The sequence below is a fragment of the Bidens hawaiensis genome, unplaced genomic scaffold, assembly GCF_021521415.1.
Source record: "Bidens hawaiensis isolate Kalapana, Puna unplaced genomic scaffold, B.hawaiensis_p1.1 tig00002123_1, whole genome shotgun sequence".
Lineage (NCBI taxonomy): Eukaryota > Viridiplantae > Streptophyta > Magnoliopsida > Asterales > Asteraceae > Bidens > Bidens hawaiensis.
Window position 1 is genome coordinate 3362755 of NW_027491112.1, and position 72089 is coordinate 3434843.

Sequence of the window (72089 nt, forward strand, 5' to 3'; positions counted from 1 at the left end):
TATAAATCAGCCCGAAAGATACCTATAAACCGTGTGTTAAAAAGCATCCGAACCGGCACTCTGGTAACCTGTTTTAATAAGAAACAAGCCGTGCAACCTAAGTAACAATATGATGTCTTTCTGCAGTCCAAAACATATTATTTTACTGATATACAAACTGGCCGTAACCATTCTACACAAATCATCATCTTTAAAATCGAACTAGAACCCGAACGGGCCAAAACCGTGCCCGTAATCATTAGTGCAGCCCTAAATACTTTTTTAAACCCATGGAACGTTGGAACAACTTGTTTTCATGTATTATAGCAGGTCTTAATAAGTTTGATAACCGAAAGTGAGTTTTTGTTAAAAAATATATCGAAGGGGCATTTTTGGAAACAAGTTAATATTCAAAAAAAACTGGAAATATAAAAGTATGATGTTAATACAGAAAATTATAAGTTAAAATGACTAAATATAAGTTATAAGATACTAAAGGATAAGTGGGTTTAGAAGAACGACCCGTTTGCAAGCTTAACTCGTTGTTTCGTTAAAACCGACAACGAGCCGACTTTATAAAGACATAAATGCTTCAAAAATATAAAAGCATTTTTTTCCCATAAATTTTTATTTGAAATACTTTGTGGTAACGATATAAACCATTTTCAATACATACAACACCCTTTTTGTCAAGAGCTGACGTTTAAACATGACTTACGGTAAAACGACATAAAACCGAACAAGCATCTTGAATAATACAAAATTATGAAGTTTTCGATTTCTAACAGTAAGTATAAATTTACAAAACCTTAATTTGAGTGTTTACTTATTTTACCAAAATTAACTAAGTCTTTAACCCGATTTTTGCCGAAACAAACGTTAAACGAAAGTGCGGGTACTAAACATGTACAACACCAAACTTGCTGAATAATCAGACCTGGAAATAACATGTTTTTGTATAATATATGTTTCTGGAAAATTTGAAGTCTTAGTTACAAGAGCATTCGTTTATTTAAACTATTCTTTTAACACACATCGTTAAGAACAGACAACACCGGTCAACTTTTTCAAATACAAGGCATTGCTGTTTAAATAAGGATCATTAAAATTTTGATATCAATGAAATGTGTATAATTTCTTTGGTCATACAGTAACCCGAAACCTAACTGAAACCCCAAACTTTCCAAAAATGGAAAATTTGTCGAAACCCGACAAATGAACCAAGGTAAGTAAAACTCCCAGAAGTTGAATTGTATACCTAAACACAAAACATGAATCTTATTAAGTTATTTATTTACAAACTTCCCATAAAAGGAAACTTTACTCATCGAGAACCAAATGCGTTGGAAAACACTTAGAATTAACCGGTGCACATTACCAATAGTGAATTTTACACTGTTCTTCGATAACTTATTGTTGATTAATATATATACTAGGCGTACTTGGTGATTTCTAGCATAGTGCAAGCTCATTGATTATCTTTCATATACATATTGCATACGGACTGAGGTGAGTTCGTGCTGCCCTTTTTACTTAAACTTTTTGGGCTGGATACATGCTGGTTTTACTTATGGTGTGATATTTATCAAGAGGTGTTTTACTGCTAAATTTTGTCCCAACTTTTACACAATCATTAGCCCGAGGGAATGGGCCGGAGGCTTGTATGGGTAGTACTATTTGGGAGACCCCCACGCACAGTGACCCTATGTTGGGTAAACCACACTGAGATCTGCGGATCGTTGCGGCATATAACCTACGTGTTTGATTATTGCTTTTAGCAGGGTGATAATCCGGGACGGTTTAACTTCTAGTATGAGTTGGGGATACTTATGCTAGTTTCAGGTTTGATTTTGGACTTTATTGATGTGCACCATGCTTTATACTTACTTACACGCAAACTTGCGCACTTTTATTAATTAACTCTTTTATGTGTATGTGAGCTAAACTCACGAACTCACCAACTTTTTAGTTGACACTTTTTAGCATGTATTCAGGTACCTTGTGGATAGTGATTTGCATTAGCATTGTAATGAGCATGACTAGAGATAGAGGCGTAAGTCGAACAAGAACAAAGAAGATTAGATGCCAATGAGATTATTAGAACCCAACACGGATTGCAGCAGTGTCAGAGAAGATAAGAGATAGTTGTGTAGTTACACCTTGTCATAAATACTTAGTACACATATTGTAACTTATCTTTTTCAATCATATTCCGCTGTTTACAGATGGTACCAATTTGTCCATAAAACTCTCAGGCCCCCATGGCAGGGTGTGACAGATTGGTATCAGAGCCAAAGGTTTCAGCGAATTAGAATTCAGTAGAGATTTCTAAGCTTTAACCGAAATGCTTTAAGGATCCCTACCCGCTAAGACTCTGACGCTGCAAAGACCTTGAACAATTAAGTATATGATAACACTTAAGTTTGATCAATAGAACTCTAAGGGTTGGCTATTGGAATTGACTAGTTCTGTGATTTGGCTTATAGAACTCTAAGACATCATTTATAAGATTAACAACTAAGTGATAACCTGATTGATTTGAAGGTGTGCATACAAGATAAACTATCATTTTCTTATGGATACTTGTAAGACCTTTATGTATACATGATCAGTATTGTTGTTTATTGGGCACACTAATTTGATAGGAGCGAGTTATGCTCGAAGGTATATGCCATTGCTAGAGGGCATTTTATGTTGAGAAGCCATTTTATGTTAATCGAAGCGTGTTATGCTCGGGACTATTTGGGGACTTCGACCCCGTTTTTGTGTTAAACATTATTTTTTGTACTTAGAAAAGAAGGTTACGTGATTTACCTTCATCCCTACCCATAGAAAGCCATAAACTGAGTAACATAGGAGCCCATATTGCATTACTAGAACTGTTATAAGAGCTTGCTTAGGGTAATGCAAAACTATAAAATATGAATAAAAATTCAAATAACACCTATTTGAAGAAAACTAAAATGACCATGCAAGGCAAATTTATAATTATGGGTGATCAACGTAATTATAAATTTGCACGTGCGCGTGAATTCTGGTAATCCTGTTATGCTAACCAACACTCCTAACAAACTATTACAAAATATCATGAATATATATGTACAAAAAAAACGCCGCTAATTCAAAACTTAAAAGCACTTTTGAGTTATCAACAATGAGGGCTTGACGAAACCATTCGTTTAGAGCTTAATGAACTCTTTCGCCACTTTATCGGTTCCTCTCCTTATCCTAAGTGACTTTGGAGTGAATGTATTCAAAACATGACAAGATGACATTTCTTCTTTTTTGACACATATGTGTTGGTTGACCTTCCGTCATACACAACTTCTAATCTAATGCGACATCAACACTAGGAAGATTTTTAAACAATATAGTAGACAAGCCTAGCATCTGTGGAAACATTGCGACTTGGCAGGAGTGTGGAAGATGTGATTTATTTTTCCTCTATTTTATTAATGTAGGAGACACCTTCCACATATCCTACCGATCACTCATTCAATTGTTGATGCGTCCCTAAACTCTACGGCTACGATCAACAACTTTCAAGGAACTAGCCCGACATTCTCCACGTTGACACCATTCAATTCATGACAACTACTTTGTCTTAACTCATATTTTGTAATGAGGATGACATTATACATAGGATATAATGGTTAGGAATTAGAAAACTCGATCAGATACAAATGAGCATCACCAACCTCATTATATACTCTAAAACAATCCTCAACCTATAACTTCTGGTTTATAGCCAAGTTTCCTAACGTGCACACGCCTCGATAATGATAAGCCACCTATATGTCTAACAAACACACTCTACGTGAGAACATTCTGACTTCACCTTCAATACACATTAGACCCATATAACATGTCCAAAGTTTGTAACATCTGTGCATGATCTGCTACCCATGTTACAAAAATTACCGAAAGGGATATATGAGGAATTGTCTTTGATAAACCACTTATACATATAACTCAAAACAACTTATGCTAATGATATTTAGAACCACTAAACAATCTAATAACACTAAGTATTGACTTCTTATGTATTCACTCATATTAACTCTATCCCAACCATTTCATGTTAACACTTAGTCTCCAAGGATCATCTTCATCAAGGATGGTGTCGCTCCACCGAACCCTCGGAATTAAAAAAATGAAAATTTTGGGTATTACTTCTTTGGAAAAATAATTTACTAACTTTCACATTGGGAATGTACACATAATCCTTGGTACTGTTTTGTCTTTTCCTTTAACTATGCGTTTAAAATATGTTCCTTTATTACAATATCTCTATAGCTATTTCAAAAAAAAAAAATTCTACTGTAACCATTAGATGGTAGTTAGGAACCTTTCCCATATACTGTATCCTTTGTAAATTCTTTGCTTCTAATGATTATGCAAATGATCCTTACGAACACCTCATGAACCTCATGACACACTACTACCTTGTAGGTTTGAATGTTAAAATCTTAAATTCCCATTTTGTCATAGCAAGATTTATTGATTAACCTATGGTGGTGAGGTAATCGGTATGCAATGATATACTATAGGAGTCTGGAACTTGCTAGCTATTATCCAAACCTAGACTAAGGATCATTCCAACTCGCGTTATTTTCATCCTTAACCTTGGAAACCTTAACTCTTCTTAGATATATTCTAGCTCTACTATATTTCTAAGAGTTTATCTTCATATCTGTATAGGGCCACTATAATCATCTTGATGTCTTTATGTTAACTTTGATTGTAAACTAGTTTAATTCTTCAAATTTTGTTAGAGATAACTAAGTTTTCTTAAAATCTATAAACCAGATGTAAAGATTTATTAAAGCTGAACAAAACTTTAATGAAATGATTATAGAAGTTCTTTCTGAATTTTGTTAAATAAGTAAATTTTTCGGATGATTTACAAATTTAGTGCCGAAGTTTAAATAAACCAAAAGTCTGGTTCTTCGTGAACACTTTTTCCTCATTGGAAGTTATCTATTAACTTTTTAATAAAATGACTTAACGTCTTATCTAATTTTTTTCGAGATGACGGCTTAATGACCATTTCATCCATACATTCCTAATTCAAATGATTTAACGTTACAGACTTTCTATAAAAATGAGGCACACAAATTATTTTCATAACTTATGAAATTCATACATACTCTTTATAAATTATTATAAATATAGTATGTTTAATAAGTATATTTTCATAATTAAGTCTACTAAACCAGGAGTAAAAAAAAAAGAAAAAAAAACGTGACTTGAATCAACTTCCTCGTGATATCTTATTCACTTTGCCTATAGATAACTTCGTGCGACATTTCTAAGGCTAAACTAGCCTAAGTGGAGGAAGTTGTTGACACCTATGACGAATCCTCAGTCTAAGTCCAACTCAGTGACTTCATTTCTATATATTATTTTCACTCCTATGAGCACACTCCGTCTTTCATCCATTCTAAAGCGTAATAACTATACCTACTAACCTCGTGGTACGAGGTTGGTTCCCAATGGGGGCATGAAACCAGCCTTAGAAAGTACACAACTATAGTATTGTTTCATTTCTTGGAATACATCATATTTTCGTTATATACATATATATATATATATATATATATATATACATATATGTATATATATATATATATATATATATATTTGTGTACTCACATCCCTATATCCTCATTGAAAACAACGAATTTCATTAATTTTCGTTTTCAAGTTGATTCTCGAAACGATACTTCTCATAGAGCCGCGAACAACTAAATAGAGTCCATCCCGACAATCATTAGGAACATCCTTGAAATTCTATTCGCTTCACATAAATATGCTATACCAGATTGAACACTCTTAGTTTTATCCTATTTTTACTACTTGGAGGAGAATCAAGAACCTAACGATATGTAGCGGTTCGACATGGCGTTCTTTAATACAACCATTTAAGTTTTTGGGAAGAATACTGATTTCGGCCAATTTCTTAAATTACCTTACTCTTGGTAGAATCCATTCATTGTTGGACCAAATCCTCGAAATGGGAGATGATATATCTTCTATTAAGGCGCCAGGATATAACATTTTCTATATCCGTAAACTCAAAAATCTAGTCTATTGAACAATTCTCATAACAGCCTAAAACACTCATTGAATCTATCCAATTACCCCTAGGAGAAAATCTTGTAATGAAACCTGATATGAGAGTCTACATACCCGGTTGAAGCATGTCTACCTGCGTTTTGACCACGTCATTCTAATCAGATCTTGAGAATTATAACGAACAGGGCGTCTTCAACTTGACCTTTAATACTTTTCAAAACCTCCTCTTGGGCAATAAAGTGCTCTAGAGACAAATTATTACCTTTGTTACTAAACCGTTGTGTTCTTCCTATAAGATGGGAAGACTGTAACAACCACAAAAATGGGGCTAATTTTTTTTTATTTATTTTAAAAGAGAAAATTTATTATTGGATACCGAGTGAGATGTCGGTTGAATTGTCGAAGTGAACTGTACGTCAATAGGTTTCGCCCGAACCATTAAGATAACTAACGGGATCGGCCCACTGATTATATAGAACCTGATGGAGATACAGATAAGATTGATAATAATACCACGATTTATAACATGGGCTCAGCTCAAATTAATCAAACAAAACCGGGATTCGTTTAACCCAAAACAATCACGAACTTGGTAACTGCAAAAATTATACGAACCATTCAACAATTATCCAGTTTAATTGGGTATCCAAAATATAACATCCAAACATTAAACAATTTCTTATTTTACCATATGGTCACCGAACCAAGCGAAACAAAAACCGAATGATAAGATTTGTAAGATGTATATTACCGGAAGCACCTGAAGCTATGATTTGAATTTTATAAAAACCCATTAGGATATGTTTTATATCATGTAAAAGACATAAACATATTATAATTCCTATTATTACTCTTTTGCTTTAATTGTACGCATAATTCCTCTGCCCCAATAGAAACTGCCGCCCTCCGTGCCTCCGGTCACTATCATCGACATTCTCTGCACCTCCATTCAGCATATACCTCTTCTGCTCCCAATAAAGCTTCATGCAGCCCCTCATTATCCCATCTCCTGTAACAAGATCTCTAATCTATTATAATTCCCCTATAATCACCATCACAATACACTCATCTGCAAAATCATTCTCTGCTCGCCCTCTAAGAACCGGAGTTCCCATCTAAGATCAACAACTCGGGTAACTTGTTATTGTTTGAATCCCTAATACATGCTGTTGTATACTCCTAATGTGATGTTAACAATTTCCAGCCCTGATCTCCGTTTCTCTACTCACAGATTTATCTTAGAAACTCGCATAGCCAAACCCGTGGAACCTGCTCACTTGTTCGAGGTAACCGCGAATGATTGTTTTAACATTCTTTTCATTTTAATTCCGAGTAACCAGGTGTGTTCCTATGAACGATCAGCCCTCTACATGATGAACCAAAAACATGTATTGGTCAGTAAACCATTCAAGAACCTAAACCCATACCCGTACGAAACTGAATTTTATTAAATATAAAACCCTAAACGAGAAACCCAGTTTTGAACCAAACAAGCGAGATATGAACTAAATATTTAAATTTGTTGAAGTAAAATGGACATTCAGAACATATAATATAACTGGTCTAGAACTTTTAAAATTATATTATGTGCAGCCTCACAACCGTGGCCAAATGAATGGCCATCAGTAACTCGTTTAATTACGAACTAAATAGAAAACAAAACTGATAGATGACCATTTTAAACTTCCGGATGCTTAACATAATTTTTTTAGAAGTTAAAACAAATTATTTAAGTCCTTAAACTTGTAAAAGATCAGCCCCAAAACCGTGGAAAAATTAACGGCCATTCGGTAACACGTTTAAGGACGAACTAGTTTGAAAACCAAAGAAATAAGCAATCGTATTAACTTCTGGACTGTTAGCATAAGTTCCAAAAGTTAAGATGCTTTGTTGCTGTCCTTAAAACCCCTAAATGACCAGCCTCCAAAACTAATACTGAACCGTGTATTAAAAACCTTTTAAACAAACATTTTGATAACTCGTTAACTAAGAAATAAACCGTGCAACCTAAATAATATTATAACATATTTTTGCAGACCTAAATATAATATATTGAAGAATAATAACCTGACTGAAAACTGTTCTTCATGAAACATTGCTTTTAAACCGAGCTAGGACCCAAACAGGCCAAAAACCAGACTCTTACTCGTTAGTGCAGATTTAATACATTTTTTTAAACCTATGAAATGTTAAAAACAACTTATTTAAATGTATTAAAACAGGTCCTAAAATGTTTGATAACCAAACTTGAGTTTTGTTAAAAATATAACATAAAGGCGCTAACGGGCCCAAACCGAAGCCACTGTTTGGGTTCCCAACACCCTAATATCAATATGAAAGTTTTAATATGTCATTTTCAATGTATTATAATGGTCCATAACCGTTTTGTGGTGAGGAATCAGTTTTTAATCAATAAATGTGGCTAAGGGCATTCTTGGAATAAAAATAGGACGGGTATATAACTGAAACTATGAAACAGAAAATATTGATTTTAAAACAGAAAGTTTTAAGTAAAACATGTTTATTTTAAACTCTGAACGTGGCATAAATCAGCCCGAATGATACCTATAAACCGTGTGTTAAAAAGCATCCGAACCGGCACTCTGGTAACCCGTTTTAATAAGAAACAAGCCGTGCAACCTAAGTAACAATATGATGTCTTTCTGCAGTCCAAAACATATTATTTTACTGATATACAAACTGGCCGTAACCATTCTACACAAATCATCATCTTTAAAATCGAACTAGAACCCGAACGGGCCAAAACAGTGCCCGTAATCATTAGTGCAGCCCTAAATACTGTTTTAAGCCCATGGAACGTTGGAACAACTTGTTTTCATGTATTATAGCAGGTCTTAATAAGTTTGATAACCGAAAGTGAGTTTTTGTTAAAAAATATATCGAAGGGGCATTTTTGGAAACAAGTTAATATTCAAAAAAAACTGGAAATATAAAAGTATGATGTTAATACAGAAAATTATAAGTTAAAATGACTAAATATAAGTTATAAGATACTAAAGGATAAGTGGGTTTAGAAGAACGACCCGTTTGCAAGCTTAAACTCGTTGTTTCGTTAAAACCGACAACGAGCCGACTTTATAAAGACATAAATGCTTCAAAAATATAAAAGCATTTTTTTCCCTTAAATTTTTATTTGAAATACTTTGTGGTAACGATATAAACCATTTTCAATACATACAACACCATTTTTGTCAAAAGCTGACGTTTAAACATGACTTACGGTAAAACGACATAAAACCAAACAAGCATCTTGAATAATACAAAATTATGAAGTTTTCGATTTCTAACAGTAAGTATAAATTTACAAAACCTTAATTTGAGTGTTTACTTATTTTACCAAAATTAACTAAGTCTTTAACCCGATTTTTGCCGAAACAAACGTTAAACGAAAGTGCGGGTACTAAACATGTACAACACCAAACTTGCTGAATAATCAGACCTAGAAATAACATGTTTTTGTATAATATATGTTTCTGGAAATTTGAAGTCTTAGTTACAAGAGCATTCGTTTATTTAAACTATTCTTTTAACACACATCGTTAAGAACAGACAACACCGGTCAACTTTTTCAAATACAAGGCATTGCTGTTTAAATAAGGATCATTAAAATTTTGATATCAATGAAATGTGTATAATTTCTTTGGTCATACAGTAACCCGAAACCTAACTGAAACCCCAAACTTTCCAAAAATGGAAAATTTGTCGAAACCCGACAAATGAACCAAGGTAAGTAAAACTCCCAGAAGTTGAATTGTATACCTAAACACAAAACATGAATCTTATTAAGTTATTTATATACAAACTTCCCATAAAAGGAAACTTTACTCATCGAGAACCAAATGCGTTGGAAAACACTTAGAATTAACCGGTACACATTACCAATAGTGAATTTTACACTGTTCTTCGATAACTTATTGTTGATTAATATATATACTAGGCGTACTTGGTGATTTCTAGCATAGTGCAAGCTCATTGATTATCTTTCATATACATATTGTATACGGACTGAGGTGAGTTCGTGCTGCCCTTTTTACTTAAACTTTTTGGGCTGGATACATGCTGGTTTTACTTATGGTGTGATATTTATCAAGAGGTGTTTTACTGCTAAATTTTGTCCCAACTTTTACACAATCATTAGCCCGAGGGAATGGGCCGGAGGCTTGTATGGGTAGTACTATTTGGGAGACCCCCACGCACAGTGACCCTATGTTGGGTAAACCACACTGAGATCTGCGGATCGTTGCGGCATATAACCTACGTGTTTGATTATTGCTTTTAGCAGGGTGATAATCCGGGACGGTTTAACTTCTAGTATGAGTTGGGGATACTTATTCTAGTTTCAGGTTTGATTTTGGACTTTATTGATGTGCACCTTGCTTTATACTTACATACACGCAAACTTGCGCGCTTTTATTAATTAACTCTTTTATGTGTATGTGAGCTAAACTCACGAACTCACCAACTTTTTAGTTGACACTTTTTAGCATGTATTCAGGTACCTTGTGGATAGTGATTTGCATTAGCATTGTAATGAGCATGACTAGAGATAGAGGCGTAAGTCGAACAAGAACAAAGAAGATTAGATGCCAATGAGATTATTAGAACCCAACACGGATTGCAGCAGTGTCAGAGAAGATAAGAGATAGTTGTGTAGTTACACCTTGTTATAAATACTTAGTACACATATTGTAACTTATCTTTTTCAATCATATTCCGCTGCTTACACATGGTACCAATTTGTCCATAAAACTCCCAGGCCCCCATGGCAGGGTGTGACAATGTGTTCGGTGTGTGAACCACATATCTCTTAGTGTAGACGATGTAGAACATGACTTGTACAGGTTTGGAATTGATAAGAGTTATACTACTTGGATAAAACATGGAGAAACCGACACCAACATTCCAACTAATGTTAATAATACTGGGTTTGCCTACACCTGCATTCCAACTAATTATGATAATTATGTTGGGTTTGTTGACACCAACATTCCAACAGATGCCTGTGAAATTGTAGAAACGGTAAATGCTACAATAGACAATTTCAAAGGCGACAAGAAGTATCAACAGTTTCTACAACTACTTGTTGACGCTGAGAAGCCCCTATATAAAGAATGTCTTGACTTCACCAAGTTGTCTGCATTAGTACAACTACTCAACTTGAAGAGCAAGCACGGGGTATCTCATAAGTTCGTTGATGAACTTCTGAAATTGTTGAAAAAGATGCTACCTGCAGATAACGAAATGGTAAATAATATGTATGAGGGCAAAAGGATGATGAAGGCAATGGGCTCAGGATACGAAAAGATACATGTGTGTATCAATGACTGCATTATTTACTATAAGGATTACAAGGATTTGGAAGCATGTCCAGTTTGTAACAAGTCAAGGTGGAAGGTGGATGAGAAGACTAACAAAACTTACATAAACACGCCCGCTAAGGTACTGCGGTACTTTCCCATTATTCCACGATTCAAGAGCCTGTTTCAATCAAAGACCACAGCAGAGAATTTAACATGGCACGCCACAAGTACCAATAAACCCGGTGTTTTACGCCACCCATCAGATTCACCAGCATGGAAAGCCATAGATGACAGGTACTCCGATACCATCAGAAGCGATCCAAGAAATCTTCGTCTAGGGATTTGCACTGATGGGGTCGACATACATAGAGGAAACAGAAACCACAGTGTCTGTCCTGTTTTAGTAGTCATTTACAACCTTCCACCTTGGATGTGTATGAAAAGAAAATTCATCATGCTTTCCTTATTAATATCCGGAGTTCCAGGAAACAATATTGATGTGTTTTTACAGCCTTTAATTGACGATCTAACATCTTTATTTGAGGTCGGGGAGCCAACATATGATGCATATAAACAAGAAATGTTTACACTACGTGCAGTTGTGTTATGGACGATTAATGATTACCCTGCTCTTGGTACACTATGTGGTTGCCCTTACAGTGGATTCAAAGGTTGTGTGGTGTGTCGGTGCGACACTCAGTGTGTTCGACTTTATCACACAAAGAAGCAGAGTTATGCTGCCCACATAAGGTATTTATCACATGACCACCCTTTCAGAAAACAAACAAAGACGTTCAACGGAAAAGAAGAGATGAGAACCGCTAAAGAGCCTATGACAGGGGAAGAGATATACGATGAGGTCAAAAACATTAACAATGAATGGGGAAAGGGATCTGAATCCCTAAGTGGGAGTAAGAGGAAAAAGGATAACACAACGCCGCACCAATATTGGAAGAAGTTCAACATATGGTACCAACGGCTCAGCTATTGGAAGTATTTACCTGTCCAACATTGTATTGATTTGATGCATGTTAAAAAGAATGTGGCAGAAAGTATTGTCGGGACGTTGCTGAACATTCCCAGTAGGACAAAAGACGGATTGGCAGCTAGAAAGGATTTGGAGTTTTTAGGGATTAAAAAGGAGTTGCAACCGAAAGAAAAAGTCAACAATACAGAACTGTCTGCAGCATGCTTCACATTATCAGCGCAAGAAAAAGACATGTTTCTTGAAACACTGTATTAACTGAAGGCTCCACTAGGGTATTGTTCTAACTTCTCTAGTTTGGTGAATCTTAAAGAAAGGAAGCTACAAGGCCTTAAATCACATGATTATCACATGCTTATGCAACAGTTTCCGCCCCTTGCAATACGATCCATCATGCCAGAACAAATGAGAAATGCTATAATCAGGCTTTGTTTTTTTTTTCAAGTCAATTTGTAGCAAAGAAATCATTGTAGAAGAGCTTGATAAGATGCAGGAAGAGAAAATAGTTACATTGTGCCTGCTGGAGAAGTACTTTCCGCCATCATTTTTTGATGTCATGGTTCACTTAACCGTGCACCTTGTAAGAGAGATAAAATTATGTGGGCCACCATGCTTTCGTTGGATGTATCCCTTTGAAAGGTGTATGAAGGTTATCAAAGGGCATGTGCGAAACAAAACTTATCCAGAAGGGTGCATTGCTGAGGAGAACATTGCGGAAGAAACAATCGAGTTTCTGAGCGAATACCAAAAAAACATCAAGAGTACTGTTGGTATTCCACATGATAAGCATGATGATAATGGGGAGACAATTCCTGTCACAGGCGTTAAATCAGTTGAAGTTTCTCCTGATCTTTTCAAGAGAGCACATTTCTATGTGCTGCAGAATACGCTTGAAATAGCGTCGTATATCGGGTAAGTATTACTAACATATATACTCTAAATTATATATATATATATAGGCTGCAGTTACTGTACGCTAATGCCTTAACGTACAGTAGTTACGCGAGACGTTCAAAGGCAAAAAACAAAGCTAAAAACCTAAAACGCTAAGCAAACGTACCCAAAATTAATATATACATATATATATATATATACGTATATATATATATTAATTCGCAATATATTATACTCTTACTTGCAGACAACACAAGACCTCTTTGAAAAACCAATTGCCTAGTAAACGACAAGCATTGTTGGAGAAGGAGCATTCTTTAAAGTTTGGTGACTGGTTACGCGACAAGGTAGATCAATTTATTAAGTCTTCTATAATTTTTAAAATTATTTTATAGTTTCTGCAATGTAGGTGAAGAATCTAATCCTTGTAATGAAATTTAGGTTGAAAGAGAGCTAGCGGGCTCCCCAGGTTCTGTATCGGAAACCGTAAAGTGGATTGCACACGGAGCACACAACAACGTTTACAAATACGACTCGTACGACATCAACGGTTTTGAATTTCGTACAAAATCTCATGATGGTAGAGTTTACCAGAACAGCGGGGTTGGTGTAGAGGCGGATGACATGCGCATCAAAAAAGACGTGGTGACGTATGGACAAAACTTTTATTTTGGGATTTTGCAAGAGATATGGGTCCTAGATTATCATACTAAAAGAATTCCGGACTTCATGTGCCAATGGGTTGACCATAAACATGTCAAACATGATATTCTTGGTTACACGTCGGTCGACCTAAACAAATTTGGCCACAAGGATGATCCGTTCATATTGGCCTCGCAAGCACGCCAGGTATTTTATGTTCAAGATCAGCTGGATAGAAAAAAGCATGTTGTCCTCATGACTCCACCCAAGAATTATAGGCATTCGTATGACGAGGTCAATGAGGAATTTAGTACAGTAACTTTCCCTCATGAGGGTAATACATTGCCACTTGTACAACCAAATCAACTGCTTCGTAATGAGTCCCCGGATGATTACTGGAGGCCCGGGAAAAAGCCTACAACTATTCGTAATGGAGATTGACACCGATGTCGGGGTTGTCGACCCAACAGTTGTGTTCGTTCGGCTAGTTAGATGTAAATAATGTTTAAATATAGTTGTGATACATGTTATCACCATTCTTTACTTTGTACTTATTAATTCAAACTAAAGAAATATTGGTTGTTTTTAATAATATTACTACTTATACGTACAGGCCGGTTTGTTGAATTCATTTCATCTTCTGGCTATTTTGGGTAATTGGTGTCAAGTTTAAACATACATCATGTTACATTGATAAAAGTCACAATTGACTTGTAGTGTACCATAGTAAGATCAATAAAGTCATTACACTCATAACTGACTCGTACTATATCAAAGTTACATTAATACAAAGAAAGCCCAAAAATGCATCATGTTGTCTAGGGTGTTCGGTGACAGTCATCATTTCTCGTCTGATGGTTTTGTTTCTTGCACAACCTCTATTTGGTTATGTTTCAACATACTTTTCAACAGTTGGTTTCCTGCAAAACATTATCAACTCATTTTATAAAAAAAGACCATTATGCCCTTCTTTTCACTAACCTGCATACCAAAATTGTACCCTCCAGACTTTGAAGAAGCCTTTAAACAAATAAAATTCAGTTTTGAAAAACCGCTTCCAAACTCAATGCCATCACCAGTAACCTTAGATTTAAGATTTGGTGATGGCATTGAGTTTTGGAAAGGATTTTATCAAAATCTAAGATCTTTGGGAAGTTTAAGATCTGTGGAATCCTTAGATTTTTTTTGCTTGGCCAAGTTTGGAATTCACATAACATATATAGAAGTGTAATAAATTTCAGTCACCAATTTTATTGCAGTCATTAAAGTCTCTGTTGTTATATAGTTGGTTGTTGAGTGTATAACACACTATAACTGCATACTATCTGTCAAAATGGTTTCCACATGCTTTGGAAACGCACAGAAGCTAATTATTTTTGGAAATTAATTACATTTATACCTACTACCTGTCCAAAATCTTGAAAATATATTTATGTAATGATAGCCTACATTCAAGTTAATTAAAATAAAAAAAACTAGTATATCTTACTAGATACACTACAAATCAACTGAACTACAATAAATTACTGTCTCAACTACCAAAAATTAAATTTTAGGTCTATTTTGTTATTCAATCACAATAACATCTATTTTAAAGTTAATTAAAAAAAACTACATCCAATACGCTATACATACACATAAACCAAAATATAATAATAACATTTACAGTTAATAATTAATAACATTTACAATAATAACTCCTAGTTAATAATATCACGCTTTGGAAATGCTCAACGCTCTACAGTTAATAATAACATTTACAATAATAACATTCACATAATATAAGTGATTAGGTATTAAAAAAAATCAGTCATTAAATTTCAGCCACCAGTTATATATATCACGCTTTGGAAACGCTCCACGCTTTACAGTTAATAATAACATTTACAATAATAACATTCACATAATATAAGTGATTATGTATTAAAAAAAAATTTAATATGATTAATCAATTCACATAACATATTAATACCAAAATATAATAACATTTACAATAATAACATTTACATTAATATAGAAAACCAAATTACATAAAACTAACTAGCTCCTAGCATCCGACTCCGTCTCAGAACCTACATCGACATCCATCGTAGACCTCCCTGTAGATTCAGTATCCGAATCTCCATCCGGATTCTCTTCTGGAGTATGAGAGGGCATGATCCTCTCGTACATGCCATCCGAGGTATAGGTGGAGTCCCTAAGCCTTTGGAGGCGAAGGTTCACCTGACTACGGAATTCCCCATAAACGGACACCACCTTGAAGTCCTCCAAGTCGTTCAACTCGATGTAGGCCACCTCGATTCCCGGCACTACCATATCAATGCTGAAATAATCAGCAGTTGTGTACCCAAGCCACCTAACCATTCTGTTAAGTTGTTGGTACGTGAAGGTGTGAGGGTGGACATAGTCCACATACCTCACCCTTCGATTCCTCTGGACAGTGCTGGAAGAAAAGTGGAATCGTATGATGAAAAACATGGGGTCGTAGTAGATGGGGGCATGAGCACCCGGTGCACGTTCGACCCATGATGAAGCCATTATCGGAAATTATAATCAGAAGAAAGGTGGATTGTGATTGTGATTGTGGATTGTGATTATGGATTGTGATTGTGATTTGTGGATTGTGATTGTGATTGGTATTTAAACACCATCGGAACCCGGCGGTACATCTCCCTGACAATTTGAATTTAGCGGCACAAGAAACTGTAAAGGCAATGGTGACGTCGCCACTCGTCAAATCAACGTGTGGCCATTAATTACGTTTTTGACACGCTTAAACATATTTTAGTGTGACCATTTATCACTTATAGCCACACATAATAAGTGTATCTGTGACAATAAAAAACTTAGAAAAAATAAAACTAACATACTCTTTGGTCACACAACCTCGTATAAGTGGCTGTTAATTACATTTGGACACACTTAAAAATAATTAAGTGTGACCATTTCTCACTTATAGCCACACATAATAAGTGTATCTGTGACAATAAAAAACTTATAAAAAATAAAACTAAGATACTCTTTGGTCACACAACCTCGTCTAAGTGGCCATTAATTACATTTGGACACACTTAAAAATATTTAAGTGTGACAACTTATCACTTATAGCCACACATAACAAGTGTATCCGTGACAATAAAAAACTTAGGAAAAATAAAAGTAAACTACTCTTTGGTCACACAACCTCCTATAAGTGGCCATTAATTACTTTTGGACACACTTAAAAATATTTAAGTGTGACAATTTATCACCTATAGCCACACATAATAAGTGTATCCGTGACAATAAAAAACTTAGGAAAAATAAAAGTAAACTACTCTTTGGTCACACAACCTCGTATAAGTGGCCATATATTATAAGCGTTTTAGCCACATTACTAATAAATACAATGGTTGTTCGTCATATTTCGCCACTTTATTAAAAATGTGGCTAGAAAATGTGACATTAGGTCACACAACGTAATATAAGTGGCTATATCTTTTACCTTTTAGACACATCTCTTACCAATACAGTAGCCGTTTGTCACATTTGGCCACACTATTAAAACATGTGGCTAGTTAAATGTCACAGTTTGTGACTAATGCATGTGTTTTTGGTCACATGTATCAAAGATCAAACAAACTATGACTGTAGGTCACATTTCGCCACACGTTTTTATAATGTGGCTAGTTTTTGTCACAGTTTTTTTCAAAGTGTGGCGAAAAATACTTGAGTAGGTATAGAATGGTCACATGAAGAATAATATGTGTGGCCAAAACATTCTGAAAGGTTTTCAAACATGGTCAAAGACCTTTTAGCCACATATTTAAGCTGAAGTGTGGCAAATCGCCCAGACCACATGTGTGGCCGAAGGTCGATATTCACGTAGTGTTTCCTTTATATACCCTTTTTTCATGGGCTTTAGTCTCATTCCACAACTTGATCTCTAATAAACCCTCAGGTTGTTGGATCCATAACATTATCTTTGACTCTGTCTAGTCACTACAGATAACTTGCATAGTTGAGATCAGTTGTCATTATGTGTTCTTAAACTTATAAATTAATTTTGCCTATTGTCAGCTTTCTAAGACTATAACCTCAGTGGCCACCTGACTCTGGTTATAATATTTGTCTTGTAAGATACACTTATCATTAAGGCAAACACATCTCCATTATGCACTACGACCTTTTTGTTCTCCACTAAGTCGTGTGTTTGCAATGTTAGATTGGATTATAATAATTCTCATTGCTAAACCTTTCAAGTTCAAATGCAAGACACATCCACAATTAGGTGCTGTTGGATAACATAATGGGGTAAAGAAAGGTTCTTCCTTTCTACACAAGTTTGATAAATCATATCAATTACCATTTCTACACACTTTTAAATAAATGACTCCCCCCCCCCCCACATTTCTTGCATTTTGATATAGTATGTTTAACTTTACTTATGAAGACAACTTGACACTCATGATTTGAACAAGACCGTGTCTTTGTATCAATGAGTTCATCATTACTTACTAATAAAGTGACACTCGTCAAAAGTTTGTTATCAAACATCACCAACTTAGAAGGATTCTAAATCACTATTAAAGGCAACCCTAGAAAGTTGAGGTCTTCTCAAGATCCTCATAAATTACATTGTTACCTTATATTGAATGAAAATTTCTTTATATTTTGTCTATACACAATTCTTGTGTTTTTAATGCTTCAAATTTTCGCGTTAATTAGTCTCCATAAAGCACCATAATTAACAAGTATTAGTCTAGCATGCTTTAGACTACAATACTTTGGCATGTGAACAGAAGATGCATCATTCTGATCCTTCACAGCCAGTACAATATCACTTTGAAACACGCAACCCTTTGTTTAGACATAATTATGAGACTTATTCACAATCCCCAAACCTTAATATTCAGGAAAGTCTCACAAGTTATTGTATATAGAACATAAATAAATATTTTTTTCATTCATTTAAGGAACGTAACTCTTTTTCCTTTGATTTATAAGGCATCACCATTGACTTAATTATAAGTCTTAATCCGAATCATTTTGATGAATACATTTATTACCAACAAAATGAATGCTATTCGTCTACAATCACTATTATGTTGAGATAAAGTCAACTAGATTGATACTCAAACTCTTGGAATTCACACTAGCATAAAGTGATTTATACATTTCATTGTTGTCTCTTGAAACTATATATTGAGATACTATCTCAAAATAAAAGACAAACTTTCACATAGTTCAAAATGGATGGGAGTAGAAACATCTATCTATTCATCGCTATTGTAAGCATATTGTAATAAATCTATTAAGATTCAATTACAACAATAACATAATAGATCTCTTATGATTCACACTCAATGAATTTTCAAATATGAATACCCAATGATATAAATATCACATTAATGATATTATGTTACAATTCACTTTTAGTGAATCTCCAAAGAGCTAAATACACTATCAACATATATTAATTTATATGGTATAATTCATACTTATTGAATTTCCAAGAAGTTTAATTTTTTGTTAACATATATTAGTTCATATGTTATAATTCACACTTAGCGAATTTCCAAGATATAGTTTATATGTTCTAATTCACACTTAGATAATTTTTAAGAAGTTTAATTTCTCATTAACATATATTAGTTAATATGTTATAATTCACACTTAGTGAATTTCAAAGATTTGAATATAATAATCTTGTGTATTTCATCTTAATACACTCACTACGTTATTTCATGACCCTCTCATGATGTGGTTATACATTTGATGTGTCGTCATAGACTTTAGTGAACGTAACAACTCACAAGTTGTTTCTTATGCATAATTCTTTTTGAACTATCAATTTAAAATAATCTTTTTTTTAAATGCGTTTAAAAAAAATCCTATAAAAGAATTTTATATGTCACAATAAAAATTGTTGTATTTGGTTGTAAAACTGCATGTGTTATCCGAAGACATTAAACACAAAATAATAATACAACCGAAACTACAACATAAAGCGTAAAACATCTTTTAAAAAAATTCAATCAATGGATACACATACGACATTTAGACATCAAATAGTGTTATTAACTTCAACACTTTCATCATTCAATCGAAATCATCTCAATGATATCATTTTATGTATTAAGGTACTCCCTCAAATAGAAATTCATGCACACATATCCTCATATCATCGATTCAATTTTGAAACCATACTCTTAAACAATCATAAAAACAACAAGTTGTTATCTACATGCACTTTGTAAATTTTAACAAAACTTATGTTCATAAAAACACCAAGTTTTATTTTATCGTTTATTCTATTAAATAATTTGTTTCTTTTGAAACCGTTTAAAACCATCGGTATTCACGAATAAATTCATATCTAACACACACGTTAGACTATTAAAATGTTTAGACAAGCGTTGTTTAAAGTTATAAAATAACTCTTTCTAACACACTTATTACAAAAATTAAACATTGAGACAAAACATTTTTTAAACTATTTGTTTTCTATATTATAGTATGAAACATTTAGTTCATAAAACCTTGTTAGTCCAAGAGTCACTTAACTAATACATAGTTAAAGCTTTCATTAACACTTAGTTAATGTTTTCATTAACACTTAATTAAGTCTATGATTATTGGTGACTTAATGAGAGGAATTTTAATAGACACACATGAGAGTCTCATATGTACAATTTCACTATAACATAAACATGGAAGCCTATGTTTATATTTCATTCACTAAAATGCATCCAATTGATGTCTTCGTGCATTATTTTCTAACACACTCGTTAGAAATATAGGATTACATAAACCGTTATAAAACACACTCATTACGGAATAAATGATTAAAAAATCATTATAAGACTTATTAGTTTATATAAGATAAACTACTTCTAACACTCATTTTAAGAAACGAGACGTTTGGACAAACGTTTTAAACCATACTATTTTATAAAAATAATCATTTCTAACACACATGTTAAGAAATGAAACGTTTACACAAACCGATAAACCCAATCTAACGTGCACGTTAGATTATTAACGTTTACAAGAAACGAATAGTTTACTAAAAACCATTTATAACACAAATGTTAGACATAAACGATTGCAAAAATCGTTAAAGCAAAACCAATAAAATCCCAATGGTTTTCCAATACCGTTTCTAACACTATAGTTAGAATACAAACGATGACAAAATCGTTTCTAAACCAAAAGGGCAATCAAACATTTCTATTGTAACGCAGTATTTTTTTAGATATAAAATTGTACTCCAATCTTTTAAAATATCTAAAATCGATGTTGTACTACACATGATATTTCCCAAAACTAAATATTTATAAGGTTATAATCTCTAAATACTTTTATTTTAAATCATTTCGTGAACCCAAAATCCTTATATTACAAATAAGGTTTTAAGATTGTAGCAACAATCTCACAAAATCTGTTTTAAGATTGTAGGACATGGGTCACATTTCTTTTAAAAAATAAAATAAAAATAAAATCTAACGATACTCTCGTTAGTAATGGGAAATATTATACTACGATACCGTTTACAAAACTAAAAAAATACAAAATTGTATATTCAAAACTGATATGATCCAAAGTCTTTAGCGGGTAGCTTAGCAGGTCTTCATGTAGTATCTTTATCATGTGTTTTTATCATATTTGGTCTTCGACTAAGAACCTTGACTACAACAAAAAAACAAACAAAATGTTGACGGTTGAGGCTGAGGCACGTGTTTAACAAGCTTCCCTTAAAACAGATTCCGCGCCTCTACTTAGAAAACAAGTCTGTTTCTCAGACTGTCGGGGAAGGCTACGCTCTCGAGGCTACACCGGATACTTTAGTGTGCTTGAACTTGATAATATAAAGATGAAGTTTAGAGAGTTTTTCATCTCTAATATTTCTTGAAAAGAATTATACAAAGTCTTCTTGATGATCATCATTTTTTATTCCAAATCTTCTCTCATTCACTTTAGAAAAACTTATACAAGAGATATGGATGAGTGAAAAGTCTCACTTAATTTGAGACATAAACTCTAATAAAACACATTAAGTGACATAAATAAAACTCTACTCAAGAGTTTATTTTTAATTCACCATATTAAGAGTTTTATTAATAATTTCACTAAAATAATAAATAAATATCCATTCATCTTAAAATAAATTTCCAACAGTAAGGTTATGTACATCTTACCCTCCTCATACCCTACCATAGCTTTTCTATTGGTGGGATATACTGATTGCGATGATGATAATGATAATACTATATACAAGAGGATTAATACGTAACCTGTAACCATTTCTTGATTACTATATTAATTGTCAATAGTCAATATCTGAGAATAGTTATGAAGTGGAATCAACTATCTGGTTGCATGGTACCAATTTGGTTTCGATATGGTACTGATATAAAATCAACTTATGACAAATTACCTTTTAGGTAGATAATACTCCCTCCGTCCCTTTGAAAGTGTCCACATTTCCTTTTTAGTTTGTCCCATACAAATGTTCATTTTCAAACTTTATTAATTAATTTCCAAACTTACCCTTTAAAATGCAAGCATTCAAACTTTCTTAAATTTTGTCTTTTTGTATATGTCAAGGGCATTATAGTCATTTGTTAAGAAAAATGCGCAATCATTAAAACTTTCTTAAACTTTATGTTTTTCAAACCATGACACTTGTAGAGGGACGGAGAAAGTATCTAAGAAAAGTTATGATGTGGTATCTGTAAGAAAATATAATTCCTTGATTTTATTGAATAATGTAAAAGCTATAAATAATACAAAGATGGAGGGAAATCAGGAGCATTCTATGGAAATACAATCAAACATAACTATCTAATATTCACCAAATAATTACAATACAAGTGCCAAAAATAGCTATATATATTTTTGGATTAACAGTCCCCCGCAGTTTAAGCCGTAGACGATCGGAGGCATAAACTGGAACGAAATCGTTGGAATAGATGTTTAGGTAGTCCCTTGGTGAAAATATCCGCATATTGGTAATCAGCCGGAATGTGTAGAGCTTTAACAGTGCCAAGACGAACCTTTTCTCTTACAAAGTGTATGTCGAGTTCTACATGTTTGGTTCGTTGATGGTTCACGGGGTTGGAAGATAGATACACGGCAGAAATGTTATCACAATAGACAATCGTGGCGTGTCTAACTGGGACCTGCAGTTCAAGCAAGAGATTACGAATCCAACTTATCTCGGCTACGGTGTTGGTGACTCCTCGATACTCAGCTTCGGCGCTAGAGCGAGAGATTGTAGGTTGACGTTTCGAGGACCAAGAAATTAAGTTTCCACCCATATACACACAGTAGCCGGAGGTTGACCTGCGGGAGTCGGGGGGCGGGTAATAGTAAGATATTGCAGTGCACCGACCAGACTTCGATATAAAGAGCCATCGGCAAATAACGCACCATGAGTAGCACTAAGTTTAGACCCAACTTCGATCGGAGTGCTAGCGGGCTTACACGTTGACATGTTGGCACGAGACAAAATGTCGGCCGCATATGTTGCTTGAGATAAGAACAGACATGTTTGTTGTTTTTCAACTGCGATACCGAGAAAATGATGTAACTTACTGAGGTTGGTCATTTTGAATTCCGCAGATAGTGATTTTATGATGTTGTGGAGTAGTGTATCGCTAGAGGCAGTGAGGATAATATCATCCACGTATAGAAGTAGATAAGCCATTTGATCTCCTTTTCGATAAATAAAGAGCGAAGTGTCGCAAACACTACTTGTGAATCCACATTTTGAGATAAAACCTGCAAATCGTTGATACCAAGCCCGCGGGGCTTGTTTCAAGCCATATAGAGACTTGTGAAGTTTACAAACAAATTTAGGGTGCGTGTTGGAGGTGAACCCCGGCGGTTGAAACATATATACCGTTTCTTTTAACATCTAATTGATGGATAGGCCACGCCTTTGACACAGCTAAGCTTAGTACTATACGTATCGTAGTGGGTTTAACAATGGGGCTAAACGTCTCATCACAATCAAGTCCCACGGTTTGACTTTTTCCATTAACGACAAGCCTAGCTTTATGTCGTTCCAACGTTCCATCGGCGTGAAATTTATGTTTAAATAACCACATGCAACGTATAATTGGTGCATCGATAGGTCTCGGTACAAGTTCCCACGTATTATTTTCCATTAGAGTTTCATATTCGTTAGTCATGGCAACCTTCCAGTTAGGGTCGGTGAGGGCGGTAAGATGTGACTTGGGTAGAGGGGATATAGGAGTGGGTGGGGAAGTTTCTGTGTTAAGATACATGGGCTGACGAGGTTTAAAAATGCCGGATCGGGATCGAGTTTGCATGGAGTGAGAGGATGTGGTGGGAGGGGGTTGTGGAGGGTATATGGGGTCCGTATAGTTGTGTGGTTGGGAAGTGGGAGACGAAAGTGGTGGTTGCATGTTGGGAGAAGGTTGGTTAGTTGTTGGGTTATTGTGACGTAAAGGACTGGGAGGATTTATATGTAGAGTGTTGTGTGATGTTGGAGTTTGATGGTGAGAGGTTGTGTCAACAGTAGGGAAAAATATGGGTGGGCTGAAAAATATAGGTGAGGGGTCAAGGAAGGAGTGAGATGGGGGAGGTTGAGAGTGGGTAACAAACGGGAATTTTGTTTCGTCAAAGGTGACGTGGCGTGAAAAAATGGTTTTGCCGGTGGAAATATCTAAGCACCGCTAGCCACGGTAATTGGCCGGGTAGCCAAGGAAGACACACGGTGTGGAACATGGCGCAAGTTTGTGCGGACGAGTAGAAGAGAGATTTGGGTAGCATAAACAACCGAATACGCGAAGGTGGTCGTATGACGGTTGACGTAAGTATAGTAGTGAGGTGGGAGTTTGGTTGTTGTGTAATTTTGTTGGAAGGATATTATGAAGATATGAAGCCGTGTGAAGGGTTTCGACCCAAAACGAAGAGGGAAGTGAGGCATGAGTAAGTAGAGTGAACATAATCTCATTTAAGCGTCGAATCATGCGCTCAGATTTGGGAAGTATGAGGACACGAAAAACGAAATTGCATGCCATCTTGGGTGGCAAATTTCTTAAAATCGGTGTTGTCAAATTCACCCCCCATATCGCATTGAAATGATTTAATCGGTAGGTGGAATTGGGTTGCAACGAATTGATGAAACTGGGTAAATTTAGTGAATGTTTCATATTTGAATTTTAAAGGATAAACCCATGTAAATTGAGTGAAATCATCTCTCAAACCATGTAATATTTATAACCTGCATTACTCAATATAGGGGAGGTCCACAAGTCACAATGTAAAATAGAAAAAAGGTAAAAAAGTACGACTAGTGGAATCCAAAAATGGCAAACGTTTATGTTTTGACAATTGACAAGAATGACAAACAAATGTTGAGTTTATTTTATTGCATGAAATAAAATTCTTTGAACGAAGAAACTCCATAATGGGTTGGCCTGGGTGTCCAATTCTGTGGTGCCAAAATGGAGATTCTTGAGCGGAAGCAAAACAAGCGGTGGCGGACTCATTTGAGGTGAGTGGGTAGAGGTCACTCATACTGTTGTGACGACTCAGGATCGTGCCATCCTTGAAATCCTTCACAGAAAAGCCAAAAGGATCAAATTCAATGGAGGTCCAATTATCAGTATTGAATTTACGAACTTAAATAAGATTTTTAATAAAGGTAGGGTTATAAAGAACCGAATTTAGGTGTAGTGATTTGGAGGATGTGGGAATAGTGGAGGATCCCGATCCTAAAACTGGAATTCGGTTGCCATTGCCTACAAATATTGACGATATTGGAGAATGCGAGGAAAATGTATTGAGTTTACCTTGGTCGTATGTGACATGAGACGATGCACCTGTGTCCATGTGCCACTGATCATCACCCGAAGCCATAGATAGACCATGAATAGCATTCGCCAAACGAGTCGGTTCAAGCGGGTCAGTTTCGGTTAAGTGGGCATGTGCCGAGGATTGTTGTGTCTGGGCTGAGGGGTTGTTGCTGGGCCTTGGGGTTTGGTAATTCCAATGTTGAATCCAAGACGGGAGGGGGAGCCCAATAAGACCCATAAGAGGGTGGAGGGGGAGCCCAGAACTGTGATGTTTGTTGGCCTCCTAAATTGTGACTGACTTTGACCACGAGGATTGTTGAAGCGACTGTTATCACGGCGACTGTTTTCACGGCGTGGGTTGGTCTCACGAGGTTGATTGGTTCGGCGATTGGAATTGTCACGCCGACTATTGTTGTCCGGTGGCGGCTACCATAGGGGTAGGGGAAAGGGTGTCACGGGCCGCAATCCGACGTGACTCGGATTGTAATCGTTCAACGGCTTCTTCCCACGGTGAAAGGGATTGATTGAGGATGGAGGCAGTGGCATCGTATTCACGCGGCAATCCGCGAACCAGGTAAATAATCCGCTGGGTGTTGTTGATCGGGCAACCGACTGCCGATAGTTGGTCTGCGAGCTCGCGGACACGTTGGCAGTAGGCTTCAAGATCCGTCATGGCGGATAGAGTTAGGTTGGTGAGTTCGTGTTGTAACGCGGCTGCTCGCGGACCTTTGTTGTTCAGGAACAGATTCTTGACTCGTTCCCAGGCTTCATGTGCCGTAGATTCTTCTTCAAGAACACGAACTAGCAGATTGCGTTTGAGCGTTCCGTAGATCCATTGCAAAACGATCGCACTGATTTTCTTCCACGGTGAATATTCAGCAGACGTTTTATCTGGTGCCAGCGAACCGTCAATGTGGTGAAGCACATCGTACCAGATAGCATGAAGCTTAAAAAGCTTGACCCATGTAGGGTATGTGACCTTAGTACAGTCAAGCGGACATACTTTGTGTTGTATGTTCGTTACCGTGTAGACGGGATGAAGAGGTTGTGGTTTGGGGTCAGATTTGTCACCCATGATAGGGAAACTGGCTGGAAATAGTGAAGGAAGGATGAAGGCCTGATCGAGATCAGACTGCTAGGTATGATACCATGTAAGAAAATATAATTCCTTGATTTTATTGAATAATGTAAAAGCTATAAATAATACAAAGATGGAGGGAAATCAGGAGCATTCTATGGAAATACAATCAAACATAACTATCTAATATTCACCAAATAATTACAATACAAGTGCCAAAAATAGCTATATATATTTTTGGCTTAACAGTATCAACTATCTGATCACATAGTACCAATTTGGTTTCGATGTGGTACTGATATAGAATCATGCTTGAAGTTTTACTCTAGCGACTTAAGCATAATACTTAGTTAAACCCATATTGTTTCATAAAAATAAAATGAATCCCGTTGTGGGCCCATCCAACATGAAATCAAGGTAGAACGGTACTAAACTGGAGTAAGAACAAGAGCACACATAAGCGGTTTAGTAATCTAGTTTCAGCTCAGTTTCATTTAGGCTTGCTAGTCTCAATGTTGTTGACTGAGCAGCTTTGCATACAACCATCAATTAACTATGATCAAATATGTAACATATGGTTTTTTACTTTTTTATGCAAACAAATTTTATCCCCTTTGCTAATAAGCAACTCACAGATGTTGTTATTAATAGCATGATTAGAAAATCCCGAGTAGGTTACCACTCCTAGAATTGCTTTCACTAAAGCACACTTAACTTTATAGTTCTCCTCTCAATCTCATCCGTAATGTCTAATGCACCCAAAACATGTTAATAATATTTGAGACAAAACATTTCTTATTTGCAACATCTCTTTAATAATAGAACATCTTAATGCACATAACTATGTTGGATTTGTTTAAGGTGTCATAACTCATAATACATGTCTTGGCAAGTTCAAGTGGCCATTTTAAACATAAAATAATACAACCAATAAAACAAAGTAAAATAAAGCAATCCGTTATTACAAACGTGCTTCTTTAATTTTGTATCCAAATAAATAAATTACCACAAAATATAACTTTACAAAAGGCTTAACTTATAGAAAGGATTACGTAATAATTTTCGATAATTATGATGTAACGCTCATGTATTAATTATCAACTTGGCTATATATAATAGTGTGGCTGCAACTCTCTTTTAGCACCCCTCACTTCACATCCTCCCAATTATCTGCTTCAAACCAAGCTTGTTGGTCACACGAGCCGATTAACGATGTGGGCTTCGAGTGAGATGCTGACAAATGGAACGAGAGATCCCGTTCCACCACGAGGTGGGGTCATCAAGCAGATTTTGAAAGATGTAGCCAACGGTTGTGGTGGTGGAAACAAGTGCATCTAGCTAGCTAATTGTTGGTTGGTTACCTTCTGATCTGAAATCCCCACATGTACATATTTTGGTACTAGATCTTGGTATGTTTAGATCAGTGTTTTAAGTCCTGGAAGTGTTCTTGTTCTTGATTTCTTGTGGTATCAAGTTATCAACTATCCTCTTTCGGTTTATTGTACTAGGAGAAAGTTTTAATGTAAATATTTGTTGTTATATTTGGGTTCTCTTGTTTCTTATCTTATTGTTTAGCTTAGATTCGTTATTTCATTCACTTTATTTTTTTGTCTTTAAATAAGATATATGAAGTTTGACAGCCGAAAAAACCTTTAATATAGAGGTGGACAACCAGATACTATCCGTTGTTTGTTTTCCATCTATATATATATGAAAAGCGACACCGGTTCATTCATCATGGTAACCTGTAAAAAAATAGTCTTAGATCTGGCGCGACTTTTATGTGATCTTGTTTATACCGAGAAACACTTCTTATGACATGTCTCATTCTCTATATATTTGTTCATAGTTCGTTCTTTTTCTTTCTAAACGTTTAAGATTTACGTATACTCTTTATCGTATAAGTAATTTGTAAATTATATATATAATTTTTTTAACTAAAAAGTGTATTTGTATATTAAAAAAAAAAGAAAAGAAAATAGAATATGAACAAAAGTTAGCATTATAACTAAAACATGTTACTCGTATCTCAAACATACAATGTTTAAAAGTTAGGACTTAACGTTGTGATTAGGGCCAAATGTTAAGTTGATCTCCTTTTGGCCTGCTTTTACACAAGCTAGATTATAACACCTGTTACGGTCACCATTGCCTCCACCTCGAGTACCCATAACCACTAGCCATGTAAGATGAGTCTATCCTCATATATCAAGGCCGGATCTATAGACTTAGAAGGCTAGGCAAAGGCTTAGGCCCCCAAATTTCCCTTTTTTTTAAAATGGTTACATATATGTATTGGAATTGGACCGCAAGAAATAATCTTCATCCTAAATGTGTAGAAGACCAAAAACAAATGAAACTGGATTAACAAAATAACGCCCATGACCCACCTTCAAACAAAAAGTCATACATTGTTAAATTGTTGTTTGTCATTGTTTGGTATTTAGCTAATTTCAATTTCCATTTATCATTTCTCTTAAGTATCATAAAATACGATTAAGGTAATTTACTTGCTATTATCTTTTTTTTTTTTTGCTATTAACTTAGTTGATAATGATAACACATAATGCATTATGCTTGTTGTTAAGGTTTTGCATTAAACTAAAATAGCATTGCTATTTCTTGTTATTATTGTCGATTTCAACCTCAGCAAAAATATGGTGGTTTACACCAGAAAGTTTTTTAAAGGGTCCACAATTTTTTTACTTCGTTTAGACTCTTCAAAATTGTTGAGCCGGTTCTATCATATATATATATATATATATATATATTTTCTAAAACCACGCATTTTAATGCATGGAAAACTAATTAGTATGGACCATTTTCGCATTGTTGTTAATCAATAATCTAACTTTCAACTTTATTTATATATACAATAAACAATTATTTGAGGTTGAGATTTCTATATGGCTTTGCTATCACGTCGTCCTTTTGGACAATAACGAGGTGGACCGGTGGGCGATTTAAGGGTGGGGGACCCTGATTTCACTCTACAAATTATGAACATATGCATGGACCATTTTCAACAAAAAACTATATAGGGAAAAAAAAATATTATAGTTATCAAATTGAATATACTCTAATTTTTTTTCTGGAACGACGACGACCTTTTTTATTGGTAGACTATTTCATTCTTTAAATTTGGAAGCTTTGATGCCTCATGGCCAGACTATGTCGTCTTAACCGGGCATACGCTTGCTTCAGAGTTTGGCTTGGACGTTTCCCCAGGAAACCATACTGTCGGCTGCCACATGACAGTCATTGTCAGGAGCGGATTCAGTGTTGAGCCAGGGGGAGTGTATGCACCCCCTCAAATTCGTATTTTCTTTTATAAACTTCTACTATACTAGGTTCAAAGACCCCAAGTGCCCCATTCGTGTATTTTTTAGTGCCCCAAACTCAACTTTCCGAGCCAACTTTCAAACACAAGTGTACTTTTTCTTTCACAAAATAACAATTAAGCTTAGATTATTTAATTGTCTAACAACTTTATCAATTAGTTATTAATATAGTGATATATTTTTTTAGTTTAATCGGACCATTATAAAAATTAGACCAAAATATGATAGTATTTAGAGTATCATTTCTTTTTTGTAATTCTACACAATTTAACTTTAAATTTTATCTGTACATAAGAGCGCTTTGTGTCGTAACAATAATGCAAGGGTTTTTATTAACTGTAATATGTATTTTCTTATTGTGTTTTGGGGAAATTTATTGCTTACATTTCTATACGTGGTTTATTTAATGTAATTTCATTTGACCTAACCCATTTTGGTTTGACCCGTTTTAGTTTGACTTGACCAGTTCTATGTAGACCGTTTGTTGCACCCACTGGCAAAATTTTCTGGATCCGCCACTGGTCATTGTGACGCCACAAGAGCAAAGTTCTCTGACGTAGAACATTGTGGGAAGAAAACCTGAGTGAGTTCGGAATCTGAACTAACAATATTTTACAAGGCCTACCTCAAATCCTTCATCGTAAATATTCACCCAAAGTGATGCTGCCTCATTCTAATTTTTAGATTTTAGGATATATATTTTTTTTGGTTAAATGTAAAAACTAAAAAGGTACTAAAATATTTATTAACAATGAAGTGAGAACAAAATATATAATTGGACTTGCACACATGGTCTATGACCAGACCAAGACTAGGACAAGGCAACTTGACCATGATAGCCTAGTATTGTCGGTATTCTACCTTCACCCCCTATCTATACATATTTCATATATATAGGCTTTGGTTATTCACACATCATTTGACTTATTCACACACTCTTTGAACACATACGATCGTATGGGTCCTATACGATCGCATAGGACTTCAACTTTTGTCAGATTCTCGCAGGCTTTGTCTGCTGTCCAGGAACATTCCATACGATAGTATGGATACCATACGATCGTATGACTTGTTTTTTTAATTTTTTTTAACAATTTGCAACTTTTTAAAGAAGTTTTATATATTTGTTACAAACATATATATTATATTTGCAAATTCAGTATGGCATATCAACATAAAGTTTTATAATGTATAACTAGTTGTTTGTCCTGTTCGTTCGGCACGAGACACGTGTATTTAGAGGAAAAAATATGTAGCATAAACCCAATTTGCTAGATGAATACTATGCCAATTCATACACAACATTCTTGGTGTAGCCATGTATATCACGTTTGGTTTTAACATGCACGGTTAAGTCGTTCAATTTTTATTTATTTTTTTTTTGTTTCATACGATCGTATGACTCACAGTCAAACTCCGTACACTGCATCTGAAGGTCATGTACTTTTTTTTGTTTTTTTATTCCGCACGATCGTTTAGGTCCTATACGATCGTATAAAGGGTGTGTGAGTTTCTAGAAGGGGTGTATGAATAACATGACCCTATATATATATATATATATATATATATATATATATATATATATATATATATATATATATACCATTTCAAGTGAGATGAAAATTATTATATAGGTTTATCATTTATTCGTTGATTCTACGACTTATGTAGTTATGTTATTAAACTATGTTTAAAATCCAAATACTATAAAGTATATAACATTCAATTTGGATTTTAAACCTAGTTTTATAGATTTGTTATTAAACAACTAACTTAGCCCTTCCAAAGAATAACCATACTATAAATCAAAACTCAAAAGGTTTATTATTATTATTATTATTATTATTATTATTATTATTATTATTATTATGAGATTGCCACAAACACAATACCTCCTTTGGATACATTTGATCTGTTTTAATTTCTAGACCTCCAACTCTTAAGTAGTTTGTAAGCATCTAAATTGAAAGCACCTTCAAAATATATAAACGCAACTCTCAAACAGTCTTTTGAAAAGAAGTGACTGAACCTATGAACATGATCCTCTAGTCCAAGCCTCTTAAAAAAACATATAGTGCCACATTGCACCCACAATACGCGCATGTGTGAGTTAAGGTGCTTCGCACCTTCGAATCCCCATTAATTCTTTTAAGTAAACAATAGCTATACAGGTACATATAAATCATTTCAAGGTTACTTTCTCATGTCTTAGACAAATTCCCGCACTTGCCGTCCCATTTTCGCAACTTTCGATGTTTCAAACACACACAAATTCAGTATCATTAGGTCATTCACCTTAATCAACGCCGTTTTAGTCATGATTGGTTCGTGACGATCACATAGTAGAGTGCAAACCCCGTAAATGATATCTAGATCAGTAACTCGTACGTGCAATTGTTTATGTCATTCAGGTATCTGTATGTTATATGTCGTAGATCGATCCATAGACAATATTTGTTACCGACTTACCGCAGGTTTTCTTGTTTAAATTTTTATGTTTTTATAAATTTACTAGTTTTTCTCATGTCAATGTTACCACTATTCTTCTGCTTTGGTATGAGAATTCAGGATTGAGGACGACTATTAAATAAAACATATTAGTTTAAGTTTAGAATTTAAATAAGATTTATTATAACTTTTTAAGATCTTAAGAGATGAATTAATAACATTATCTGCTACACTTATAAAATATAACCATCAATCGAGTCTAAGATTTTTATGTTTTATTTCATATTCATTACTCATTAGTCATTAGTTACTTTTACACTTTTGGAGCTATTATTTCCACTATTAGACAATCCAAATACACCCACTAAATTTCTTGTTCGCCAAGGAGATGGAAAGTGACAAAAGTAAACATATTCTTTTAGCTTTATTATAAAAGATACCTAATAAAGTATCATTGTGGATATACCCTCTTTTTTTTTAAATGGCTGTTGTGGATATACCTAATAAAGTCTTTATCAACTTTAGCCAGTTTAACAAATAAATAGTAAATATATTGAACTAGTATTTTAATCGGCGCGTTGCGCTGAGGCAGGTTGGTAAAATTCGGGTGGTGATAAAACCCCAGCGTTGTCAGTCTCAAAGTCAACACAAATTCGGTTGATTTCGGTTACGTGTGTTATTGTATTGGAACTAAAACAAAACAAAAAAAATCTCGATCATTGGTATAACCCAACCGTTATCGATCCCCGGGGTCGAAGCGGTCAGTCTACACGAATTCAGTCGGTTTTCGTCACATTCGTTAAGGTACCAAAACGAAGAAAATAGCATTTGGTTGGATTCTGTTATTTTTGCTATGATAATAGAACTAAAACAAAATGCGTTGAGTTTACGCGAATTTGAAAGGCTTCCGTCACGTCTGTTACGATATCATAACCAAAACAAAACATACACAAAATTGGTTTTTGATCAATATGTATTATATATATTACGGACTTGAACTAAAAAAATAGAAAAATAAAAAAAGAAAAGCCGCCCATAAGGTGCCGCAAAGACCCAACGGAGACTTTGCAGCACCAAAGTTCCAAATTATTATATATAATAATGACAAAAAGAAGTTTGTGGTGTTGAAATTAGGAGTGAGTAGGGTTGTAAACGAACCGATCGAACACGAACAAGGCCTTGTTCATGTTCGTTCGTTAAGAAAATATTGTGTTTACGAACGGTTCACGAACACTTACCGAACGAGATTTTATGTTCGTGTTCGTTCATTAAGAAAATTAATGTGTTCACGAACGGTTCACGAACACAAACGAACACAAATAAAATCGGTAGAGGCTAGAGAATAAAACTGATGTATTTATCAATATGAATATTGAAAGCCCGTAAATGAATCGTATGAACACGATGTAACATCCCCCAAACTTTTGATCCAAATTTGACAACTTAGGAAAGTTGAGAGATCAAAAATAATATCAAAACAAGACATGAGAAAATATTAAATAGGAATTATAAGAAAAATAAGGAAATAAAAATATTTCCTAAGTTAAGTTTACTTACATGAATGAAACTCCATCCCACATTGGAAGATGTAAGAAAGTTGAAGCATTGCACTAAGGTATAAATAAGGAAGATGGAATCCAACCCACATGGAAAGTGGTAAAGAAATGGAAGCTATTTATAAGGAAGAAATTTTCCATAGTAATATTCTTTTATGAATATAATGCACCAAGTAGCCCTAGCGGAGGGTGCGTAGCACCCGACGCGCTCGGGCTCGGGCGAGGACGAGGACGACGGCGACGGCGACGGCGACGGCGTTGGGCTCAATGTGGCGCTTTGATGGCGCACGAGCCGTCTTATTATTTTTGGACAACGAGAATTAGACCTGAAACGACAAGCTACAAAAGATGAAGGACTGAAAACGAAAAGTAATATTTATGGACCCATCGCACTACCCGATGAGTCCAAGGAGACGGCCATCGCAATACGCGATGGGCCGTGATGAGTCATCAACATGTGTTGCACTCCGGCGACACGTGGCAACACACCATGACACGTGGTAGAACGTGTCAGACCACGTGGCGACACGTGGCAGACGTGTCAGGCCACGTGGCATAACCTCAGAAAGCTAGGCATCGCGATACGCGATGTAGGAAGAAAGGAGCCCATCGCGTATCGCGATGGGATCCAAAATTGGCTATAAATAGGGCAGGCCACGGCTCATTTGCACACACACATTTACTCTCTCTCTCTCTAGAATTTGCACTTTCTCTACCTCGGTTTGCGTGCCGAACATCGTTTTGCGTGCCACCGACCCGACAATCATCACCTCGTAATCCATGCCAAATACCCGGTGTTTTCCTTGAAGTGCGTGCTATCCAAAAATAATCCGACAATCACCGAACATTGCCTCGATTTGCGTGCCAAAGAAGGTGGATCAAGAACGCCTCGATAAACGTGCGTATAGAGTAGAAGTGCTGCCCGTATAAACTTAGGAATATCTAAACTCCGAATACCGTGCGAGGTAAGGAGTTCTGCCTAAGTTATTATTTTATTATTATAAATGGCTTAGACCATAGTCGAGGGTATAGCCCGAACCTTGATTACGATTAAGAATAAAATAACTTTTCTTAAGCAAAGGTTATAATTAAAATATAGTTTCTTCTTGATTAAGAAACGTAAGCAAGTTTATTCAAGGGATATAATTGAATAGTATTTCTTTATTGTTAAGAAATATAATATTATAAAGTAATGTTTCTTCTTGAAGAAGAAACATCGTGTGTAAAGGATAAACAAACAAAGGGACTAGAGGACCAAATGTTTTGAATAAACAAATACTTTTATCAAGGTTAAAGCTATACAAAACAGACTAAAGGTCTAAAGCTAGATCGATGATCTAGTTATTTATACAAATGTTATTCTTGTACTATAGATCCGAGGTAACAAAACAAGAAGAAGAGAACAGAAAACAGGAATCAGTATCAGAAACTGATTATGAACAGACAAGGTGAATACGCCCCAAACCTTTTATATTGAGTCAGAGTGTTTGCATAGGATTTACGAATCCTTAAAACTTTGTGTACAATAATAAGAAACGGACACTCTGATTAAGAGTATACATGTGTCTGGATCCAAACATACATGGTGACTCGGCATTTCCCCGAGGCCATGCATATCATCAACATGCCTCTGAAGGTCTACGGGACTGTTCAGAGAAATGATATTGTGTATATAATTAATTGTACATGATACTTAGGGTAATTTGATCCCAATTTAGTTGGGTGCCTAATGAGTAGTCACAAAAGTATTATTGTTGGTTTCACAAAGGTATTGAAAAGATATTTTAGAGTCAGCGTTATTTACCAGCTTTGTGCTGACGTATTTTCCCACCCATGTTACAGGGAAACAAGAAAGGTTAGAACAGACAAGCAAGAAGGAATAGAAGATTGGAGTTATAGTCATTAGATGCTATCTGGTGGCTCAGATATTTTATTTAAAAATATTATAAAAGAGTTATGTTTTCCAAAGAAATGTAATTGAAATATTAAACGGGTAATTAAACCTGAGATTTTAATAAGTTTTCAATATAATAATATTTTTTTTAAAGACGTCCGCTAAAACAAACCCGCAACTCTGATTTATTTACAAAACAGGTACCAACTTTTGGTCACACGCCTAGGCCCTAGAGTGGGGTGTGACACACGAACAAGGGCATATTCGTGTTCGTTCATTTAACTTTATAATTAATCGAACAAATATTTATGTTCATGTGCGTTTATTTAAAAATGGACATTTGTGTTCGCTTGTTTAAAATCTAAACAAACATAACTAAACAAAGATAAACGAATATAAATAAGCATATAGGAACCATTGTGAATGAATACAAACAAACATAAACAAACTTAAATCTGAAAACACATAAATGAACACAAATTAACAAATATAAAACTTTTAAGCAGGTGACATATTCAGATAATATTTAATTATTTTCTATTAATACATAAACGAACATAAACGTACGTTAATGAACATAAATGAACGAACGGAACATGTGTTCATGTTCGTTCATTTAATTAAATGAACACAAATTTTGTGTTCATGTTCGTTCGTTTATTAAATAAACGAACATAAACGAACTTTCCGCCAAACGGTTTACAAAAAGTTCACCGAACGTTCGGTTCGTTTACAGGACTAGGAGTGAGCAAGAAACAGTTTGGAGTTAAAATGTTAAATGATCGATGGAGATTTGAGACTAGATGTGAAGGGTGTGAGTTATCTGTTTTTCATGGTAAAACATTTATAATTTAGAATTGTTTTAACCGAATGATATTATTTTTTCTTTTGAAATAAAGTTATTTTAAACCAAAAGATATTATAGATTTACATGTTTGTTGAATAGGGTTACGGCAAAGGGGTATTGCTTATTTTGGTCATTTCCTTTCATTCGTCACGTTTGTGACACGTCAGTTTTTTCTCTATCATTCAATTTCACCCGTCAACCCTAGTGTGAGTCATTATCCTTATTCTTCCTCATTCTACATCATTCAATTATTTAATAATATAAAGAAATGAAAAAACAAAGAATAAAAACAAAAAAATGTTTGGTTTAAGAGGAAAATGAAAGCCATTGCATGAAAGCCTAGCTTGACATGTAGGATCATTCCCTGATGCCCCCATATGTATATTTGTCGGCCTAATAGTTACCCATTATTGCTTTTTGTTTTTTTTAACGACCAATTAAGTAACGTCGGGTACTCCGTACGCGGCTCCCATTGGCTAAAGGTAGCCGAGCCGGCCACTAGTCCGGACGGACAAAGCCCCTAGCGGTACACCTGTTGAGGGATTCACCGGATAAAACCTGACTCCCACGCCCGCCAAACGGCACGACAACGAGGAGCCGGTAAAACCGGGTGAGATCAGGACTCGAGCCATGGCAAGCCAGGGTCATCCCTTATATCTTCCAAATAAATTAGTGATAGTGAGGTTTGAACCCCCTAACTCTCACTAGTAAAGTGAGTGCTCTATCATTGAACCACATCCAATTTATATTGCTTTTTGTATTAAACCATCTTTTTGTAAACATACATAATTTTCTATACATTATTATTTTATTTACAGAAAGTTATATTATAAAAAAATCAAAGAAAGTTATATTGTAATAATAATATTTTTTTTTATCATTAGTTGAGTATAATAATACTGTTATATAATATTTTAAGATTTTTTTTTTCATTTACATGTAAATACATTATCATGTTTTAGACTTTTAGTTCTCATACTCAAATACTCAATAATAGTCATGGTATGTTAATGCATGGCGCTTTATTTTGTATTCAATGATAGTTATGAGAAACCAGGTGTTATTAGATAGTGTATGTGTTATATATGTTCAATAATGAGTGTTACTAACATTGAATTGAGTTATAGTTAATAATTTAATAGGTGTTATTAGATAGTGTATGTGTTATATATGTTCAATAATGAGTGTTACTAACATTGAATTGAGTTATAGTTAATAATTTAATATGCATGCATACAAGGTGTATTTGTTCATTTACTAATTTAATACATATAGTGTTTTAATTTACAAAACCTAACACGCATACACTTGTCACTCATCGTCTTCATTCACGAATGATGCTTATAGTTATATTATTATCATATTTTACAGTTGTTCTTTTGGATTGACTGATTTAGCATAGATTGCATACTTGCATTATTGTCTATACATCTAAAATAAATTTGTGGTGTGTAGGTCCACTTCAAAAGGCAACTACACATGGTCAATTAAAATTGCCTTGCCCTTTTAAATTAACCACTATCAAACAAATATGATATAGACATGCATAAAGCTCTTCATAAATTTAAATAAACTATATTATAGTGTACGCTATTCGGTTGGTATTAGTCTGGTTTGTTACGGTCACGCTTTAATACTGGCATTTGGTATAGCAACTGAAAGAGATATGCCGAAGAGGATATCGTCACGTATTTGACATTGATAGAATACCATAAAACGAATTTCGGTAATGGATCGGATGATCAAAATCCAGCATCGACGTTATTAAGACGGAATTGGTTCGGTTCATCACGACACCGGTAGGAATACGATGGAAGTCAAGAAAACCATACAAACGGAATACCAGTAGTTGATGTTGTTCAGATAATATTTGTTTGTCTCGATAAGGAACAAATAAATAAATTATATGTGAATCGCAACGTATATTCGTAATCATATAAAATACTATATTATATTTTTATTAAAGAGAATGGTAGAGGACGTTATCTTATAAAACAAAACAAAAAATAAACCATGAGCTAGCTTTGATAAAATATCCTTAGATTCTATTATTTCCTAGTTTTTTGTTGTTCTAATCGTAGTAAACGTAAGTTTGGTTAAGCGAATTAATGGGTGCAAACCCCTCTTTTATGTAATTGTATTATGTTTTCAACCTGGTTTTGCGATTTACTAAGTTTTTTTTTTCTTGAACTGCAAATTTTAATAGAAACAGGACCGAAAACCCCTCCTACATACCGAGAAGCTAGCAGAGGCCGGCTACAACAAAACAACGCGAACAAGCTACAAAGCCAAACACTGCCATCTATTCCAATCTACATTCAAATTCTTTAATCTATTTTTAATCCACAACAAACTTAGAACCTTTCGCTTTTTACGAAGTGAGTGTGGTTGATTTAATTTAAGCTTACAAAAACTTTAAAAAAATAACAAAAGTAATTTTTAGTCCCCCAAAATCTATGTATTAAAGTGGTGTGTTTTCGAACCAAATGTTTTTTGGTTTAAATTTTATAGAGTGATGATGATGATGTGTGTGGGTGGGGGGGGGGGTGTGGAATTGATGTAAAACGAAGCTCGAAACTATGATTCAAACGACTTGATTTTTGTTAATTGAAAGCTTAAACACCTGAATTTAAGCATTGTTTCATCGTTTTGGAGTACTGTTTCGAACTAGGTTTTACATCAATCAACTCATATCCTTTTTCCGATTAAAAGTCTAATATTAAGTTAGGATTATTAAAATTCAATAAACCTAAAAATAAGTCGGATCCATAGCCACAAATACAGGATGATTTCTTTGAACATCCCACGGGGCATCGTGATTAAAACCCATGTTTGAGATATGGTTTCGGTACTGACGATATGTTTCTACTTCGGCCATCTTGGAAATTGCGGTTGAGTAGAATCGGTAGAATTTTGTAACCATGTTTATTAAATCACTCCGCTTTGAATAAAATTGTTTTGCTACTATAGTCGGTGCCGCCATTTTGTTTATAGGCCACTAAACACCACGACTTGTTTCACGATACCTCACTGTTGTTGCTAGACGCATCCATCAGTCGTTGCCAAAGCAACTTCATCATCATCGCTCCGTGGAAATTATTGTGTCGTCGTGTAACATCCTAAAACTTTCGGGTAATTTTAACAAGTAATAAAAGTTAAAGGATCAAAATATAAAAAAACTGATTTTTAAATCTGTTGTGCTACGCAATGGACAAGGATCACGTCTATAGCTCTACGCGAATCACTTGGGAGAAAACCGAGATTTAGGCGGTGTCGCGCTACACGAAGGACTTACCCATTGGACCATTGAGATACTCGATGTCCACGTTAAGTAATCGGAGACACGTGTAGCCATGTGGCAACTTCCTGGATTACAAGGGCGTCACGCTACGCGATGACTTATCTCTCGGCTCATAGCGATACACGACGGATCCCATAAATTGCCTATAAAAGGGGGAGTCGGGCATTGCAACTTTGCATCCCATCAGACTTTTCTTACACACACACCTTAAATCGTAATTCGTGCCGACAAGCCCGACCCCGAAGTTCTGACAATTTGATCCCTGATACACGGCGTAGAGTAGAAGTGCTCTCGATCAACCTTAGCTAGGGGTTCTACGTAAGTTATTTTATTATATGTCTTATACCTTAGTCGGGGGTATAACCTAAACTTTGAACAAATTTAAGTATACATAAGCTTTTCATATAAAAAGGTTATAGTCAAAATAATATTTCTTTATAACTAAGAAACATAAAGTTTTACATGCAATAGTTATAGTCAAGTTAATGTTTCTTCTTGGAGAAATAACATAAAATAGACATTTCCTTGTAAAGAAAAAACGTAGCACATAATTAGTAAATAAACAGAAAAGACTGCAGGTCTAAATGGTTTATTCAAACAAAAAAATATCAAGGTTTAAAACTAAGCAAAATTAGAAAAAATGTTTAAAGCGAGATCACTGATCTTGATATTTATACAAGCTATTCTCATAAATATAGGTTCGAGGTAATGATATAATGCTAAAATATATGTTTCCCTTGTATATTTTATTTAATATTTAAATAGTTTTTGTTCGTTTTTAGTCAAGATTTGTATACTACTAACATTATTATATTTTGTAGGTTCCGGAAGTTGATCGTGATCGAAAAAGGCGAAAAACGAGTTAAAACGAGCCTAAACGAGAAGCCGGAACACCTCAAGAAGGAACTGGAAGGAGAACCGGTCAGACCAGGCCGGTCAGACCGACCCTCTATTATTAAACGCCGCGCCGCGCGACCATGGGGGCCAATCATGGTCGCGCGACGCCTAGACCCCTTATTTCACGAAAGTTTCCGAATTTTGTTAGTTAAGGGCCCTATTTCAGTATAACTACACCCTTAACCTTAACCTGAAAAATACCCTGCTGCCACCAGACGAATTTAGAGTTTACTTGAGCTATTATTCAAGATTCTTGGCGGTTTTTAAGGCAAGAGAGCATCCGGTGAAGAGATATACATTCAAGATCGAAGACTACGGGTTTTATTGCCTTTAATCTTTCGTTTCTCATTATTTTACCATGTTTTTGGATTTATTTACTTTGCTTGAATTTAATTACATGATGCTAGGCTAAACTTTATAAACTACCTAGGTCGTGATGAACCTTTATTTGGTTTGATTTTGATTGGGATTTCTATTCGTTATGGATTTTATGCTTTAAGTAAATTGTTGAGTTTGAGTTAATTGATGTGTGTGATTTTTTGGTTTTATTTACTTGGATTTATCGTTTCACATTTTCCTTGTTGATTGTTTCATAGGATAAGGTTTTATTAGATCATTTACTGTGTGTTCTTGACTAGTTTGTGATTAAATTCGAATAAGATCATAGAAACAATAAAACTAATTAAATAGATAAAAGTGAGCCGCTAGCCTAGAAAGTTGTAAGGTGATAGGTTACTGATAGGTATTTGTTGGTCAGGATTGTTTGATTTAGTTCTTCGTAAGGAGTCTGTCTAGGTTTGATTGTCAGCTTAGTCTATTAAGTCAACTGAGTCTACTTAGCTATCTTTGATTTCCGCGATGTAATGTAGGATTCCACCATAAAGATACTTAATCATAAACAATTAAATAACCGTAAGGAAGTTTAATATATAAAACTGGCGAGTCTTAAAACTTGTAGAAACTCATAGGTGTCTTCTTGAAGGTTCGAGGGTCCTATTAGGGTTTTTTTGTCAAGGGTCTATCTTACGATCTCAGTTCCATAACTTAAGTTACCCAGTTAATTGAGTGCCATAACTTAGGGGAATCTAGCCTAGGTAGTTACTTCCATCATCTGAATTAATCTAAGTGTTTTAATAGTTTATTATATTTTATTTAATTAGGGTTAGGTTTATTAATAAAATAATTAATTAGGTTTTAGTAATCATTATGTTTTATTATTATTTAATTAGTAGGGTGTAGTTTATAGTTTATTATTATTTAGTTTAACCCCCCCCCCCCAAACAATATTATTAAATAGTCGTGTCTTTTAGTCGAGTCTAATTTGCGAGTTTCGTAATTTAAAAAATCTTGTGAGTTCGATATCCGGACTTACTTAGTTGTACTAGAGTCGACCGGTACACTTGCCGGTTAGTAGTTTAAGTTAAGTTTAAAAGTCTAAAGTATTACTTAGTGTCTAGTTTTAACGTATTTTTATTTGACTACTTTTAGCACATTAGGTAACGCACAAAAACATAAAACAGTGAGACACACTGATCATAACAAATGTGAATACGTCTAATCTTTTTATAAGCATAAATACAAATGAGTCATTTATACAAAAGTTTGCATGCGATTTCAAACCCCTCAAATTTTAGTATATGCTAACATTCAGGCTGTGTTGGCTATACTATGTGCATATAATTAGTATGCTGATATATAGGGCCACTGATTGTTTCGAGTATGAACTAAAGGTTTACATAAATTGTTTTAACGTCAGCATGTTCACCAGCATGTGATGCTAACATATTTTACAAACTGTTTTTACAGGTAATTAGGAATAGAGGCTAGAAGATGGTGACGTTAGCCATTAGACGATGGCTCAAATGTGTTTTGAATGTTTTTCATATTAAACACTTTTTGTATTAACTAACGGGTATTTAATTCCCGGCATTTTGGATATTGTTATTTAAATGAAAAAACTTTCATTACACAAATCTACTCATTCTAATAAAGTAAAATAATTGTAGACACATGTCAGTTTGTGTTTAATCCTCAAAAATATTTTCCCTCTAGAACTAATATATGTCATAGATAAATAATTATTCACTTTCCTTTTACACTCCATTGATATTATATCTATAACATGATTATATTATTTACTTTTTTTAAAACTCTATTTATATTATATCTATATACTTTTATAAATATAAATATTTACATATTATACTACTATACATTGTTTGAATATATTTCACAACATAGTTGGTGAAATCCAAAAATCAACAACAAACTGTGTTTGTTAGATAATGAAAATAATATAATTTTAAATGTTATTATTAATATATTATACTATGTATATTGTTGAAGATTGTAAATAAAAAAAAACCCAAAAAAAAACTCTAATATTCTTTCACTTTACGAAGTAATTTTTTTAATCATTAGTTTATATATATATATGCTTAAAAGTTGATCTATTTTTTAAAAATAAATCCAGTTATGTATTGGTTTTTTTTGTAGATTGTCATATAAATTTATAAATTATAATTATATATGATTTAAATCTATCTATTTATTTTCTTGGTTAATTTAGTAAACTATACATATATAATATATGTGTTAAAATGTAATGATAGTATATACCAATCAATTTCAGATATAATAAAGTTTATCATATTTAGTTTATTGGGTTCTTTTTTTAATCAAGGATTGCTTCAGGTTTTTTGTGAAACTTAAATTTGATTGTTACGGGTTAAAAGTTGGTAAATAGATCGTTTGGTACAAATTAAATATATTTGGCTCAAATTTGTTACAGGTAAAAAGGGGGTAATCTTAATATTTTTTAAAAATTGAGAATGCAAATAGATTTATCGTCAAACTTGTTACTGGTTCAAAGTTTTGACTTGAAAATGTAAAACAAATGAAAATTAGAATTTTAAATGTGACTGAGTTTCGAATTTTTTTAAGGACATTTTTGTAAATAGTCAAAAGATTCTGGATTTTACACATTGAGTATTTTTCCTATGACCATTAAAATTTAAAAAAAAAATGACAAACACTTCTGACATGCCACCTACAGGTTAGCATTGACTTTGGCTTGAATAATCAAAATGTTGTATGTGAAACACGTCGTACAAAATTATGCTCAAGTGAAGCAAAACATTCACAAAATTAAACAGGTTAACCTACTATTTTTTTTGTCAATTGGCAAAGTCGAGAAGCCCCTCAAACTTATCAAAATCTTTTTTATATTGTAGCTCAAAACTATTATTATATGAGAATTATTCTTCAAAATTGATTCATAGCCAAATTTCTTTCAATTATACATATATGATACTGAGAATAAATTTTCAATGGATGAAGTGTTATATGGTATGTTTTGGCACGTGCATTATTTTTTTTAATAAGTTTATTTTTGAAAAAATCATTTTTTATAGACAGAATTACAGATTATCATTTATGTTTACCCCAAATTTCACTGGTGGTCCTTTATCTTCAAAAGTAACATAATTTGTCATTTATGTTTCAAAATGTTACACCGTTTGTCCTTTAACACTAACTCAGTTAGTTTTTCTCGTTAAATATGATCATGTGCCTTGCACATGAGGGCAAATTAGTCATTTAAATACTTTATTTAAAAAGACATTTTAAAATAATTAGAAACAATTTAATTAAAATATTTATACATATAAAATTATAATTAACCCAACCCACAGTCTCCTCTTCTTCCTCCATTGCCACCGAGCTCCATCTCCGGCAAGCCACCACCACCGCCGTCTTCTCCAACGACGAAAGCCCTCTCCGTTCCCACCGGAAAACCACCACCATCACATCTGTCTCATACCATATCTCCAACCTCCCGAAGACACCGTCTTCCCCTTCCACCGCTGGCATCCCAGCACCGTCTTCCCCTTCCACCGCTGGCACCGTCTCCCACCTCCACGGCAATCAAAAAACTCTTCACTCTCTCTCATAAACCCTTTACAACCACTGCAACAACCATCTCTGCTGTCGGAAACCCACCGGCGTCGCTAAGACCATTATTGGACCCTAATAATCGTTGCCAAAAACCTAATAATCGAAGACAGATCTGATGAATGGAAAGTTGTGGTGGTGGTTTCCGGTAATGGAGATAGGTGGAGGTGGAAGACGGTGGTGGCAGTGACAGATGGTGTGTGATGTGGTGGGTGGTGGCAGTGATAATGGCGGTGGCCGGCAGTTCTATGGATGGTGTTGGCCGACGCTTCTCTTGATAGTAAGTGCGCGGCGATCCTGTTGTGATGGTTGGATGGTGGTTTGGGGTTGTGTGGTGGTGGTTGTGTGGGTAAAGTGTAGAGAAGAGAGAGATTGTGTGTGTGTGCAGAAAGGGAGAGAGAGAGGAGAGTTAGAGAGAGAGTGAGAGATCTTTTATACATTAAAATGTTATTATAAATAAATTGGGAAAATGACCGATTTGCCCTCATGTGCAATGCACATGACCAGAGTTAACGATAAAATCTAACTAGGTTAGGGTTAAAGGACAAACGGTGTAGCATTTTGAAAACGTAAAGGACAAATTATGTTACTTTTGAAGATAAAGGACCACCAGTGAAATCTGATACAAAAATAAAGGACAATTTCTGTAATTCTGACTTTTATATAAATAAAATCAATTTATGTATAATGATAAAAGCATAGATGTAATACATTTTTTATATACGTTATTATTGCTTTTGTAACTTAATTATTTAGATTATCCCGTGGGTTACACGGGCTATAAAACTAGTACTCTAATATATATTTACAAAACATGTACCAATGTTGGTCACACATCTAGGCCCATGGAGCCGGGTGTGATATGTTGGTGGCATGTGATTTGAAAAAAACAAATGGAATTTGCGAGAGTTTGAATGATGAAAAAATAAAAGTTTTTGTGTAAAAATTGTTTGAATGAGGTTAAATTTATAAGGTAAAATTTAATTGATTTTATAAAAAACTAACGGTAATAAACCATCTCCAACGACTAATTGTGCTCCGGTAGTACAACTGATTTTTGCTACCATAATTTGACAAAGATTGGCCGTGACAGTATTACCTGGTTCAGGTACCATACCCGATAGTAATTGCCCGAAGGCACCCTTTCTCCATTAGCTGGTAAAAAAGATATGTTTACATATTAAATGTGGATTTATATAAAATCTATATTTTAACCGAGAGTTTAGAAGTTACAAACTTAAAAGCGTATTTTAAAGAGACATTTTTATCACTATTGATATCCACTTAACAGTCTCTTATGTGTCCAACACTAGGGGGGCAAAAATCAGGTTTTTCAAATATTCAGGTTCGGGTATAGAACCGGGTTCGGGTATGATCAGGCCTTGACAATACCCGGGTCGGGGTCGCGTTCAGGGCCGGGTTTTGTCCTAAAAACCATACCCTATGTATCGGGTTCGGGTCGGGTATTAATTGGGTATTGAAAAAACCCTATTTTCGGGTTTTTTCTGGGTTTTTCGGATATATATTGGATTTTTAAGGGGTTGCACCTTTTAGGATTATTTTTCCGGTATTTTTCGGGTATAGATCGGGTATTTGAAAAACCCGGTTCCGAGTATTTATGTAAAACCCGGTTCGGGTTTTCGGGTATTACCAGGTACAAATCGGGTCCGGTTTCGGGTACGGATTTTGGTACTGAAATGCATACCCTATACGTACCCTACGGGTAGGGTCGGGTACGGGTTCGGGTATTAAAAACCCGGGTATAAAAAACCGATTTCGGGTATTTTTATTGGGTTCAGTTCCGGGTTCGGAGTTTTGTGCACCTCTATCCAACATGTCATAATCTCTTCTAGAACATGATATTTCCTTCTTTTTCAATTATTGTGTTAGGAAGAATTCAAATGCCAATTGCTGACTAAATCATGTAGCATTATTGAAGAGCCCGGTAATTAAAATAACTAAACCAATCCAGAAACTGATGCTTTGCTTAATGGTATCGAGTACAATAAAATCAACCCTTATATTTTATATACAGAAATTATGTTGTTTTTTGGGAACTTTTTTTTATATCTTATTATAAATAACATGGGTCCCGGTATGATTCCAGAAGTGTGTGCCACTAACATGAGAAAACACAAATGTTTTAGGATTCGAACTCGGGTAAGGTTGGTTGTATGTGGATGATAAGCCTTTCGGAGTTCCCTAACGACCCGTTGCACTAAAACCATTTTATATCATTCACCCATAAATTTCATTTAGTCCCTTAACTTAATTTAAAAAAAAAACAAATCAAAAGGACAATTTTGCCCCTCATGCCTCATCTAACTATGAAAAATAGACGGAGTTAATGATTTGGACAAAACTGACTAGAATCTTGAAAACTCCTCTAGGTCTGGATGTATAATAAAAACAGTAATTAGACTATAGTTGCGTAAGATTTCGAAAATGACACTTTGCTCGATCTAGAAACTAGAATATTAAGTATAGGTTTGGTTTTAACCTATTATCTAACTGAGCTAATACATATACAGACATCCAGCTCAACCCATACATCCGACCTTAAAAAAGGCAAGACAACGATAGACACAAAGCTTGTCGCTTAACAGAACCGGGCCTTAACTAGTATGTCAAATATAGCGGGCCTGGTGTTGGTTATATAAGCCTAAACCAACAACCTAGGTCCTAGGATGATTCTTTGTATTTTGTCAACTTTGATCCAATGTAGTGTTTTAAAGTCTAAATTTACAATTTTATGTTGGTTTACAAAAGGGATGAAATTGATGCAATGTGGGTTATTTTTTTGTCAAATACTTTTATGTTAGTTGATCATAATATTCATGTGTACTGATATTTTCATGTGTACTGATATTTACTGATATTTTCATGTGTACTAGATTGCCTAACAATATTTTTTTGTCAAATACTTTGATACAATGTAGTGTTTTTTCTATTTTTTTTCTTTGCAAGTTAAATCAATAGTTCATTGGTTCAAAATTTTGAGTTCATTACAACCATGGTTCTACAAACGAGTATTTTTAGTTATTTTAATCCTTTACATAATCGGAAGTTAGTATTAAAACTAACTTTTAACAAAATAAAACCTCATAACTCAGTTACTCATACATGCAACCTAAACTATAAGTATAACTAATATTTGTACAAATAATTCTAGTTAAAATGTACGTACTTGATGATAAAAATGTTAAAAAAATGAACTTGTTTATAAAAGAATGTAACATGTATAATTCTTAATCAAATAATTTAGTTATAAAATCATAAATTCGAATCCATTCAAAAGCCGAATATGAAATTCCGTTCCAAAGCTAACCCGATTTGAAAATTCAAAATTGAGTTCGAATTTGACTTAAGAAATGTTCAAGTAACAAGGTTTTTGGACCAAGCTTGGTCGTACACCTCGGGTCAGTCATATCCATAAGGGCATCGGTAGTGGGACTTCACCATCAACGTTTTTGCTTAAAAAAAACCTAACATCACTACCCATGTGGGCGTTTCCAATTATTATAAACCCCTCATGTGTTTTTGTGGCAATGGCATTGCCGTGTTGGTGGCACTTATGAGGACCCGCTTACTTAACCAACCAATAATAAACCCTCATTTCACCAACTACTTTTGACTGCTTAATTTATTTATATAATATAAAATTTATTTAATTATTACAAGGGACTTCAACCACTATGTATAAAACTAGAAAAAACAACCCCTTGTGTTTATATAGTGTTGACGTGACACAAAAAAAACGGAGTGTTTAGCCCCTCCACTACAGATGCCCTAAGCGTTTGTGCATTTTTATATCCTAACCTTTTTTTATTGTTTATTTATAACGTAAAAGAGTATCAACATTATAAAACTATGGACCAATTTCTAACACATATGTACAGTACCAAAAATAACCATCAATAATCAAAATCACTTTTGGTTCAGACCTTGGAAATTTGCATATTATAAAACTGTCTACATTTAACTGTATTGTAACCATGCATATTATAACAAAACACATGATTCATTAATTAAATCTTCCAAACATAACCAAGTTAATCTAGTGAAGTGGTGAGTTAAGCCCCTCCTGAGATGACAACGAATACGCAGGCTGGTGTCGCTTCGAAGGAAATGGTGAAGTTTTCCTAAAAGATGCTCTTTTCTTCAGATGATTTAGCGTTCTTCGGGTATAAATTTCTCTAACCATCGGCTTAGCTCGTTCCTTCAGCTTGAGAATAACGAAGAACAACAGTCGGTAAAGGAGAATAATCGCCATCACTGCTGCTAAATCCCACCACTTTGAATGGTTGAGTTGGATCCCTAGCACGGTGGTTAGTATTATCTCTCCGGGTAGCTTTGGTTCGCCTTCGTATTCAGCATCAAACTCTAGTCCAATCATGTCATTCTTGTATGCTCCCTGGGAAGTAAAGATGAATTAAAATATTAGATATTGTATTATATTTTATTAAAAAGTAGTGTTTACGTTGATACAGTTGATACAGAAGGCAAACAGGTAACAAGTTGATAAAAAGGTACACTTAATTTATTACCTGCAATCCCCATGCCATATAATTAATGTAAGAAACCGGGTATCGCCAGAATATATTTGGAAGATCGGGTAGGAGACGAAAGAACCCTGCCGTCATCATCATCACACCCTATAAATCAAGGTATTCATTAAGATTGATGGTTTATGTGAACATATCGTCATCGTACTCAGTATATCCCACCAATAGCAAAGCTATGTTAGGGTCTGAGGAGGGTAAAATGTAGACAGCCTTACCTCTACCCCATAGGGATAGAGAGGCTGCTTCCGGATTTATGTGAACATATAATCAAGAAATATAATGATACGGGTTAACCCAAGAGTTAGCTGACTCCTACTGGGACCAACTAGACACGGGGATGCGGGCTGGAAATGGCCCAGCATAAATAAAGCAAAACTTGGGCTACTGGTGGAGTTAGAGGCTCATAAGTAGTGAACGAAAAGATATTGACACGCCCGATCATGGGCCTGTTGTCAGGCTCAAATTCCATCATTTGGGGTTCCGATTTCATTACTTTTTAGTCTAAAAACGCGCAATCCATTGATGGGCTAATTTCATTCAATAATATACTAGTTTTTTTTTGTAATTATCTCTTTTATCCTTTGTGCTTTCGCTTTGCGTCAATAAAATGCTAATTAAACGAACAAATGAAACTTACAATGAAACCGGCACCGATAATAATTCCCAGCATGAAATTAGGAACAAAGGAAGCAATAACCATCATGGAACTCTCAACAGCCGCAATGGACAATAGAAGATCAAGGCAAGCATACATTTGCCGGTAGAACCCGTGATGAAACTTCACCATATTGTAAGTAATCGCTGCCGTACTGAACGACATTATCATTAAGAACGGGAAGGAAGACAAGAAGTTCGAAAGAATAAACACGCCAACGCCATAGTGCCCGTTGAGCCTTTCCCTTTGAAAAATCTACACAAAAATAAATCATTACTTTATACCATCTCCGAACTTGATAACACTAAAATTACCAACAAGTTATATATAATTATAATTATATACCTTCATTTCTTCGATGAATGAAGGGAAGCCGCCAATAGACATGAAGATCATAAAACCCGAAATGAATCCACCACACGCTCCACGAGCTAACATTGCGTGATAGTTTGTTCCAATATCGTAAAAAACCGTACCAACACAAATAGATACAGCAATGTACACCCCTATCCTTAACCAATAGTACCCAACATCTCTACTCATGTTTATAAAAGACCTCTTTGTTAATGTTTTTAACTGCTTCCACCAACTGGCCTTGCTTCCAGTACCCTTTGTTTCAACCACTAGACCTTCCTATCAATTTGAAACAGTTTAAAACAGTTAAAACAATGATATCTTAATATGTTTTAAGTTTTAAGAGAGTTAGTTAATTACAATGGTTGATATTTCTTTTATTCTGGTTGTTGCAGCCGCTGCGTATGTTGAGGATTTGTATTTATAAACAAGCATTCCTTTAATTTGCGCGGTTGATGAACTTGAGAAAGTTGTAGCGCAGATGATTTTGGTGTCCTGCGGTACATAAAACGATATTGTTTACTAGTAATCAGATAAAGGGTTTTGCTTAACGTACGCATCCTCTTTTCAACTTGTCGCATTAGTAATACATTCACCCATTTTCACACTAAAAGATAAAAAGAATGTACCCTTAGTCTCTGAGAACCCTGCAATGTAGCGTTGATCCTGTCAAAATCAGAGTTGATACACCGAAGAAAGTGATCCGAAGGATTTCGTCGACTTGGACATGGTATACCCGCATCCGCAAAGAACTAAATTACCACTTTTAAAATGTCATTAAGATATATAAGTGTATTTAAGTGTTTAACTAAAATAATAAATAAATATATATAAGTTACACTGCGTAGAGCAGAGGATACCTTATATTCTTATAAATATATTGGGCCCACTTAATCAAGGCCAGATATAAGGTATCCTCTGTCTACTGTAAATAACACAAGTACCTCAACGGCTTGTTTGGCTTCACCAAAGAAGACTGTTTCGCCACCCGACAAGAGAAACAAATCATCAAAAAGTGCAAAAACTTCACTACTCGGCTGGTGAATAGAGGAGACAACGGTTCGCCTACCATCACGAGCCACACTTCTAAGGGCCTGAACCACGAAGAAAGCAGACGCGCTATCGAGGCCACTAGTGGGTTCATCTAGGAACAGCAAGGTGGGCTTAGTTAGGATTTCAAGTGCAATACTAAGTCTTTTCTTCTCACCACCACTTATGCCTCTTAAATGCCAGTTGCCAATGAGTTTATCAGCACAATCTTGAAGGCCCATTTCCATTATTGTTCCTTCAACAATTCCATTGACCTCAGATTTAGTTAAGTCTCTTGGTAATCTTAGTTTTGCTGAGTATGAAATTGTTTCTTTGACTGTTAGTGTTCCCATTAGTATGTCCTCTTGGGTGACATAAGCCTAGGTTCAAAATTTTTAATCAATAACCATACTCAAATGTCACATTAATTAATACTACATCATTAAGAAAATGTACCACACCTAAAAAACTTAAAATTTCTACAATAACCTATATAGTTAAGAATCAATGTGTAAGCAGGGCTGTAAAGGAACCGAACGAATACGAACAAGGTCTTATTCATGTTCATTTGTTAAGGAGATAACGTGTTCACGAATGGCTCACGAACACTTACCAAACGAGATTTTATGTTCGGGTTTGTTCATTAAGGAAATAAATGTGTTCACGGCGGTTCATGAACACATAAAATCGGCAGAGCCTAGAGATTGAGACCGGTGTATTCATGGAAAGCTTGTAAACGAATCGAATGAACATGAACAAGGGCATGTTCGTGTTCGTTCATTTACCTTTAAACGAACAGGAACACTTAATCGAACAAAGATATATGTTCATGTACGTTTATTTAAAAATGAACATGTGTGTTCATTTATGTTCGTTTGTTTTAATGTAAATGGACAAACTGAATAAAGATAAAATAATATAAATAAACATATATGAACAAATGTAAATGAACACAAACAAGCATAAACAAACATAAACGAAAACACTGAAAGAAACACAAATTAACAAATATAAACCTTTAAGTAGATGAGTCATCCATATAATATTTAATTATTTTCTATTAATACATAAACAAACATAAATAAGCAGACATAAACGAACGTTCATGAACATAAATGAACAAACAGAACATGTGTTCATGTTCGTTCATTTATTAAATAAACAATCATAAACGAATTTACATCCGAAAGGCTCATGAACAGTTCACCGAACGTTCGGTTCGCTTACAGGACTATGTAAACTTGATTATATGTAAGACGGTCAGTACACATTACTTACAACGGCACCATAATCAAGCCTCTTTTTTTTCCCGTTCAGTAGGATGTTTCCGGTCATTATGACATTTCCTGCTAATCTTCCTGTATTCAGTTATAAAAAATATATATATAAGTTAGACATACAACAGAAATTACAATGGAATTTATATATCCATCTCAAATGATCACAAATTAAAATTATTAGAAGAGAAGTGATCCAATGCAGGTGGCCAAGAAACATTAAATATATATATTCATATTTTGTAGAATTGGATTATTGTTATGTAACTTAAGTTTGATGAGTAGAATTACAAGCACCGGGTCTATGGACTATGGTTACCTGTAACTAAAATTAATTATATAGACGGAAATAATAGCGTAATTTTTAGTTCAAGTACGCAGCTGACAGAAATTTGCCGTTAAAAAGAACAAATAAATAAAAATTACTTTGATTGTAATAAATCAATTACGAACCTCATTAAGAAAGAACAGTGTGACAAGTACAGTAGTTGTTACTTCCTTTTAATATAACTTAATAAAAAAGTACAAAATATCTCTTTCTTTATCAGAAACAAACTATGGCATTTAATTTGAAAATCAACTCCATCAGTTGATCAAGGACTGATGGGTGGCAAATGTGTAAAAACGAAACGCCATTTACACATTGAATAAAAAATCTGATTAACTTTGAAACTTATGTTATATGTTATAGTTTACAACAATGAAATATTGTTCAAGGTTAAACATATGCTTGATAATAGATGCTACACTCATTGTCCAACATAATTTTGTGTGAAATTCACACAAGAAAATATATTATTAATTATTCAAACAAATTAACTATGTCTCTTAAGTATCATACATCATATGATATGGTATCACAGTTGAAGATTAAAAACACAAATCATAACTAGAATCTTTGATATGAATTACAAGACCAAAGAATAAAAATATCCCAAACTATGCCGATTTAAGTTAATGATTTTAGCCACCATTGTAACGATGATAGATGCCTCGTTGTAGTCGCAATATGTATTGTGTGTTTATTTATAGCCATATATAATAGTCATGTTATATTAAAGAGAATAGATTATGGATTTTATAAAATACACTATGTACTAAAGAGAGATTTTGTTTGAGCGGCCGACGAATCATTTAAATGGACTACTGACTAAATTCATTACATTGGGATACAATCGTCTTTTGATTCAGGAGAACTCTCAAATAAGGCCAATGTTGTGAACACTCGTCCGAAGGCACGATAATGCGGTGAGATAAAACCCGTTCGGTTCAAGGATCCGATTAGTGAATGTCACTTACTCATCTAGTCTCTCATTATCAGGAATCGAACTTGGGCCACATGGAACACCAGGTCTCTCCCTTACCACTTCATCACAAACTCATTGACATGGTAATATATAATGTAAATGGCATAACATTATGTAATTGATGAGTATTAATGAACCTTGAGTAACCACCTATTTTACCCTAAACATATTCTATGTGCTCAAACCAGGTTTATATGTTTATATATAAACAAAAAGATTAAATGCTTAAAATTAATGAGGCCTACCGACCACCCATGAGCTCAAACCACCACTCTGCCACAATTAAGTTTTTTTGTGCGAGTACTTAATACTCATTAATTTGTGTTTCGACCAAATTGCCTATTCACATTTAAGCCTGTACGTTTTTTTAATGAGGATTTTATTTATTGTTAGGAGACTTCAATCCAAAACATTTCATTTTGGTGTTTAAAAGATTTTGCCTTTGTCAATAGGCCACCCAGCCACCAACCCCATAAGAGAACTAGGTTATTCAAATATTCAAACCAATCGATCAATTAGACAACGTACTCCTAAATCAACCAATTAAACTCCTTTATTATTCGAGTTTAGTCTATAAACAACGTCACTTTCGGTTTTATGTCATTCCTATACAGAGTGTAAGCAAGTCGAGTTGATTCCGACTTTCCATGCTCGTCTAGACTCTAGTTCAACTCATAACTTAATAGCTCAAGCTTAACGCGGCTCGACTCGTTTCAAACTCTATACAGAGAAATCGAGCCTTACTTGTAAGTTGTTTTTCAAGCTCGAATTCAAATAATTTACTATTTATTAATTTACTAGTTATTTTATTTATATACTTGCACAAATTTTATAACTTTTATCGTTATAACCTCCGTATATTATCTAATTAATCTTATTATATATAATACTTATAGTATAAATGAGATGTATTATATCAAATAAAAAAATATTTTTCTTTAAACAGCAGATTTATTCAGACTCGTAAATCTTCAAGCTTATATATGAAACCTATATATGAAACCTGAGTTCGAATCAGAGCTCGTATAAGCTTGACTTGATACGAAGTTTTAGTGAATCGATATTCACCGATTTGGCTCCTCTCGTTTTCATATGTACAAATTAACTTACAACTAATTCTTTTAGATATTTATATATCCCTTACACAAAGAATATATAATTAAAATCTCTAAGATGGAGTATTTATTTTGACCAAACCATCTTACCAAAATTCTTTATATCCACAGCAATTATTATAAATTTCACTATAAGTTAGATCCAACAATTATATTCTTATCCTTAACTATAACTTTAATATTCAGATAATAAAGTTTATCAGATATTATTGTCTTTTTCACCTGGAAAAGAACCTAGGATCAGCACCACAACGGGCTTCCCATACCAAGATCTAGATGATGTGGCAACACAAAGGACTTGGAGAAAGCAGACCTATTTTGTTGTGGAGGTGAAGTCCATGGACTTGGTTTGTGAGTAGAGCGAACGGAGATGCGGACAAATGGATCCCACTCTTTCTCAAACAATACAAATTTTTATACAATCTTAATATTTTATGGGGTTTGATGCTTTAAAAGAGGATTGTTGATTTTAAATAAAGTTTGAAATCTGATTTAGCTAAAGTGACATTTTATGAAGGTTGGCTATTGTGCTATGATTTAAACATGCAATTTTTCAAATTTAGAAAAAGAAATTAAAATTTAGAATTAAAAAACTTATTTAGAAATTTTACTGTTTGAAGCTAGTGAAATCTTTATAGCATCTATAAAATCTTCATATATGTAAGCAGTAGTTATTACATATTAATAAATAAAGAAACACTGAAATAGACAACAAAAAAATATTTTTGTAGTAGAGAAATATGGTTATAATCTTATATGATGACATTAACAAATAATAAGTATATGAATCAATTCATATACACAAATATACATATATATATAGCCAAATAAATAATATTCATACCTGCTAAAGAATCAAGAAGTGTTGATTTCCCTGAACCAGAAGGACCCATTATAGCCATGATCCTAGATGGTTGAGCAAAACCTGTCAACCCATTCAATATCCTTCTAGTTGGTTTATTGCTATTGTTTGGTAACACCACTGTCAAATCTTCCCATATCAAATAAGCACCAAAACCGCCACCGCCTACACGACTACCATCGCCACTATCCATTGAACCCACCACCTCATGACCCACTGCCACTTCTATCTCCATATCTCACTTAATCAATAACCTAGCTAGCTTGTGTTAAGATTTGTTTTTGTTGCATGGATATATATAATATAGGTGGTGGGGTGAGTCATGGGTGGGTGAGGGTGATTAATGTCTTAGATAAGGGGGTGATAGAACAAAGGGCTTTCTGGTCTGAGAAGATGTTATTACCAAAAAAGAAAGTGTAGTGTCATTTTGCACTCAATGTGGCGAAGTAAGTTTTAATGCTGCCATGAATAGTGTTCAGGAAGTTGGTGTAATATGTATGGATGTGTAATACTAATACATTTGCTTTCTTTGTGTGTTTAACTGCATATCTATTTGGGTATATTACTTAAGGAGACTGAGTGAGATTTACTTAACCCATATAATGTAATTAATACATACATATTCAAGTTGGACAAATGATCTCAAAGTTGGAACTCTGATAGTATATCTGTCACATCCCAATCTAAGACGGAAATGTCGGGACGTGAGTTGATTGCTCATAGCTCTCAAGGTACTATCACGTAAATTAAATATTCAAACAATTCCAAACAAAACAAAGTACATAATTAAAAAATAAGGCAACAAGATAATTCAAAATTTCAAAGTTAACTAATTCTTGTTATAGTTTTGATAATATCTCTTCTAACATAAGCAATCCTTGATCCTTCAACAATTCCTGATATTAATTCACACGATAACCTGCATATGCGTATAAAATACAAATAATTTTGTCAACACTAGGTTGAATGAGTAAAACACCAGTTAATTTGAGATACAATATAATATATAAAAGAAAACGCAAAACTGTTCATGTGAGATAAACAATTTAACCAATGAGTAATTAATAATGAGTGTCGGTAAAACCGTTACCTTGCGGAGTGGGCATTGACTACTACGACGGTCGTATGTTCATACCATTACTGTGATTATGATGGACCTCTCCAAATGCGATCAAATAAAGCAATTAACATCTAGCAAGTTAGACATTTAACCGATATCACACAATGACTAAACAATTTGCAAGTGTGAATACTATATAATAGGTAAAAATATAATAATATACGCTCATGTCCCCAAAAAAGTTTAAAATAAGTAAAAAAAGGTGAAATACACACCTTATCAAATACGCAAAGTGATAATGATTTGATAAGAAAAGGGGTAGATCACGCTCTTCGGGAATTACAGACAAGAAATCCTAAGTAATAATAATTGCGGAAATAAATATAAATTGAACAACGGATCTATAACTCGATAGAGATTCGAGAATATGATGATCGGGTATGTTATTGCGAAAATTAATTATTACTTAAAGTTATTGTCAACTTTATTACTTTGAATTATTACTTTAATAATAATATATTTTAATTATATAAAATTATAACTATAAATAAAATGCTCAAATAAATATTAATAATTTTTGGATAGATAAAGAGATTTGTCTTAACCATTTATTTTAAATAAAATATATTTAATTTACTTATATTTATTTTTATTTATTTAAAAATCTTTATTATTAAGATCTTTTAACAATTTATATATATATATATATATATATATATATATAGGGTAGGGTTAATGTAAAAAACAATATTTTTGTGAGAAGAATAAGAATAGATCTAAGCCATTGGATCTATGATCTAGTGGTTGAGATTGGTAGTTTATAAATATTGTATTGTTTCGTATTTACATTGTATACTGTCATATTTAGGTGGTTTGTTTTATTTTAAAGCTCTTCTCACACTTCTTACAAAACACTTGTTTTTTATTTGAATTATTTTCTATATATATATATAGGTACATACATATACATATACATACATAAGCTTTTAGTAAAGACTCGGAAAAACAACATGTTAAAGTTGTCGTTTTTAATAAATACGGATTATTTATGATATTTATAATATTAATTAATGATATAATATAATAAATTAACCAAAATAAAAATGTTTCCAAAACAAAAGGGCTTGGGGGAGGGGGGTGTTTGAACCTGCTCCCCCAGCGGTCTGAACTTTAGCACAACCACCCTAGTCATCTGGGCTTAGGTGTTAACCGATTAAAGCTTGAAACAGATTAATTTTAAACATACAAACGCGAACCCAGAAACTATATGAATCCTAGATTGATCAATCGGTCAAATCGTTATACGTTTGGCCGATTAACCTTAGGGTTAATGGTAATAGAATTGATGTCACGCCCCGACCAAATGCGACGGAACATGCCGGGGTGCAACGGATTGCCTAAGAACACAAGACACTATTAAAGTGACAATATTTAAATAACTCATTCATCTCATTTAATCAACCAAATAACACAACTTGTTCATACAAAATAACGTCAAACATAAGAAATAAATTGTTCATTCTTCTAATAACTTAAACAGTCTCAAAATAAAATAGCATCCGCTAACTCCAATCAACCAATAATTCTATTTGGGTTATCATGGATAGACTAACAAAATCCGCACATTTCATACCCATCAATGAATCATACTCAATGGATAGACTAGCTCGTATCTATGTGAACAACATAGTTGCTTTGCATGGAGTACCGTTGTCTATAATCTCTGATCCAGGCAGTCGTTTTACATCTCATTTTTGGAAAAGCTTCCAACAAGCTTTAGGTACAAAGTTAAACCTTAGCACCGCCTATCATCCACAAACCGATGGGCAAAGCGAAAGGACAATCCAAACGTTGGAAGACATGCTCTGTGCTAGTGTGATAGACTTAGGTGGGAATTGGGACGACCACTTGCCCCTAATGGAATTTTCGTATAATAATAGCTATCACACGAGTATTCAAACTGCACCCTTTGAGGCGTTATATGGTTCTAAATGTAGAACGCCCGTGTGCTGGTCTGAAACCGGAGATAATCAACTATCTGGACCCGAAATATTCCAAGAAACCACCGAAAAGATTCTCCAAATCTGAGAACGACTTAAGACGGCATGTGATCGCCAAAAGAGTTACGCTGATGTCCGTCGTAAGCCGTTGGTGACAAAGTGTTATTAAAAGTCTCGCCATGGAAAGGCGACGTTCGCTTCGGAAATAAAGGAAAGTTAAGCCCTCAATTCGTTGGACCCTTTGAGGTACTTGAACGAATTGGTACTGTTACATACCGATTGCGACTACCCGAGGAAATGCAAGGGATACACGACGTATTCCATGTCTCGAATCTGCGTAAATGTTTAGCCAACGAATCTCTATCGATGCCTTTAAAAGATGTAGAAATACACGAGAATCTAAAATTCACCGAATGACCAATTCAAATAGAAGATTCGAAAATAAAGAAATTGAAAAGACGAACCTTGAAAATTGTAAAGGTCAAATGGGACTCACTGAGAGGGCCCGAATTCACTTGGGAACTCGAATCCGAAATGAAGAAGAAATACCCCCATATATTCTAAAAGAAGCAATCTCGAGGACGAGATTTATTTCAAGGTGGGGAAGATGTAACACCGTGTAAACATTTGAGTTCAAATTATCAAATTTCCAAAGTCAAAGGACCAAAAATGTCAAAATCCAAACCTTGGGGTTAAAAATGAAAAATCTGTTTTCCTGACCCATCGCGATACACGATGGATCAGGAAAGAGACCCATCGCGTATCGCGATAGGTTATCTGACACACAAACACGTGGCTCGCCACGTGTCCACACGTGACACAACGGTCGACACGTAGCAGCACGTCCGCCACGCGGCACAACGCCTGCCACGTGTCTCCCCGTGACAGGTCTACGTGGTGACTGGCCAAGCCTACATCGCGATATGTGATGGGCTAAGCGAAAGGGCCATTGCATATCGCAATGAGGCCCCTGGTTTTGCCTATAAATATCGGGCATAAGCCCTCATTCCAATCCATCCCAAATTAGCTCTCTATTCTCTCACTAAAACATCTTTCTAGCCTTATATATCATACCTCGAAGTTCGTGCAACCCTCGATCATTACCTCATTTTCCATGCCAACGTTCCTCGATTGTCGTGCCATACTCCAAACGACGTTCCAACAAAGAAGGTGGTGTTAACCCAACGTTCTGACGACCGTCTCGTAAAGCATGCCGACGAGTGGTGAAGTATTGGTGATCATCATTTGACGTGCCAAAGTGAAGTGTTGATCAAGAAAGTGTTAAAAATGGTAAAAGGCAACGAAGTGCTGCTCGATCATTTAAGGGTTCTTATAAGCCAACGAAGGTAGGCATAACGCCCAAATAAAATAATAATAAAATATTATAAAGGCTTAAACCCTAAGTCGAGGTTATACTCGATACCTCGATAAATAAAAGAAAATATAAAAAAGAAAAAAAAAGAAAGAAATTATGAGTATTTATATATATGTATATGATTATATATATATGTGTAATTCCTTGTTATAGAATATTATTTAAGTAATAATAACTATTCTTAAATAATAAAGAAAAGAAAAGAATACGTTTCTTAAATAAAAAGAAACGTAGGGTTTTATGAAATAAACTAAAGATTTATAATATAAATTAAAATAAAGACTTTTAATTTATAAAAGAAAATAATACTTTTTAACTAAAGGTTTTAAAGTAAAGAAAAGAGATTTGAACTAAAGGTTCATCGAGGTAAATATTATAAAAGACTAAAAGTCTTAAGCCAGATTGTATATCCGACTAACAAAAGGTTATACTCGTGCTATAGGTGCGAGATAGCAACGGGAAAGACCCTCGGACGGTGTTTGAAGCCGATCCAAATTGAAAAGGTGAATACGCCCCAAACTTTATAAACTTGTTTTAAAACGAGTTAATATGTTAAATGAAAAGGTTTTACATGAGGCTACGTGTCTCTAAAACGTTATAAACAAGAGTATAAGCCTAGCCCTCAGGCTATAGTATACGTTTTGTCTGGATCCTTACATATGTGGTAAAATGCGGTGGGCACATCGCACCACACTTGGTTATAGTGACGCTCGCCTGCGAGGAGTAATGACCATGTGTATACATACGTGTACTTAACATCTCACTACTCTCTCTCTAGCCTTACCTCGATAGGCGTGCCATAATACATCGTTAAACGTACTCCGAACCTTCAATTGTGTACCAACGTTTCCTTGGAGTTTGTGCCACCCTCCACCCACATATGAGCAAAGGTGTTTTTGTAATGGCGAAGAATCTCGTAAAGCGTGTCGACGAGTATTGAAGATTTGGTGTTCCTCGATTTGCGTGTCGAAAAGATTAAAGCGGCGTTGGAGTGTTGCTCGAGTCCCTAGGGTTTCTATACGCCATTAAGGTTAGGCGTAATGATGAATTCAATATAATTCAATATTATATTAAAGGCTTAAGCCTTAAGTCGAGGTTATACTCGATACCTCGATAAAAGAAAAGCAAAGAAAACATAACAAAGAAATGAATAAAAGATTATTGAATATTGTGATAACATATATATGTGTGTAAGTATATATGTATATGTATTCTTTGTTATGAAAATATTATTTAATGAATAAAGAGTATTCTTAAATAATAAAGAAAATGATTACGTTTCTTGGAGAAGAAGAAACGTCGGGTTTTTAATATAAACTAAAGGTTTATAATTTACTTTTAAACTAAAGGTTTTCAAGTAAAAGAAAATGAACTAAAGGTTCATCGAGGATTGAGATATAAGACTAAAGGCCTTAAGCCGGATCGTGTATCCGACTAACAAATATTTATACTCGTACTATAAGTGCGAGATAAAGAAAGGGAAAGACCCTTGGACGGTGAGTGAAGCCGATCCTAATGAGACAAGGTGAATACGCCCCCCAAACTTTTACTTATTTAAAAATGAGTCAAGCATGTTATTTGAAATTGTTTACAAGGAACTATGTGTTCCTAAAACCGTTATAAATAAAGGGTATAAACCTAGCCATCAGGCTGTGGTATACGTATGTCTGGATCCTTACATAGGTGGTACTATGCGATGTATGGGGATGATGGCACCACCCTTGGTCGTAGGATGCTCTCCTGCAGGGAGTACGACCGTTGTGTATATTTACGGGTACTTAACTAAGTCGAACGCTGCGGTACTTGCTGAGGTGACCTAGCGTAGAGGCTCATATTTATAATGTGTTATTTGACTTTGTTATTCCTAAGCCACGTTGGGCCGAGGCAGGCGTAGTCTCGAGGGGTAATAAAGTAAAAGAAATATTTTTGCGTCAGCGTGTTCACCAGCATTCGTTGCTGACGTATTTTCTTACATTTTGCAGGTGAACAAAGTTAAAGCTTGGAAATGACGAAGTACTAATATCCGATGGCTCGGATTTCTTTTATATACGTTTAATATGGTGGTTTTTAAACATAAAACAAGTAATCTTTTGTTAACAACTTTAAACGGGTATTTTATAATTCCTGTCTTTTGATTATATATATAATTACATTTTCGATCCTTAATGTTTTATAAGTCTTCCGCAAAATTACGCAACTCTGAATTATTTACAAACAAGATACCAACTTATGGGTCGCACTCCTAGGCCCTAGATGGGGGTGTGACAGGTTTGGTATCAGAGCCATCGATCTTAGCGAATTGGGTATCATAAAACAATACCCAAGCTTCGATCCAAGTATAGGAAATTATTTGATTATTTGTTTTAAGGATAAGATAGGCTGGTAACCTTTCTATCCCTCCCTACATTCTAAACTACCCAAAATTGTTAGATGTCATTCAAAGCTCTTATGGATAATTTTACTTGAAAGTCCAAGGAAGCCGGTATAGCCGAACCTTACCCCGAGGATAACATGAGCGATGGATATTATGAAGCGTTCTTTGATCAAGACGTGGAACGAGACTTGTCCAAACCCTTATACTACCCCGTAAGTAAGCATTACCCGATAGAAGTACCAGATAGTCCACCAAAGCCAAGTGTTGAGCCACCAAGACATTCCAGCTATCACCCACCAATCATACCAATGTATCAACCATCACAAGAACCACAAAACTATCCCACTGGATATTTTCCAAATGCACACCCATCCTATACTTTCCTTTCAAACCGAACCATAAAGGAAGAACCACGAAGTCCATCCTCCGACTCGATGCAGTGTCATTCCGACCCATGTCGATGGATTACTGGAAGTTCCACCATGAATGAAGTCAACTCGCAACCCAACAATATCGAAGGGCCATCCCGCAAGCCCAAGATGAGGGTAATGATGCCCTACGGAACTTTCAAGATGCCCCAAATGGAGAACGTAACTGCACAACTAATGGAGGAAGTCGAACCAGAGGAAGAAGAACCCACTGAATAAGAGGATCTCGATGAAGAGGAAGATCCTGAAGAAGATGATGAGGACCCTGTGGAGGAGTCCGAGGAAGAAATGGAAGAAGAGCATCCTGAGAACTCTAATGAGATGACAAGCTCAATGAATGGATCACTCACTTCCAGAAATCCAAGTTACGGTTCCGTCGATCCGTATGTTCAATATCTGGAGCAACTAAGGAACCAAGCTTCGTCAAGCTTCCCGCAATTTCAAGGAAGAATTCCTTCGATTCAAGAGCAAGCCGATGAATTTCGCGAGCAAAATCAAGCCGCCAAGACATCTGACCAAACTTATGTTCCGTATCCTGAACCGCGGAACCATTACGAGATGGTAACACTGGGTTATCGCGACCCACCTCCGCAGTACGGATACCCCAACATAGTCCCGCAGTTGTATGAGGAACATCTGGATCGTGCATTGCATGAGACCGACGACTGGAGAAAGAAGGTAGACGAGGAAGAAAAGAAAAAGAAGAAGGTTGGAGAAACACTCCTTCGTAAATGCAACAAACTAACGAAGGTAGTGAAGAAGTTCCTGAAAGATTGAAGACGGTGGAAAGAAGTATTATGAGGAAACTACGTGTAAAATAGTTTTGTATGTGATGTGTGTACAATAAAGAACGTTTGAAACGTTCTAATGTAGGACAAGTTATATATATCGTTGAAACGATATATATATATATGTATGTGTAATAGAAAATATATATATATATATATCTTTTATGATATATATATATATATATATATGTGTGTGTAATAAAATGAGTGTTTTAAAAAGAAACGTTGTAAAATTTTCAGACTAAATTGAAAAAGATAAAAGAAAATGTCTGAACAAAGCAATTATAACGAGAATGCTCGTAAAGAAAAAGAAATGAAAGACAAGGGGAAAGGCCCCGAGAACGAGCGAGAGGAAGAAATTCCCGAGAAATATATGAATAAAATTCAAAAGATGATTAAAGATGCTGTTAGGGAAGAATCCGCGTTTAGATCTCAATCTAGACAATCTAGACATTCTCGAACTGCAAATCCTTCCGTTCATCCCTCTCGAAAATCCGAAAAGTCTCGACCGAATCCATCTCGTGTCGAGGAAAGTGTGCATGAGTCTAACGCCGACGGCGGAGTTAGACGTGAGTTCAAGAAACTCAAGATAAGTGGTTGTTCGTTCAAATACTTCAAATACTATGGACCGAAAGAGTTCCATGGTGACAAAGGAGCTATCACAACCGTGAGATGGCTCGAGGAGATGGAGACTATTGTTATCACGAGTAAGTGTTCTGAGGAGGAAAAGATCCAATATTCCGCTTTGATGTTCAAGGGTGAAGCGCATGAATGGTGGAATGCGCTGCTGATGAGTAAGGGAAGAGATGTGATGTATGGCCTGACATGGGAAGAATTGAAGGCCATGGTGATGGGAAAGTTTTGTCCCATGCACGAAACTGACCAGATCCAAACGAAATTCCTTAATCATATGGTCATAGGGACAAACCTTCGGGAATATAACACTAAATTCCTTGAGTATTGTCGCCTTGTTCCCCAGCTGTTTAACCCTGAGTCCAGCAAAGTCACAAGATTCATATGGGATTTCCGCGGGAAATCCGCGACATGGTAAGGTCTCACTTGCCTCAAACCGCTGACTCTTCAATGGAGTTGGATGGTTATTTGATGGGCGGCATGGTCCGCAATAAAGAAGAGGACAAGAAGGTGCCAACAACAACGGCTGCTCAAGGAAAGACCGGAGGAGGTTCCAATTTTAGAGGAAAGGGCGTAAACCGAAACAACTCTACGCCGTGCAAGACATGTAGGAGATACCACAAAGGCCGATGCAATTTCGCCCCGTCTCCTAAAGTCTGTGAATCCTGTAACCGTACAGGACATGATGCTGCCAATTGCTGGAAGAAGAAGATGACTTGCTTTAACTGCAATGAAATGGCCCATCTGAGTTTCGAGTGCCCAAATAACAAGCCCGTTGCTGGTGTGCGGGTGGAAGTGGTCAAAACAAGAAAGAAAACGCTCAAGTCTTCGTACTCGACACAAAAAGGGCCGCTGACGTGCCAGAAACCATAACCGGTACGTTTCTAGTCAACGACACCTATGCTAGAGTTTTGTTTGATTCGGGTGCGAATTTGAGTTTTATAGATTATAATTTCTATAGTCTATTAAACGAACCATTAACAAAATTAGATAAAACTCTAAGCGTCGAGACTGCTAGCGGTGAAATCGTTAAAATCTCCGAATCTCTTGAAAACGGAAAAATCCTCCTAGCTGGTTATTTGTTACCTATTTGTTTGTTACCCATGAGTCTGGCTGGTTTTGATATTGTACTTGGTATGGATTGGTTATCCGATAACCATGCCCATATCATCTGCAATAGCAAAACTATTGAACTTTAAGCCCCCGATAAACGAACGATTCGAATTGAAGGGGACAAAGACGCTGGCCAAGTTAGCATAATTTCTATGATTAGGGCTAACAAATGTTTAAATCAAGGATGCCTCGTATTCATGGCCTATGTCACTGAAGAGTCTAAGCCAAAAGAAATCAAAGACGTTCCTATTGTTTCCGAATTTTCGGACGTCTTTCCTGATGAACTCCCTGGTATTCCCCCCGATCACGAAGTAGAGTTTAGAATCGATCTTGTTCCCGGCACTGCTCCGATCGCCAAAGCTCCATATTGCTTAGCGCCGACCGAAATGAAAGAGCAAAAGAAACAACTCGATGAGCTTTTGGAGAAAGGTTTCATTCGACCGAGTTCGTCGCCTTAGGGAGCACCAATTCTATTCGTCAAAAAGAATGATGGTTCCATGAGGATGTGTATTGACTATCGTGCGTTAAACAAAGTCACAATCAAAAATCGATATCCACTCCCTCGTATTGATGATCTTTTCGACCAACTTCAAGGTGCTAGCTTCTTTTCAAAAATCGATCTTCGTTCCGGCTATCACCAACTTAAAGTCCAATCCGAAGACATTCCAAATATTGCTTTTCGAACAAGGTATGGACATTATGAGTTCACGGTTATGCCGTTTGGACTTACTAATGCTCCGGCCGCGTTTATGGATATGATGAACCGTATTTGCAAACCTTATTTGGATAAATTCGTTATCGTATTCATCGACGACATACTTATTTATTCAAAGTCAAAGGCCGATCATGAAATTCATCTTCGAACATTACTTTAAATTCTAAGAACCGAGAAGTTGTACGCCAAGTTCTCGAAGTGTGAGTTCTGGTTGCACGAAGTGCAATTTCTTGGACATATCATCAACGTCAACGGTATTCAAATGGACCCCGTAAAGTTTGAAGTTATCTCTAAGTGGGAGATCCCGAAGTCGCCAACCGAGATCTGAAGTTTCTTAGGTTTGGCCGGCTACTACCGTAGGTTCATCGAAAACTTCTCTCGAATCGCCGTTCCCTTAACCTCGTTAACTCGTAAAAAAATCAAGTATGAATGGGGAACGAAGCAACAAGAGGCGTTTGATATACTCAAACAAAAACTCACTCAAGCACCTATCTTGGCTTTGCCAGAAAGTACTGAGGATTTTGTGGTATTTAGTGACGCGTCCCATTCGGGTTTGGGATGCGTACTAATGCAACGCAAAAAGGTAATTGCTTACGCCTCTCGTCAATTGAAAGTACACGAAAAGAATTACACGACTCATGATCTAGAGTTAGGCGCCATAATCTTTGCACTTAAGATTTGGAGGCACTATCTCTATGGAGTACGATTTCCTGTGTACACTGATCATAAAAGCTTGAAACATATTTTCGATCAAAAAGAGCTCAACATGCGCCAACGGCGATGGATGGAAACGCTCAATGACTATGATTGCGAGATTTTCTATCATGAAGGCAAGGCCAACGTCGTGGCCGATGCCTTAAGTCGTAAAGAGCATGAAAAACCCAAAAGGGTTCGAGCTTTGCGTATAGAGCTTCAAATTGACCTTTTCGAACAAATCAAAACTACTCAAACCCAAGCGATAAAAGAAAACCAAATCTCCGATGAAAAACGCAATGGCACCATTGACTCGTTAGTCAAAAGTGACGACGGTATCCTTAGACTCGGCAATAGGATTTGGGTACCAATCGTTGGAGGTTTGCGTGAGAAAATCTTGAACGAAGCTCACAAGTCTAAATATATGATGCATCCCGGAAGTGATAAGATGTACCACAATCTAAAGGCGAATTATTGGTGGAACGGAATGAAAAGGGATGTCGCTTCGCATGTTGCGAAATGCTTAACCAGCTTGAAAGTCAAGGCTGAACATCAAAGGCCTTCGGGATTGCTACAACAACCTGAACTTCCCATATGGAAGTGGGAGTTGATTACTACGGATTTTATTACCAAACTCCCAAAGACGGCTCGACAACACAATGTAATATGGGTAATTGTGGATCGTTTGACCAAATCTGCACACTTCATTCCCATCAATGAGTCGTACTCTATGGATAGATTAGCGCGTATCTATGTAAACACCATTGTCGCTTTAAATGGAGTACCGCTGTCTATAATATCTGATCGAGACAGTCGTTTTACGTCTCATTTCTGGAAAAGCTTCCAACAAGCTCTCGGTACAAAGTTGAACCTTAGCACTGTTTATCATCCACAAACCGATGGGCAAAACGAAAGGACGATTCAAACGTTGGAAGATATGCTCCGCGCTTGTGTGATCGATCTAGGAGGAAGTTGGGATGACCACTTACCTCTAATGGAATTCTCGTATAATAATAATTATCATACAAGTATTCAAACCACACCATTTGAGGCGTTGTATGGTCGAAAGTGTAGAACGTCCGTATGTTGGTCTGAAACCGGAGACAGACAGTTATCTGGACCCGAGATAGTCCAGGAAACTACCGACAAAGTTATTCAAATCCGAGAACGACTTAAAACGGCACGTGATCGCCAAAAGAGTTATGCCGATGTCCGTCGTAAGCCGTTAGAATTCAATGTCGGTGACAACGTACTTTTGAAAGTCTCGCCTTGGAAAGGCGTTGTTCGCTTCGGTAAGAAAGGAAAATTAAGTCCTCGATTCGTTGGACCTTTTGAGGTACTCGAACGAATCGGCACTGTTGCATACCAATTGCGACTGCCTGAGGAAATGCAAGGGATACATGACGTATTCCATGTTTCGAATCTGCGTAAGTGTTTGACTGATGAATCGTTGGCTATGCCATTAAAAGACGTTGAAATAAATGAGAACTTAAAATTTGTAGAACGTCCAATTCAAATTGAAGATTCGAAAACAAAGAAATTAAAGAAAAGAACATTGAAAATAGTGAAAGTAAAATGGGACTCGCGTAGAGGGCCTGAATATACTTGGGAACTCGAATCGGAAATGAGAAAGAAATACCCCCACTTGTTCGAGTAAACCAATCTCGAGGACGAGATTTGTTTCAAGGTGGGGAGGATGTAACAACGTGAAAATTTCGAGTTCAAAGTATCAACTTTCCAAAGTCTAGGGACTAAAATTGCCAAATTCCAAAGTTGAAGGTCTAAATTGTAAAATCTGATTTTCCTGACCATCGCGGTACGCGACAGGTCAGAAGAGACTCCCATCGCGGTACGCGAAGGGAAGTCTGACACAATGTGACACGTGTGCCACGTGGCACACGGTGGCACTATGTGCTGCCACGTATCACCACGTGACAACGCCTGCTGCCACGTGGAGCGGTGACTGCCACGTGTCGACACGTGGCAGACTACACCTCTGCGTCATCAACCCTACGTCGCGGTACACGACGGGGTGCTTAGGAGCTGGGCGCGGTACGCGATGGGACACAATTGTTGGTCTATAAATAGCGGCCAAGGGCAGCTTATTTCTGCACACCAAAACAGCTCCAACATCTCACTACTCTCTCTCTAGCCTTACCTCGATAAGCGTGCCATAATACATTGTTAAGCGTACCCCGAACCTTCAATTGTGTACCAAAGTTTCCTTGGAGTTTGTGCCACCCTCCACCCACATATGAGCAAAGGTGTTGTTGTAATGGCGAAGAATCTCGTAAAGCGTGTCGACGAGTATTGGAGATTTGGTGTTTCTCGATTTGCGTGTCGAAAAGATTAAAGCGGCGTTGGAGTGCTGCTCGAGTACCTAGGGTTTCTATACGACATTAAGGATAGGCGTAATATGAATTCAATATAATTCAATATTATATTAAAGGCTTAAGCCTTAAGTCGAGGTTATACTCGATACCTCGATAAAAGAAAAGAAAAGAAAACATAACAAAGAAATGAATAAAAGATTATTGAATATTATGATAACATATATATGTGTGTAAGTATATATGTATATGTATTCTTTGTTATGAAAATATTATTTAATGAATAAAGAGTATTCTTAAATAATAAAGAAAATGATTACGTTTCTTGGAGAAGAAGAAACGTCGGGTTTTTAATATAAACTAAAGGTTTATAATTTACTTTTAAACTAAAGGTTTTCAAGTAAAAGAAAATGAACTAAAGGTTCATCGAGGATTGAGATATAAGACTTAAAGTTTTATAAGTCTTCCGCAAAATTACGCAACTCTGAATTATTTACAAACAAGATACCAACTTATGGGTCGCACTCCTAGGCCCTAGATGGGGGTGTGACACTTTTCCACTAGAAAAAATGGTCCATGGGTGAAAAGGGGGGGCGTATGATCATACTTATCGAAGAAATCCATGCATGTAATAATTGAGAAAGTAACAAGTAAACACACAAGTCTATGATGCGAATTGTAGTTTGTAGATAATAAATAAATAAATTGAATTTTTGATAGGATATATATGCTACCCCCAAAAATAGTTAAAAAAAGGGTAAAAGGGGGTGTGAGAAACTTACCTTGATGTTGAAGACAAACTTGAAATAAAATCGGAAGTACGTAAATGAAATCGAAGCAATTAAACGTCGTGAACTAAAATCAAAAAGGAAATACAAAATTTAAAGACTAACTATTGGGATTATAAAAGTTAAATAATATTAGTTTTAGGAATGAGACATTAATTTTAATATATATATTTCATTAACCTATGGCAAATATGGACTTGGGGATTTGTAATGAGTTTAACAAAAATGAATAAAGTTTATATAAATCATTTGGTGCTTATTAGTTGAAGAATGATTTGTAAATAAATAATTATAACTTATTAAATAAGATTAAATAACAATATTAATAACAATTTATGATTAAACAATTTATGTTTCTTCTAGTAACATAATTAATTAATTTACTAATTAATTAACTTAATTGTTTTGCATGAAATCTCTTAAAGAAAATTATAAATAATAGTTTATGTTGAAATAAAATAAACAATAATTAATTTACTAAATTATTAATTTAAAGATATGAAGTATGCTATATCTATTGTAAAATATTTTAAATAAAAGAAATTTTTATAAATCATTATATTTAAAAGAAAGTATATAAGTTTATGATGATCAACAAATCAAAAGATTTAGATAAATATATAGTCATGCTTGTTCTTGCACAATAACTAGGTTTGATCCAAGATTTAGAAAAAATCAAAGTGTTTATTTTGGATATCCATGATCATAATGATTCTTAAGACCAAAATATAAAAATTTTATGATAAAAGTAACATGATCATGAAGAACAAATTATGAACATTCAACATTAAATCAAAACAAAACTATAAAATGCATGGAAACATAAAACTTACTTGTTAGTGCTTTCAATCTTAAGAAAATAGTGGATTGAGGTGTGAAAATAATGGAGGATTTGTCCTCCTTTTATAGTGAAGATATGAAGTAGTTATGTCTTATGGGATTTATGAAAATTAATCATATTTAATATAATTAAAAACAAAAATCAAAATGGTTTAAAAGGTTTTCAAAGTGTTTTAATTCTTTTAGTAAAATTTATTTAATTAAAACATTAATTGCTTTATTTTTATTAGTTAATAAAAAAATAACATATGAAAAAAGATGGTAATAATAATAATCCAAGATTTATTCTAATGTTTTGCATGGGAAAAGTTCATGAATAAATAATCTTTAAATGAGTATGCAATACTACAAGAATGGTAAAAAGTATATTTGCATAGAAATGATCACATAAAATACATATAACGAAAATTGAGATTAATTAATAATATTATTAAAGTATATGAATTTAAATAGAAACAAAACCGAAAATTTAAAATGGGTCGGGTTTTCGGGTTTGAAAAGTAACGAATGTTACAGATTATTCCTAAGCCAAGATGGGTCGAGACTTACGTGGTCTCGAGGGGTGATTAAGTAAAAGAAAATATTTTTGCGTTAGCATATTCACCAGCATTCGTTGTAGACGTATTTTCTAACATTTTGCAGGTAACCAAGATTAAGGCTTGAAAAACGAAGTGCTCAAGATCGGATCTTTTTGTATAAACTTAAATATTAATGAATGGTGGTTTTGTAAATTAAAACAAGTAATCTTAAACTGAAACTTTTGTTC

The 72089-nt window shown here is 35.0% G+C and overlaps 2 protein-coding genes across 2 annotated transcripts; both read right to left on the bottom strand.

Moving 5' to 3' along the window:
- Positions 1 to 26115: 26115 nt before the first annotated feature.
- On the bottom strand, positions 26116 to 26784 carry LOC143606425 (uncharacterized). Its single transcript, XM_077082200.1, has one exon. The coding sequence runs from the start codon at positions 26782 to 26784 to the stop codon at positions 26116 to 26118; it is 669 nt and encodes a 222-aa protein (XP_076938315.1).
- Positions 26785 to 48960: 22176 nt separating this feature from the next.
- LOC143607389 (ABC transporter G family member 12-like) lies at positions 48961 to 56684 on the bottom strand. The gene is made up of 9 exons (XM_077082853.1): positions 56169 to 56684; positions 52904 to 52983; positions 51541 to 52005; positions 51226 to 51348; positions 50957 to 51091; positions 50588 to 50875; positions 50225 to 50497; positions 49570 to 49677; positions 48961 to 49436 (listed from the first exon to the last, which is right to left on the bottom strand). Exons 1-9 carry the CDS (start codon positions 56419 to 56421, stop codon positions 49080 to 49082), a joined length of 2082 nt encoding a protein of 693 aa, XP_076938968.1. The 5' UTR covers positions 56422 to 56684; the 3' UTR covers positions 48961 to 49079.
- Positions 56685 to 72089: the final 15405 nt, after the last annotated feature.

Coding starts and splice junctions, on each gene's coding strand:
- LOC143606425 (XM_077082200.1), bottom strand. CDS start 26,784: ATGGGTGACAAATCTGACCCCAAACCACAACCTCTTCATCCCGTCTAC.
- LOC143607389 (XM_077082853.1), bottom strand. CDS start 56,421: ATGGAGATAGAAGTGGCAGTGGGTCATGAGGTGGTGGGTTCAATGGAT. Junction 52,984..56,168: donor ACTTCTTGATTCTTTAGCAG/GTATGAATATTA, acceptor AACTGAATACAG/GAAGATTAGCAGGAAATGTC. Junction 51,349..51,540: donor AAGCCAAACAAGCCGTTGAG/GTACTTGTGTTA, acceptor GTGGTAATTTAG/TTCTTTGCGGATGCGGGTAT.